Raw genomic sequence first — 72,089 nt, 5'->3', positions numbered from 1 at the left:
ATGGTTTGTTTCAGATACTTTTAGTGTTTGAGGATGCTCTGCTACCAGGAGAAACTACGCTTTATCATGCATATAGGCTTTGTGTATACAAAAGTAGAAACACCTCAGAATGCAACCCATAACAGCCAAGAATGGAAAATCAGAAGCTGCTATGTCCAAAAAACAAAAACCTGAGGAGCAAGGTCAGGCTGCAGTTATGTCTGTCTCCATATTTGCACCACATCTACCTCAATGGGCATTTAGCGCATTGTAATCGGGTTATCTAGATTTACCTGTGATAGAGGCTGCTGCCCCTGGAAGGAGGGAAATGAACAAAAACAGTGGCAGCAATCTAAGGAGAAAACTTATTTTACTAAATACGAATAATATTGGAATACAAGGTGACACAATATGATACAATATAACTACAACTACTAAATCAAACAAGACAGAGAGAGAGAGAGAGAAAAAAAAAGAGTCCCCGAGAACAGGGGGGGCTACTGTGATCTCTAGGCGACAGGCTGGAACGTTGCTGATAGAGGGAGACGGCAGTGATGGAGCGCTCCAAAGCGATAGACAGAGCGAAAAGAAGGACGTTCCAGCCTGGGAGCGAGATTATATATGTGTCCTCCTCCGGTGATTCGTCTCTGGCCGCATCGTCCCCTGGGATATGTAGTTTTCCTCCGAGAGCTGAGTACTCGGGATGCTGCCATTCCACAGATCTGGAGCATGAACCTTCCACACTTCCGCATACCCTCTGTTACACTTCCACATAGCCTCTATTACACTTCCACATACCCTCTGTTATACTTCTGTATGCCATTAACAACTACACTTTCTTATACCACCAAAACAGTTTGCCACTATTTGTACCCTCAGTTAATGATTCATACTGCACATGATGTCATGATGTAGAATATTGACAGCAACAGCACAAAACCATGACACGCATAAAGTCTTAAAGTCCCTTCTGAGGTCAAATGTTAAACCTGGCCTTTCCCTAAAAACTCATCTTGCAGCAACAGATAATTTTTTAAACCTGTACTTAGCAGATACTCATATACTGCTTCAGCTTTGCTATTTATATATAGGGAAGCTGGAATCCATAGCATCACCTCTGTTCTCCCTTCTCCTCCCCTAAGTATTCTTCAGCTGAATTTACACACACACAGGCTTAGTGCATTAAGGGGTAGGAAAACCATATTGGTAAGCCTAGAGTCAAGCCAAGATCCCATTTTGCCTGGGCCACTGAGTAAAATTAGGGAGAGGGAGGCCTGCTGACTCTCTATTTAGGTACTTTCTCAATAAAGAAAAAGATATCTGAGCCTCAGTGCCTGATACAACAAGGAGCTTAGCAATTTTGAGTGTGAAATGGGTAAAAAGACCAATGCCACTCTTGAGAATAAGGATAACTAAAATATTTCTAGATATCTTTTTCAGTACATTTTTCCATGCCCAGCTGAGCTGCTTGAACAAGTCAAATAAGAGAGGTAAGTCAGAACAGTGTGGAGGTACTGCACAATCACACCACAGCTCTTGTGATGCCTATCTGGGGCAACAGGTAAATTCAGTGTGTTCCATTTCTGAAAACCTGCTGACAAGTAGTGTTTTAAATCATTTCATCTGTATCTGCAACTGAGCCTACAATGTATTGCTCTCTCTAATGCTCACAAAGGCTGGAGCACTTCCCCTAAAAAGACAAGCTGAGGGAGCTGGGCTTGTGCAGCATGAAGAAGAGAAGCCTGGGGTAACCTCATTGCAGCCTTCCAGTAGCTAAAGGTAGCCTACAAGCAGGAGGGGACTCAACTCTTGACAAGGGTAGATAATGGCAGGACAAGAGCGAATTTTAAGCTGAGGGAGGGTAGAATTAGGTTGGATGTCAAGGAAGTTCTGTACTTTGGTGGTGAGGTGCTGGCACAGGCTGCCCAGAGAGATTGTGGATGCCCCACCCCTGAAGGTGTTCAAGGACAGGTTGCATGGGGCCCTGGGCAGCCTGGTCTAGTATTAAATGTGGAGGTTGGCAGCCCTGCCTGTGGCTGGGGGGTTGGAGATTTGTCATCCTTGAGGTCCCTTCCAACCCAAGCTATTCTATGTTTCAGTTACACAGAAAAAGGGAAGGTTTTAAACAAATTGCATTTGATTTGTCCAAAGGCATCTCCAAAATACTGCCTAAATCCCCTACTACTCCTTATTCATATATCACTAATGAGAAATGTTCATTTCTAGCCCAAATTTAAAGAAACTAAACAAACAAAAGAATGATGTTCACCTTAAAGGAAAATATTTTTGTCCAATCATAAGTATAAAAGAATAAAATAAATACTTTTTTTAAAAAATATTATTAATTTTTAAAAAAATTTTATATGTGGCATAATTATGGTAGGTAAAAGTAGCTGGCAGAGAAAATGATTATAATATTCTTAAATATTATCTCCTTTCCTCCCCTCTCCCCTCTTCTTCTTCTTTTTTAGGCCTTAGGAGAGATACTATGCTATATTGAGTATACTTGGAGGTTGGAAAGCACCAGGACTTACTCTGATAATATTTTGTCCCCAGCATTACCGAGGCTCTGATGTTTTGATTTATCCAAGGAATTTGTCCAACAGAACCAATTTGCATTCCTGGTATGCTTGACCAAAGGTTCAGGAACACTGGTCTAATTGTCCACATTGCTGGAGGGAATATACATGGTTAGTGGCTTCAGTACCAACAATACAAAAAAGTCCAGAGGTGCTTGCCAGCATCATTCCTATTAATATTAGTTGTAAAGCAGATAAGAAAATACAACATAGCTGAACTGCTACAATTCATGGGTGCTTCAGTATCACAGGGAATAGATCCTATGTTTGGTTTGTGCCCCAGTAGATATCATTTCAGCACTCTTTTTGGTCACATATATTAAAAAAAATAATAATAATTCAAAAAGCTTCCCCACCTCTTATCTGTGAATTCTGCTTAAAATTCATTAGCTTTTGAAGTTGTTTAGACTTTCACCTTAATTAGTTTTCAGACTGTACATTCTTTATAATTGCTCCAAGCAAGATAAAAAGAGAAAGTCTAATATACTCCATTTGTGCAATGAACTGAATCATTTGTAAAAGGTTCTTTATGATTAAGGCAGGTTGGTTACCGACATGCCCCTTTCTGTTTGATTACTGTTTACTGAGTGCTATGTATGATTTAAAGCCCTACTGTATTCTGTGGATGAATTGTTGAGATGTGCTAGAAGTGCCCTCAAACACTGAAAACAACAGGTGCACTTTTTAAAAAATGTTTTTCTTTCAATGAAAAAAGCCAATCATTTTCTGTGTTCCTGTTTTGCTTTTGTTTTGTCTTTGGGTGGTGGGTCTTCATACCAATATATCTTTTCTAATAATAATGACACCTCGAGTACTGCAGTTTTTAATGCCACACTGTAAGGAAAAAGTGTAATTACTGGAGATTTACAGAGCATCCAAAGAAGGGCTACAAAGATGGTGAAGAGTCTAGAGGCAAAAATATATGAGGAGTAGCTGAAGTGCCTGGGTTCTTTCCGTGCAGAGCAGAGGAGTTAAGAGCTCCAGCTCCTCATAGTGAGCAGAGGGCAGCGCTGAGCTCTGCTCTGTGTGACAGCGACAGGACCCGAGGGAGCGGCATGGAGCTGTGCCAGGGGAGGGGCAGCTGGGGTCGGGAAAAAGGTCTGCACCAGAGAGACACCAAGCATGCTGACATCAGACAAGATGCAACTGTCTGGATGGAGAAAGGATATTCTGGGCAGCAAGCTGTCTGAACTTATTAGCAGAGCTTTAATCTAGGTTGGATGGGGGAAAGGAGTGTACTTTCAAGTGACAGAGAAAAGTGAGGAAACAACAATTTAGGAAGCAGCAGGGGAAAACCTCAGAAAGAATACAGTGATGCTGTCCAGATGTGCAGAGATGAGATCAGGAAAGGCAGGTCACAGAACTAGCTGGTCCCCTCCAACCCAAGCCATCCTATGATTCTGTGATTCTATGATTCCCGTGTGTCCCTCCCAGCTCAGGATGTTACGTGCTTCTTGTGCTTCTACTGGACAGCAACATGAACTTGATCCTAGCTTGCTTTAAACCACTGTTCATGATCTGAGGAGTATAAAGGCTACAGAAATAATTTATATATTTATAAAGACTATCATCACAAATAGAATTGTTTTAATATCCTCTCTCCTAATATTTCCTTTAGAAGATTCACAAAAGGATACAAATAAAAGACTGTTAATTATTTAAATGTTCATTTTAAGAAAAAAAAATACACTTTTTACTTAATGAAGTAGTTTATTTTTTGTTTTACTTATCGTATAGGAAAAAAGGAAAAACTCCTCAGATGTAAAATTGTTTTAAGTTGTTTTTACTGTTTTGTCTTGAACACCAGAAATGAAGTTAAAATATATCTAACAAATAGAAAATAAATAAAATAAAATAAAATAAAATAAAAATACAAATTTTAGCAAGTGCAGTGCATATGAAGGATAATTTACTTATTTTTATCAAATTATTTTTCACACTTAACACAAATTAATCACCTATTCTTAAGTATTCTGATACAGTAAGTACGGACACTGGTGCCCAAGCGTGCAATCTAGAGTGATGCGTTAGTTTAGTTATCTTTAAAAGTTTAGCCCATGGTTAGAAACAGATACCTTTTCTATTCCCTGTAAAATTCCCCAGAGCCACATCCAGCCTGGATCTTCTTCTGTATCCACACTGGATTCTTCTACTGAATATTCCCTTCCTCCCTTTTCTGTACATTTCAATAACTATCTCATTTACATTTATTATTTGAAAGCAAAGAAATATATACAGATCATAACCAGGCCTCATGGATAATGATAATTGGAGTTCCTGGTTATGTCTGCTATCACCCTTCAACAAGACATTTAACAAGACATGTACATGCTTTAGACACAAGCTAACATAGGTCTGTAAAGCTCATTGGATTCTAAGATGTCTTCAGACTTTTACAGTTAAAAGTAAATGATCTTGGAACACAGTTTGAATTCCAAGTTTATTCATGTTTCCAGCAAGTATTCTCAATGCATTTCAATGCATTCACCTATATATCTATACATTCTGTGCTAGATCTCAGAAAAAAAAAAAAAAAAAAAAAAAAAAAAAAAAAAGATTAAAGCTGTTTCTGCTCAGACGTGCTGTCTCATACATTATCAGCCACAGAATAAGTAGAGAAAGAAGGCAAGTGCAGGAAATATTTTTCTTGCTTCCCAAGAGCATATTTCAGAATTCCTCCGTGAAAGTTCCATGCCTCTTCTATTCTCATGGATATCCTACATGGATGGATTTTTCTGAATTGAATTTTCTAAACCTGTATGTTTTTCAGGCAAAACACCCTGTGAAGGAAATCCAGAAATCCATTTTAATTTTAAGCTAGGCAAAAATCAGAGCTTCCTCTGAAGTCGAATGTTTAAATTTAATCGAGTTACACTAATTGGCCGCCAGTTGTTCTCTATACATTCCCATAAAATTTATGAGTTCTTGGGTATAAGTGAAGGATATCTTTTATGATTAAAAAACTCTCAAAAATGAGTACATTATTCTGACTATAGCAATAAATAATAAATAATAATTTTTTGTTTTGTTTTGTTTTGTTTTGGGGGGGAGAAAGGGACAAACTAGTTTTGTTTGGAAATAATCAAAGTAGGTCTGAGAACTTAAAGTTCTACTACTTCTGCCTCTCAGAACTACCAGTCTTCTGGCTGTATGGCAGAGAGTTAGGAAGTTCTGTGTTCCACTGCAGATAAAAGTGCATCTCACTATTTGCTACCCCATGCCATCTACCTGCAGATGCAGGCACAACTTGATCTCCTTCACAAAACCCAAGAAAACTGTGAAATTCTAAACTGAGTTAATCAGATTTTCCATAGCACCAGCTACAGAAATCTTGGTACTCAACATATGCTTAGATATCCTTTGTAAACTTTGAAGGACGGAGTGTTCAAAACCACTTTCTGTTGACAAGAAGTGAACTAGTGACATAGAAGGGAAGCAGATACACGAAGTATTGAACTGTACTGTGTGCTCTGACACTGTGCGAGTGAAATGTCATCTGATCTTGTAAAGCTGTCCGTATCAAAGACAGTGAACAAAACTGGGCTGAGACCATACAGCACGGAAAGCGCCAGGCAAAAGTCAAGCAAGTCAAACGGCTTTCAGAAATCTCATTTGTGATTCTTCTTTCTGCATGTTCTGCAAGAACTAGCTGGAACTCTTCCATAAAAAAAAACACACAATCTGAGAACACGGACTCATCAAGAGATGATACAGCTTTGATGAGCAGATTTTTAATGACCTCCTTACTTGAAAAGCTGGTGTGGTCCAGTTTATACCAGATTTTATATATATATATATATTTAATCAATAAGGAAAATGATAAACTAGAATACTTTGTTGTTGTTGTTGTTGTTCATGTATTATTTTTTATTTTCACAGTTCAATAACAAATCAGAGTTTCTGTTCAGTAATTTATTTTGTGGGATATCAACCCAGTGTAAGAAGTCAGCACTTCAAGTCAGCTTTAGACTGTAACGTGAATCCAAGCTAAGCCTGGTTTCATTTTCATAGAAGTAATGCTGGGTACTTCATAATGTAACTCTTCAAGGTAACGTTCAGGGACAGATGCCCAGAATAATCTTCTTGGTTAACTTGGCAGCTTCTTTCCTGTTGGCTTTAATATTTCTCTGTTAGTAGTTTTATTTCTCTGAATAACCATTCCTTTTACTAGCCCAGATACTTCGAAAAAGATGGCTTTGGAGCAGAATAAACATGCCTTCCTTCACAGAGCTCAAGGTTTCTGTTTTGCCTGCAGTCTCAGGATCAGCAGCAGAACCAGACAGACACACAAACATTTGTAAGCTTGTAAGAGTAATCTTAACGTCATTGCTATTTGTACATAGTGTTATTTAATGAATATACTGGAATCACTTCTGTGTGTATTATGACTATTTGTTTTACTGTTTATATCAAGCATTGGCAGGCCTGGAACATTAAGTTATTTTTACACCCTCATGATGGCTTAATACTGAAGACTCAGTTTACTCTGGCTTTTCTGGCAAATGGATCAAACAGTTCACTCAACCTTTAATATACAGATTTATATCTTTGTGCTAAATATTTTCATTGATCACTATTTCTAATTAAAATGAAAGAACATTACTCTAAAATTCTGGTTATGGTTTCCTCAAAGGAGAGCATGTTTCAATAACATGCCTCATTCTTGGGGTATGTTTATATCTCAAGATATTTTCCACATTTTTTTATTTTATTTTTTTTTTTCAGTATAGCTTTTCTTCTAAGGGATATCTGAAAGGACTTTTATATCCCTAGTATCCCAACAGTTTTCATGACATAACAAACTGAGAGTATTTATTCTATGTCAAAATACACTGCATATAGAGAAGAGCAAAAACAAATTACACTATCAGAAATGTAGAAAGTTGATTACCATGTTAGTTTCAACTTGAATTTATCTCTTGCAAAGTGTTAAAGCAACTGCAATCTCACAGTATTACTAAAATTCATATGCACTGTGAAATCTGTGTATGAGAATTTTATCACTGCAAGCCAATGCTGACATGGTGCTGTGTTTTCTTATTTTCAGTAAGTTTCTGTGAGGAGATGATGCTCACTCAAAACCTATAAAATGAACAGTAGTAATTGAACTAAAATAAAATGAACAGCTTAATATTGTGAACTCCTTGATATAGTATCATAAAAAGCTAAACAAAACACAGATCAATAAAGAGTGACTGTGAAGGCACTTGTGACGTTTCTTAGTCACATCTTGTAAATATGGAATAGTGAAGAGTCTAGGCAGGTTTTTGGAGCTGTCTTTGAGATAGTAAATGAGTAGGAAAGGATGACAACAGACTCTTATCGTTTACTTTAGATTTTCCCCTTTCTCTGTATAATCTAGATAGCAACAATGAAAAAACAAAATAAACAAACAAAAAAAGATTAATTCTAATTGTTCTCTAATTCTCTTTCAGAACAATGTATTTCTCTCGTCCAATGACTTAACTATATTGATTACATCAATAACAATTGATAGAGATTACATTCTGCCTGAGCAAACACCATACATCCCTTTGCTAATGAGTTACATGCATTTAAAATATACCTTTTCACTTTATCATTAAAAATCTGTAAATAGTAATTATTCCTAAACTATAATATCAATGTTATCTAAACAATTACACACTCAGTGCAGAAATAATTATAAAATTGATCTATTTATGCTACTCTTTATTTATTTATTTATTTTTAAAATTACCTCTGCTGGCTTTTTCTTGGCTTTCAATTCAAGTTCACATTCCTTGCTTTCATCTAGAAGTAGCCCATTAGCTTGGCTGGCAGCAAAAACAACCTGTATCATAATTTGCATTTACCAAGGCAGTATGTTTACCTTTTAGATTTACTAAAGAACTCATGTTTATCCAAAGAAGCTCTAAGCAATCCTGCCCACTCTGCTGCTGTGACTGCTGACTTTTGCACTTGCTGTCTTGGAACTCCAATAATTGACTCTAGTAGATAGATTTGTTCACAATTTTCTTATATTGTCTCCGGTGAAGACAAAACAAAACAACTTTTTGTCCCTCTAATTTCTAAAGAAAACATGTAGGATGCTCCAAAAATAGTGCCTCCTATTTATTTCCATGGAAACTGTAAAAGATACAAAGAGCATAGTAGCATTGTTTGATATAGCAAATTCTCAGCTACAAAACATTGTTCTGCAACATAGTCACCACCATCAGCTCTGCATTTTCACTAGTGATGAATAGGAGCCTGCCTGCAGCACTTATAACAATGTGTACCAGTGGAGGTGATCTGCTGCCCTGTCACCACAGCTGAAATGCACTACACACTGCCTCATGGTGCTCAAATCCACTGTTTGGTCTCCATATTTCCACATCTGCAGCTGCAGTGCCTTATGCTTATAAGACTTGGAAAAATAAGCTGTATTGAGTTTCAGGACCAAGGCACCATAAAATTATAGTCCAATCCTTGCTCACAGTTGGGTCAGCTCTGAGGGCTGTGTTGGACCTGACAAATACTCACTTGCATCAAGCAGGTCCAAGTGTTCTCAGATTGATACCCTTTAAGGCACAAAAAACCCAAGCCAGCATTCTTTTGATAACCAGTAATATGAGAAAATGCCTAAAGAATATCAGGTATTTGACGGTGTATGTCCTCATTACCTTACTGAGATGGTTCAAAGGTTTTCAGTGTCACTTAGTCTATGCTGTAAACCAAGCAGTGCCAGAAAACATTAAAGTACAGAAAACTCAAGCAGCTATTCTAGCACAGTGTTAACTGGTCACAGCCAATTTTAGAAGATGAAAAACTTTCCGGAAAAAAAAAAAAAAAAAAAAAAAAAAAAAAAAAAGTTTAAATGTAAACATTCAGACTGTGCAGAGTTTAGAAAGCAGTCCAGCATGTGCTTTGCAAGCCATGATTGCAAAGAGAAATTAGTCTTCTGAATCAGTACCCTGAATCTGAAAAATCCATCCATAATCAAAGTTCTGTCTTTATCAAGACTTTTTTTCTCATATTTTTCTCATGTTTTATTCTCTGACAATGTATATATTTTTTCCCTCCCCTCTTTTCTGCATTTTTATTTATTTATTTATTTACTGTACATAAGCTTATCTATATAGGGTGAAATAGGAGACAGCTGTAGCATTTTAACATAGCCATCACCAACTTCCATAGCAGTACTGCATCACTCCCATGAGTAATAATGTTACTAGAATGATCGGAATGGTGAGACCATCAGCCACTGGTTAAATGGTCCCAGACAGATTAAATGAACTTAATATAACTGAAGATAGTACAGAGAAAAGATGGTACAGGTAAGGACACTACTGAGTCAGGAAACTATTGACTCAGACTGTCAGAAGTAACGGACCCGACATGAAATCTCAGTGCAATAAGTAAAAGAAGCAAAAGCAAAGTGCTTTTGCCTTTGTGAGCAGACTCCTGCTGAGAAACTGTTTTCAATTCTGGCTTCTAGTTTTCCTTATGAAATTAAAAAAATAAAATAAAATAAAAAGTTAAAAATACTGCAAAAATAATAAAGAAATTGGGGGAAAAGGTAGGATGTAAAAGTTCAGTATATTCACCTTCTCTGGGGTTTAGAACTAACAATAAGTCTTGGAAGGGATTCTATGGAGCTTTTCAGTCTTTCAGAGGAAGTTGTATGGAGATGTAGTGAATGACATTAGGCAAAATAAATCTTAAAATCAGTTTCTGTTTCTCAATAGTCCCAGCTGCCATGGGAAAAGTGCCTCAGGAGGGTGACAGCCTCCATCACTTAGTGCTTCAGGAAAAGAATGAGATGTTTGTATTAAGAAAAAGTTCAAACCACAGGGAAACTAGGAAAACTAACCAGGAAAACTATCTGCTACCTGTATTTTTCTTGAATTGGTGTTTGTGAACAGAGTGTCACCCAACACCAATCAGACTGATAATTAACATTCCAACAATTAACAGGTACTGAAATTAGGATCTGAAGGTAGTAAAGCTTCAGTTACTCTGAGATTTGATTGCAACGATGGATTATTTCCACTTTCTACTCTACCATCCCAGCTGGACAATATCGAAGAGATCGTTCCTGCCCTGGACTCTGAATAAAGGGGAAAAAAATCATTCAGAGAAGAAGAAAACAATTTTTATTTTTAATGTAGTACTAAGGAATTTATACTGTGATCTATTTATATAATAAATTGAATTTAAGTATTAACTCACAGTAACATAATCTAGAATGTAACAGCAAATAATGCAGGAACATTGAAGTGTGGTTTGTAAATGTCAGCTACAAAAACCAAGTCCTTGATTTCTTTCTGAAGCTTACTGTAAAAGGGCTGGTCTGAAAGTAATATTTCAGTTTCATTATGTTGCCCCACGATGCCAGAAGTGGATGCTCATGGAATAGCAGTAGTGGTTGGACCTTGCTGCTGGCATTCCTTTACATGTTGTTTCTGTGTGACAGATGGCAGTGGGAGGGGCCATTTGATGAAACAGCATCTGTCATGCAAGTGTTGATGTAGCAAAGGTGTATAGTTAAATTTTTCAGTGAGGAAAAGAACTGCAGCCAGTGACATTCACTGATGCTGAGCATTTCTGGAGACCACATTTCAGCAGTGGCAACAGAGACATGAAATACAAGTCACGTTCCAGATGGCCATTCACAACTGCCACACCATGAGAAGAAGAACATCTTCATCTGCTCATCCACACAAATAAGAGGATTATGACTAGAGATTTGTATATGGAGCTGAATATCAACTTCAATGTGTTGGAATCAATGGTGGCAACATTGGGATAAGACAAAGCTTGCAGCAGTTCTATCCCTTGAATTATCACACAGGAGCTGAAGGAACATCATATGCCAGTTTGTCAGAACATATTGAAACAATATGAAGCTGAAGGTGACAGTTTCCTGGATCATGTATTAGTAGTGATGAGTTGTGGTGTCAGCACTATGGGCTGGAGTAAAAATGACAGTTCATGGAGTGCTGACATGAATTCCCCTTCAAAGAAAAACTTCAAGACGCTCTCCTCAGTGGGTAAAGTGATGTACACAGTTCGTTGGGATAGGAGAGAAGTGATCTTTCTGGACTTCCTGAAACCCAAACTATCAACTCTTACCATTATATCATGATGTTAAGCTGAAGGCTTGAACATCCAGAGTCGGGACGGAGAAGACAGCCTTTCTCTTCAAACACAGTATTGCAAGGTCCCATACCAGTTCAAAGACCATGAAGCACATCAGCAGACTTGACTGGACTGTCCTACCACAACCACTATATAGTCTGGATTTGGCACCACCTGACTTGCATCTGTTTGGGAGGATGAAAGACAGACTGTGTGGGCAACAATGTTCCTACTGAACAACTTTCATTGTTCCTAGCAATGATACCATCATAACAGCCATGAAACAGCAGGTCAGCTCCATTGGTGAAGATTTATATGAATGCAGACTGCAGGCTCTTGTTCAGCACTGGTGAAAAACTATATCTAATGGCAGTAACTATGCTCAGAAGTTGTGTTTTGTAGCTTAGAATTTTCTCTATCTAAATAGTGTCATTTTACTCTTTGTATCTGTTGTAGTTTCCATGGAAATAAATATCAGGCATTACTTTCAGAGTGACCTGTGTAGCTACTTATAAATCTATGCCTAAACATCTTGCACAATAGTAGAAAAGCTGCTCCATACTAAATTCATGCGAAGGGTCCTCTGTGCATCACTTGGTTCAGAAGTGTATTGTTTTCTTTGTTTCTCCATCTCCAACTGAGGCTACCCAATTTGTTCTGACTTGAGTTTTGAATCATGGCTCTATGTACTGCTAGTACAGAAAACAAGCAGCCTAAGGAAAGAAAATAACAGGCAAGTGCTATAGAATTCAGCATGTGTGTGTGTCCTAACGAGGTGCTATTGTCGATGTTGATGCACTGGGGATATTTCAGTTCTGCTGTGGTTCACTCAAACCTTTTAGTCTCATGCAGTGCCACTAATACTATTTACTGTATCTTTAATAGATACTATTTTCTTGGACAATTTTGCTTACTAACAGTTCAGAAATAAATGATCCTTCTGCCATATGTGACTGACTATTTAGAACAAACTCCTATGACATTTATAAATTTAAACAACAGTCTTTATCTTAGATAACTGGTCACTGAGTACATGCTACTCACTGGCCTTTCCAAAAGGCCAAATTTGGTTTTTAGAACAATGAATTACTAAAGTATCTAAAATTTGCTTCTGCTTCTTATGATAATTCACTATAGAATATTAATTATACTGGAAGATTAAATCTGATAAGAAAAAAATAAGAAAGCACATTTACGCAAATACATGATTTGATGGAGTTTTGAAACTGGAAGGATTTTTATCATGTACAAAACAAAATACAGGGACCAGCTAATCTAGCAGTTTCACAGGAATAAAGCATTCTTCAGATGTCTACACACCTACTGTACCCACAAAAGTCAACATGGATAAGTACAGTTTTTCCCAATTTCAGCATAAGAAGCTTCACACATAATGCCAGCTAGGGCAGTTTTATAGGAATATGTACTGCTATGCCTACTGCCAGAGGAAAAAAGTAATTCTGTATTCAGTGGAAATACACCAAGTGTAGTTTACAATGTGCCAGTTCTGCATGCATTCTTCTCAGTTTAATGGGGTGTTTGCAGTTTTTCGTCTTCTCTGTGGCCTCTTTCTCAACCTAACTACCTTTTTCTCTTTTCTTTTTCAATACATTGGAAGGAAATGTCTTTGAGAGCTATTTCTCTGTCATATCAAGCTGAAATGGGCCAGCATCTTTCATTATCAAGAGGGGGTGGCAGAAAGATTTGTGTGCTCATGCTGATAATGTGGTTGTGAAGCTTTCTTCCTTATGCCCAGGCAAAAAGTGGGAACTTACTTTCAATATATCCTTTGCAATACACCATAATCAAACTGAGAAGCAAAAACAAACAAACAACACCTCCTCCCCCCCCCCCCCAAAAAAAAAAAAAAAAAAAACAAAAAACAAAAAACAAAAAAAAAACCAACAAAACAAACAAACCCAAAGATGCTGGGTTTTGTATGGTTTATACTAGGAATGATCTTTCCATCAACAAACTGTACTACAGACATCATTCAACTTTCCAGTAATGGCTATTAAAATGAAAGGATGACTGAAAAAGCTGCAATTTATACACAGTTAAGATCACTTAAGAACAATCTGTAAAAACAATCTTTAAAGTCCATTAAGTGGTACTAAGTATTTGTAATGTCCATCTGGGACTGTGAAAAAAAAATATGAGTGAGGAAGGTACACATACTGTATTATTGACATCATATGTTGTCTTTTTGGATGTGCACTGCACATTCAAAGAGGTAATACACTCCGTCACAAACAGAACTTTGGATTTCTGTTGAATATGGTGTTTTGAGCACAACAGAAGCTCACAGTCAGAAATCAAAACCTAATTTCAACAGTTGGATGAAACACATAACAATTAAACAAAACAAACGTTCTGAAAAGGATGCCCATTATCTGCAAGGCTAAACTTTACTTTATAGGAGACCTTGCTTGCTTTTTTTTTTTTTTTTTTTTTTTTTCCTTGAATGTTTCTTATTCTGTCCAGATAATTCCCCATGTGGAAAATTCTGGCAGGAAAAGAAAGTAGGGTTTGGCAAATTATAGAAATTATTTGAATTTTTCCTTTCATTGGGTATGGAGTAGAGGAAACATAAACCTCATCAACAATACTAGAGAAACAGAGCCTGAGGTTCACTGGGCGGTATATTAGACAGCTGTTTGGGGCCTACTATATAAGAAATAAAGTGTCAGTTCATTTGCCTTAAGAGAAACAGAAAACATTACAAAAGTAATGGAAAGCACAGATCATTGAAATATGCACGTTACTCATGGAGGATTAACTACTGTTATATTTCTACATAGAAACACACTGAATTAACGCAATCGTGTGCATTGTGTGAGTGCGTGTATGCATGTAAGTATTGTAATTGTAAAGAAATATATGAGATAGTTGTGCTTGGATTAATTAATCATATGAAGGATTGCATTTCTACATTTACTTGCTTATGTGAGGTTAGTTTTCTCATTAAACTGCAGCTTTTGTGAATGTGGAATTTTGACAAACATTATAGATCTGCTTTTCTCATACTGTTCACAAAACTGCCCTTCTCCAAGCCACAAAGCCAAAGAAAGATCTTGTTCCATTGTTAAAAACAGCTGAAAAAAGGAAAAACAAACAAACAAACAAAAAAAAAACCAAAAAAAAAAAAACTGCAGAGGCACTTGGAATTTTTGCAATTCAGTAGTATTTATCATTCACACACAATTTGAACATGTTTGCATATAGTCAACCATCTTCATCCTCTCCAATTCAACCAACCACTGTGGTGAAGTGCAAAGGCTCTTGGTCCAATGTTAGTTCTCTAATATATAGCAGGTTATTAAACACACACAGTGAAGCAATGGCCACTGTAACCAAAGTATGACATGCAGCTCCATTAGATGTGTGTAATAAATAGGAGACATTAAAAAAGGAGATTTACAGCATCTATTACTGCTTCCTGCTAGAGAGAAGCACAAAATAAAGTCATAAGGGGGATATATGATAAGCCACGGAATACTGAAAAAGATTGCTTATGCAGCACTTAACTCCCTAGAGATCCAGTTTAAGGCAGACCAAGCAAGGGGCAAGGAGGAACAGCTATAAAAAGTGCTTAAATCCTGGCAAAGAAAGAAAGGCAATGGTATGTATGGATATGTTATAATCTCGGTGGCTGCTTTATAAAATCAACAATGAACAAGAATAACTGGAAATTAATAAAAAATTAAAGACGCGTGATTTCTCATCATTAAAAATTCAGTAAAAGAGATATTGTTTAGCAAAAAGTCTAGGCTCCAAAATTCATTGCTAAGCAAGGTACTGCAGGAAAATCTGTCTTTGCCAAACTGGTTGCAGCAACTGACAAATACCTGTCCACTTGTCTTGCACTGTGAGCTTTCTGTAGGCATTGCCAATGAGTCTTCATCACTGCTTTTGACATCACAGAAATCTACCTGTGAAAGAGAGACCTGATGACCAGAGTGCAAACGAAATGTACTGCTAGCAATCCGCAACTCACCCACACAGTCAGCAATGTTCATTTCAGAAAATAAAAAGGCTTTGGAAGGTGAAGTTTGTACAGGTGTTTGGGCAACGAATCAGAGAGAAAATAAAAGCTGAAGAAAAATATCTGATGGACAAATATTCTTATCACAACCTTTTGTTTCAATCGCATGTTTTGGATTTGAAATGAACACTGACAATAACTGAAACTCTTGTGAAGTAAAAATGAATAATACGAGCATTTGATCTTTGACCTCCAAGCACTTAATTGTATTTTACAGATTTTGGGTCTAAGACTACAAGCTGTGATGTAGATTCACATTCTATTTTACTGGTGTTCTACCCAAACAAAAAATCTGCTTGGAATATGATGGTTAAAAAAAAAAGAACTGGTGAGACTGGACTAACTCACATGTATTTTATCACAAATCACACCTATTTTATCATGCAAAACAATATGAAATTCTTGCCTGACATCCTCTTTTGGATGCACCTCTGTTGGTTTGAGGCCCCACTTAGTTATTATGGTACCTCACCTCTTCCTGGAGAGAGGTCAACTTAAACTTCCAAAGTCTGCATTCAGTTGTCCTGCATGGGGTAGCTCACACTTAAATGCAAAATTTATACTGCTAATTTAAATGAAAGGACACCTAATCTGTGTGAGAAAACTTGGGTCAGTACCACTTGCAAATGGAAATAAGAAACAGGTGAGCAGAGGCACTGTCACATCTCTTTGCAAGCTGAGGATCTGTCCACTCTTTTCATAAACACAATCTGCTAAAGGTTTGAACAGATCTTCAGGCATTTGGCCTGTTCCAAAGCGATTTTACAGTGCAGCATAGTTCCTCTCACTTCAGAAGCAGGACTCCAAAACAGGCAGTTAGCAAAAGGTTCCACTCAAGCTACTGAAGGCTGGAGGTAAGACTATACTTAAAGTTCAAATAATCAGTCACCCTTTCAGATTTCTGAATAGTTTACTCCTTTCAGTAAAACTCTAATGATTTTTAAATTATGAAATTTTAAGTATTTCTTAGCTTAGAAATATGCTGGGATGAACCTGAGGAAACAAGCTATTAGGAGACTACCACCCAGAATATTCCACAGGTCAGTCCTTATGTCTGCAGTCTCTACTGATGCCTGACACTTATTCTGCTCTATTTACGAACAGTTTGTCTCCTGGCACCTTCATTTCTGCTGTCTGATTAACAATTGAAAGAAAGTAAAAAGACTCATTGTCACTCTTCATCAGCTACTATGTAACTATTCCTCTCTTGACATGATGGGAGAAAGAAACTGATAAATTTATTAGAATGCTGCCAGTCTAAAGAACTAGTGTAATGAACTAGTAAACCTAATCTGCTACTTCTAATGTATAATCTGTGTCTTGTAGACCTGATATCATCTCAATCTCTCCCTCAAATTGAATTTTCAAATACTAAAGAACCCATGGTAGCGACAGCCAATTTCTAATGACATCCAAAGAGCAAGAAAAGTACTGGCAGGTCTCCAGAGGAAAATATTGGGGTGAACAGGAGGGAACTGGAAGATGGAAAGCCTTTTGGAATGCTGGAACTTATTAATATGGATGGCTTCTCTGGGGGTAGAAAAGCATAAATTCCTGTGGCTTTTTTTTTTTTTTTTTTTTTTTTTTTTTTTTTTTTTTTTTTTTTTCCTATCCTCCTGGAAAATGAATTCTATTTTGCCTGTTGCCTTGAGCCAGCCTTAGTACAGCTTTTCTCAGCATTTCCTTGAGAAGTTTTCCACCCAATTGCTGAAAAGGTTTATTGTTTTTGAGACAGACATAATGCGGTAGCAGAGCCCCTGGGCATGTTCTTCGGTAAGCAATACACAGGCACAGCCACAGAACCTAATGTTTTCAATAATGCAGTTGGCTCTATCCAAGAAAGGTTTCTAACACAGAAAAAAAACTATACCCTAACAAGAGGAAAATCTACAAAAAGTGCTAGTAAACGACAGTAGATGTGAATTATGCAGCCCACAAAATAAATTATAGGCTAAAAAAGGGAACAGAAAGATCACTGCAATAAACAGCACTAACAGGACTAGAAAAAATCTACCCAAAAACCCCATCAAAGATGGGATCTTGGACATTGTCTCACAATGGAATATACAGGAATTCTTACCCGCTTTGTTTTTTCTCTTCACATAACAAAAATTGATTAGCGATGTCGATCCTTCCTTTAGTCTTCTCTTTGACATTTCATTTTATTTTCAATTTCCAATACTTATCTGCCTCTTTTGTTAGATCTTCCATCTTTCTTGAACTTCTCTCATCTTCTTCCTCTCCGAATTCAACTTCTAGAGGCACTGCAGTCTGAAAAGTCACTTTTTTCTACCCATGCTCATACTTCCTGCCTCTTGCTCTTATTATTTTATCCTGCTTTTACGCTTTAGCCAAAGAAGAAGAAATTACAGCACCAGTTCCATTCACACTGTATGTGTGAGACCAAGAAAAAAAAAAAGAAAAAAAAAAAAAAAAAAAAAGACCTGTGCCTTCTGTTTACTAAAGAAAGAGTCCTGCAAATTGAGATGTTGCTATGCCATGCTCATCTTATTTTTGCTGTCTTGTTGCTTCAACAATATCAGTTCTCCTTCCTTCCTTCCTTCCTTCCTTCCTTCCTTCCTTCCTTCCTTCCTTCCTTCCTTCCTTCCTTCCTTCCTTCCTTCCTTCCTTCCTTCCTTCCTTCCTTCCTTCCTTCCTTCCTTCCTTCCTTCCTTCCTTCCTTCCTTCCTTCCTTCCTTCCTTCCTTCCTTCCTTCCTTCCTTCCTTCCTTCCTTCCTTCCTTCCTTCCTTCCTTCCTTCCTTCCTTCCTTCCGTTTTTTTTTTTTTCCTCCCAACTTTGTTTTTTCCTCCCAACTCTTTCCAGCTTTTAAAGATGCAAACAAACCAAAATTTTGCCATTTTAAGCTTACAGAATACACACAGGTAGTTATCACCTGCATATCATAACAATGCATTTAGAAGATACTCCGTACTCTGACCTGAAATATAACCAAGCACATAAAAATAACTGTTGACTGGTGAAATTACATCATTAGTGTATATTTACTATAACGCACTCTTCTCGTATGTTAGTACAGTGTTGTTGCCTGTGCCTACTACTGTATTCAAGTTATGATGTCACTCATGAACTCTTACCATGCTTAGTGAATTCCTACCATCATCTTGAATTTAGCTACAAGTACATCCCCACTCACTATGCTTTTATAAAAGTATTGCTGCTGCCTTTATGAAAGGAGCTCACACAAGAAGAGGAATAAGAAGAAATGAAGGCCACAGAGAAACTGTCAGCAATTGCAGAAGAAATAAAATGAATTAATCTTGACAAAAGAAAGAAAGTGGTTACTTGGGATCTGCAAGTTATAAAGAAAGATTTCAGTGAAGAAATGGGCAGTTCTCGAACATTAACATTATCCCACTAAACACAATATAAAGAAAGTTATCTAATACAACAATGCTCTTAGATCAGAAAGAAAGAGGAAACTAAACACAATAGTCTATCTTCTAAAAGATAAGGGTATATCCTTAATTTTTATGTAGGAATGAACTTTTATTATCTAATTTGGACACTGTTGAAAAGGACTGTGAAAATATGTTTTCCAGTCTTATGACTAAAGCTGTACATATATATATATATACTTAAGATAAGCAGGACATGAAAAAATACCATATGTATAATATGGTGTATAATAATAGGGCTATAGCAGACCTAAACTCATCATGATCTCAGTGTATAGCTGGATGTTTACCTTCCCCTCGTTTGATCTTCTAAGATAATGGAATGATTCATTTCACTTTCGCTCTTTGCATCCATTTTGAGTATAAACACATTTTCACATGAACTGACACAGCTCCTGCGACCTTATTTCCAGTAACTCAGTTTGCTGTAACAAAGGAAATCAAAACAAATTAGTGTTTAAAATATCAGCCTTTAAAAATATTGATGATATTTAAAATGAGAAGCTTCATCACACAAGGAAGAATTGCAACACTTGAGAGTAAAGGATTTTATAAAGCAGCTGCCAGTGAGAAGACCATGAAAAGTATTTAAAAGCTGTGTTTCTGACTTCAGCGTTGCTGAATTTAAATTGGTTCTGCTTAGTTGTTTCAAAAGCACAGTAAACACCCTGGTGGATGTACAATCTTGCAGATGCAGTCCATATTAACACATAGAGAACCCAGAGCCCTGCAGTAATTACAGTCACATGCGACTCTTGCTATAAGAAGATTCAGTCACATCTACTCATCAGTCAACGAAAGGATGTTGCAAAACATCAGATTTCAGTTCAAACAAACAAAAGCCTTGCAATTGAGCCCATTACTGAGAATTTTCTGCCTCTTTCTAACTATATGCATTTCCCATAGTCTGCTTAACTATTTCTTCCTGGTGCAACAATTACAGTGGAATTGGTTGCTTGCTTTAAAGAAACAGTGCTAACTCAGATACGCAATTGGTGTCAAATTAAAAACTGACTTATTCATACATCAATGAAGAATAAAATTGCTTCTTCTGTGTTCTGGAGAGCATGAGTTCAGAAGAACAAGAATGCCAACACAGTTTATTTTGCTATAAAAGTGAGGATGATAGTTTACATGAAAGCATGCTTGTTATGTAAGTTGTAAAACAGTCACTGACAATCTTAATGAAGAAAAGGCATTGATATTCTGCAGGAACAGCTTTATTTCCCAGGGTTATTACATCTTTTATAATTTATAGCTGGGGAGATTTGACTGAGCCTCCTTAAGTGAAGGTATCTGAGATACAGTAATACATATAATATGGTTGTGTGCATTCTGCACATCATATTAGAGTTGTGGCTTTTTGCACTTCTATTTGGATGTGTTAGCCTTTTCTTTACAGGTCACATATAAATCATGCTGCCAGCCGGCAAACTACGTGAAATTGGATTCAAGCGAATATTTACAGGGTATTAGGGGGATCTTCAAATTACAAATGAGAAGTAGAACTTGTTACTGGTTTTCATCAGGATTTCTCACAGTCATGCATAAAAAAAAAAATCTAAGGGCACAATGATTATTAGGATTTTAATAGAACAGAACAAGTGCAAGCAAAACATATTGTGTTTCATTGGATTTTAGTGAGTGGGGCTTGTCATCCTTTAGTTGTCCAAACACAAGCCTAAATGAAATTAAAACTTAGATCATTTCAAGAAAGAGCAAACAACACATTAAATATTTTCCACTAACTGATGGCACATTAGTCATTTCCTAAAACACTGCTGACCATATTTTAGAAGAAATACTTTCCTTACGTTATGAAAGTATTGTTTTTTTCAGGGGTAAAAAATGTCCAGACATACTTTATTGGTCTAGGGAACAACTTATGAATGCCAAAATTCTCCAAAGTTGATATATCATACATTTGACAGTACCGGAGTGATGCTCTGCTTAAGGACTGAAACTCCAAACAAAAAGGAAACAGAGCATCAAAGGGTTCTGATCTCCTTATTTCTGTTTCCCAGACCTTGTAAGCCCTCTTGATCTATGCAGGATTTGGGTTTTAGTTCTACCAATTGATGGCCAAGAAACTGACTAAGGACAATCCCCCAAACCTCTAAGCTATTACACAATATAATGACAGAAAATCAAGCACTTTTAATTTTCCTTTGGGGAGAGGTGGGAAGAGGAAGAAAGGGAGGGGGACCAGAAGTGTTTATTCCTGCAGATAATTGCACAGTGTTTAATTAAACAAAAGGAAGAAAGGGACTCAGGCAAGGAAACTTTGGATACTGAACAACAAAACTTAAATCAAGGAACATTAAAGGGACTCCAAATAAGTAAGAAAAGTCCTAACAGCAAATCTACATTTTAATGTTCCTGTGATATTCAGTTGATCTGCAAAGTGGAGCTCAGCATGCACAACCTTGGGCTTCCTTTTGACAGGGCTGGGTCACCAGTGACAGTGGTTATTTGCTATTTCCAAGTGCAGTTGTGGCCTACAAGAGAACAAGCAGCACTGGAATTCATGGAGCATGTTTATCCCTTGTGAAGGATCCAAACACCTTCTGGGACCTTTGGCAGAGGGAAATAAAATGCTGCTGGGATGTGTCCTTCTTAGTAAGGCATCTCTAGAAACAATGCTTTGCTTAAAAGCAATCCTTCAAGATCTTAAAAATATTTATTATTACATATTACTTAGAGGAATGTTTCTGCTCTCTCCACTTTATTTTTATTCTATTTCTTCTTTTATACTCTACCCTCAAAGAAATCATCCCGCCTTAAGATTCATCCATAAATGTCTTAATTAGATATTCCCTTCCAAAACAATCACAAATTTAACCTGACACCTCTCAAGTTCATCACTACTTCTGATTACTAACCCTGTTCTCCAAAGATGAACAACTTTCCTTTAATCGTAGCAGAAGAGAGTTGCCCCCTTGTGCATATGTGCTGCAATACAGTCCTTATTAACATAATCAGAAACTATTTTTCCCAAAGGACCATGCTTCATTCAGCATGCCAGATGGAGTACACTTGAGGAATGAACTGCGGCTGCATGGTAATTGAGGAAACATGATCTTTATAACAAGGTTAAAAGGAAAAAGAAAGGGAAAGTAAATTGAACAACACAGACCCAGATTCCATACCAGCCCACATGCTGAATTTTCAGGTGGGTGCTAAACACATCCTTTAACATGAAATTTGTCCAGTTTGTCATTTTTTATGTACTTCTAATTTTCCAACTGATTAGGTTGGGATTCTAGTTCTGACCTATAAAACCTCTTACAATACAACAAGAAACAAAACAACAAAGAACATGGAATGCTTCAACACCTCATCAAGTCAGTTTGTAGATGTTTGATCTGAAGCCAGCTTACTAAAGGTAACAAATGTTCTCTATCTGCAAAATGGGAGTAAGAATTTGATGTTTCTATGAAACTCGATTTATTGTTATTCATTTGAAGCCCTAGGCCATTATTGTAAGAGATGTCTTGGAAAACAGATAAAGGCAAAGCAGTCATTTTTTATAGAGAAAAGCATCTGAATTTAGGTATAAGGCCTAAATCATGCAAATGCATAAGGCAAAACCAGTACATTTTAAGTGTATTTATTAATTCAGTAAGCAAAGTTCTGTGGGAAAACCCTTATATATTCAGTGATAATGATAATGTATATACAAAGAAATTAAGATTGCAGAAAACCTTATGATATGATCCAAGATTTAAGTAGTTGATTCTTAACTATAATTTCAACTGATTTTAACTTTGCATACAACATGAATATATGCATACAAAAGCACTGAAAGAAACAAATAAGTGTCAAAGAACTTGCCTTTGAAATACTGCCCACAAAAGCATCGACAATCAGCTGTTAACTAAGAGCAACTGTGTTACTGGAAAGGTTAAAAAAAAAAAAAAAAAAAAAAAAAAAAAAAAAAAGTGTGACAAAACAGCACTATTACTGTAAGCAAATGGAAAAAGGTAAAAAAAATAAAAATAAAAATAAAAATAAATAAAAATAAAAATATCTGATCACAAAGGCAAAAAACTTCATAATCAGCAGCATTTAAGTCTACTACTAAACAGATGTTAGTCAGCGCATGCAAGGATGTATATGTATGTTAAGCATATTCACATCAGAAAAGAATCTGCAAGAAAACTGATTTACTTTTGAATATATTAAGTAATTGGATTGACTACTGAAACATGATTATTTTTTTAAAATACTGTGTGTAGCTTAATTTTCAATATTGCATATCAACATTATATAAGCCATCAATATTTTTAAGCCTAGTGAATGATCCTGGTTTTGGTACACTGAAACACCCAACCTGCTGAACATACATTATTGAAAGGATAAAATGAAAATGAGTTGCAAGTTTTGTATGTCACCAGCAGTCTTTTAAACATGTCTACTTCAGAGCAAGCCTGAAAGGACTTTCTTTTTTTTTTTGCCAAATTCTGTTGGAACACAAATTATTGAAATGAATTTGGTAATGTGTTCTCCTGAATATTTCCACAGGGAATGGCTTCCTAGTAGCGTGCTGCTGTTACCATAGCCTATCAGTAAAAAACAAAGGAATCCAGCCACTACAGTAATACAGCTTCAAGATCAGAGCTGGGCAGAGGCATTAGACACATGCTGACCTCAAGTTCGTATCTTGTTGACATCTATGGGAATTAAGCATATGACTAAGAGCTTTGAAAAAATATTGAATAAGCTTCACTATTAACATGACAGCATTTACCTAATATTACAAGACTGTGATTGGCACAGTGATTCAGGAGTTAAAAGGTATAAATTATCTGCACGCAAACATTCTACTCCTAGAAGGCTGTGTTGAATGCAGAAGGATTCAACATTCAACTGCTAGAGGGAATTAAATACATTGCAAAGAGATGCAAACCATCAAGTCTGGACTGGTCCTTCATACCAAATCTAGTCTTCAAACTGTTATGTTCAGCCTGTTTCAGCTTACATCTACAAAAAAATGAGCTTGGCTCCCCTGATGCTTCCACCCCAGCAAATTATCTATTACAAACTAGAGTAAATGACAGCTTACACAAGTATCTCTCATGTGTGTCTGAGTGATCAGACTCTTATGCTGCATTAGGCCACTTCTCACCACCAGCTCCTTTCTCATCCAACCACACTATCTTTTTAAAACTCTACCTGCCACTTCCCTTAATGTGGCGCACCTGTATGATCTATGAGGCGGAGGTAGAGGAGACAGAGCTTGTAGAACTCACTGACACAGTCAAACATATCACAGTAAACTACCGAAATTGCAACCTGGTAAGAAGAACATAGTAGTAGCTGTCTGAGTAGTTTGAGTGTGTAGATCCACTGTTTTTCACTAATTAGAGGTATACAGGCTGATCCACTCTACCCCACTTTTCATACTGGCAGGATTATGACATGCTGCACAATTCAGAACTTACATGAAAAATGGCAAACCACTTCAACCTGACAGCTTACAGCAAGATTGCAAACACTAAAATGGTTGAATTCCATTCAACCAACAACTTATAATCCTGCTCCCTTGATGAACATGCCTCTGGTGCATAGGTGTAGGCTTCTTTGTGCAAGGTGTGCTTATTCCAGAAAACTCATGACTTTGTTCTTCCTTCCTTTTCCATTAACACAATTTTGCACCTGTGGTTTTTTTTGTTGTTTGTTGTTTGTTTGTTTTTGTTTTGTTTTTTGTGTTTTTTGTTTGTTTTTTGTTTGTTTGTTTGTTTGTTTGTTTGTTTTTGCCACTTGATCCAGTCCAAACTGAGCCTACATTCCTTTAGTTTCTCCAGTTCTCATCTTTAGACATGAATTATGTTTCCTCCTTCTTTTATCACTGATATCTGATTTCTCTCTTTTGGTTCAAAGTCACTGTACTGTATCTGATGGCACCACTTAGCATAACCTATCTGTAATAAAGGATACAAGTCAAAAAATAAACTCCCAAGAACATACATTGCTTCTGGTCTGTGATGTTCTTCAGAAGGGTATCACCTAGGATGGATATGTCTCTTTGCAAGCATGCAGTACAAAATGGACATAGATGCAATGTGCAAGTACTTGTTATTTTGCCTGCTGCCAAAAGAATATATAAATTTGCAATAAAAGTGGTAACCTCGGCTTCCTTTTGCTCAAAAGAGGGTGGAACGCATGCTACCCAAACTGAACCTACGTTTGCTGTGAGAAAAGCAAAAGCACTGAACGTTTGAGGCAGGTCTCATGCATTGTCATAAAGAGTGCTGAGCAGAGTTACTTTACTACAGATCCCCGCACTTGCACTCTGGTGTGGATTTTGAGTATATTCCAACTACAGCTACAAGACTGACCAAGTAGATAGCCTGAACCTAGTCAGGAAAGCCTCAACGCTCCTTTTTCTGGAGGATATGTGTGGTTAAAGTCCTGGACTATCAATCACGGAAAAAAAGAAACCTTCACAGCGGCGTTCTGACGCCCCAGGGACAGGAACGGCGGCGTTGCCACCCTGCGTGTATAAAACCTGCCGCTAGGGGGCGAAGCGACCCGGGATCGGCGCCGACTGGACCAGCAAGTTCCCCAGGTGACCTTGCATGGTCGGCTTCAGGTTCTGGAAGTTGAGGGAGTGGTGGCTGAAGATGCGGTGGGAGGTCTGCCGTTGAGGTTGTATAGTGTGAATCGGTTGGCTCCACAACCTCAAGACTGCCTCTGCCTAGGACAGAAGGCTCCTGCTGAGAGGAGTGGAGGGCCCTGACAACCCAGCCTACTGCAGGGAAGTGTGCTGCCTCCCCAGGGCCTGGGTCAGGGATATTTTTAAGAAACTTTTTGGTCTGAATTGCCCTCTTGGTTATTATCCTTTATTGATAGTTTGGGCCAGCAGCAGTAAAGCCGCTGAGAGAAGTAAGGATTATCAAAAAGGATTTTGGGGGACTGGGACAATTAGTGGATGGAGGCTCTATTTTCCTCTGTCTCTTCATTGGCAGGAGAAGATGCTGAGAGGAGCAGGATAAAACCCATCTCCTAAATACGTGGCTGAGAGGCTGGTGCAATCACAAGAATTTTGGTTTTTCTGACCGTGGGACAGTTTGCTTTGCACCTGGCCTGTTGGCTGCACGTGGGTCTCGATGGTCTCAGAGGGGATAATAGACCCTCACCCAGGAACTGTCAGGGCCCGTTGGGAGGGCCTTAACGTATATATATGAAGGGGGAAGGGGACAGAAATCAGACTTGCTAGATATGAGTCCAGGGGAACAATGGCAGAATTGGGGGTGAAGCAAGTATGCGTCTACAGCGAAATTCATCTACACCCATGACTGCAGCATGGGCAACAAACAGGAGGAGCTGGAAGCCACTGTGCAGCAGGCAAACTTGCGGAGTGCCGCAATGGAAGGCTATAAGCTCTTCCAAAGGAACAGGAGAAAAAGGAGAGGTGCTGGTGTGGCTCTCTCCATTAGAGAGCATTTTGATGTTGTTGAGCTTGTGTCTGGGAGTGATAGGGTTGAGTCTCTATGGGTAAGGATTAGTGGGAGGGCCAACAAGGCTGGCCTCCTGTTATAGATGGACTAATCAGGATGAAGAAACAGATGAGATGTGCAGAAGTTGTTCAGTTGCCACCCCGTTCCCACAGGGGACTTGAACTTCCATGAAATATACCGGAAATACAATACAGAGAAGAAGCAGCAGTCTGGGAGGTTTCTAGAGTATAAGGAAGATAATTTCCTGACACAGCTGGTAAGAGATCCTACCAGGGGAGGTACCATGTGAGACTTGCTGTTCACAAATAGAGAAAGACTGGTGTGAGATGTGGAGCTCAGGAGCTGGCTTGGGCAGAATGACTACAAAATGGCATAGTTCTCAGTTCTTGGTGAAGTCAGGAGGAGGCCAGCAAAACTGCTACCTTGGACTTCCAGAACATGGACTTTCAACTAGTCAGAACACTGAGAGTGTCATTTGGAATTCGGTCCTGAATGGTAAAAGGTTGCAGGAAGGCTGGTTGCTCCTCTAGAAGGAAGTCTTAAAGGTACAGGAGCAGGCTGTCCCCCTGTGCCTCAAGATGAGCTGGCAGGGATTAAGACTGCAGTGGATGAACAGGGAGATTTTCCTGAGGCTCCGGTAGAAAAACAGAATCTTCCTCCAATGAAAGAAGGGATGGGTCACTTGGGAAGAGTACAAAGTAGTTGTTAGGAGGTGCAGGGAGAAAATTAGAAAGGGAAAAGCCCAGCTTGAACTAAACTTGGCTACTGGGGTAAAAAAGAATAACACCAAGCTGGACACCAAGTTGGGAGGCAGTCTCAGTCTGCCTTAGGGTAGGGAGGACCTTCAGAGGAATCTAGATAAGCTGGATCACTGGGCTGAGGTGAACAGTATGAGGTTCAGCAAGGCCAAGTGCCATGTCCTGCACTTTGGCCACAATAACCCCATGCAGCGCTATAGGCTTGGGGCTGAGTGGTTGGATGACTGTGAAGAGGAAAGGCACCTGGGGGTTTTTGTTGATGCTCAGATGAACGTGAGTCAACAGTGTGTCCAGGTGGCCAAGAGGGCCAATGGCATCTTGGTCTGCATTAGAAATTGTGTGGCCAACAGGAGCAGGGTTGTAATCATCCCCCTGTACTCAGCACTGGTGAGGCCGCACCTCGAGTATTGTGTTCAGTTTTGGGCTCTGCACTACAAGAAAGATGTTGAGGTCATTGAACGTGTCCAGAGAAGGGCAATGAAACTGGGAGGGGTCTGGAGCACAAGTCGTATCAGGAGAGGCTGAGAGCTGGAATCGTTGAGGCTGGACAAGAGGAGGCTCAGAGGAGACCTTTGCGTTGCACAAAGTAATGAAGGGAGGCTGTGATGAGGAAGGGTTTGGCCTTTTCTACCAGGCAACAAACAGGGCCCAAGGAAATGGCCACAAGTTGTGCCATGGGAGATTTAGATTAGACACAGGGAAAAACTTTTTCCCTCAGAGAGTGGCCAGGCACTGGAATGGCTGCCCAGGGATGTGGTGGAGTCAAGAGGTGTCTGGATGAGGAGCTATGAGATATGGTTTAGTGGCTTGTGGTAGCAGTGGTAATGGGAGGACAGTTGGACTAGATGATCTTGGAGGTCCTTTCCGATCTTGTGACTCAATTATTCTATGATAACAGACTTTTTTTACAAATATATTAACCCTAAAAGGAGAGCTAAGGAGAGTCTCTGTGTTTACTGGATTTTGGGGGGAATGTGACAACTGTGGATAAGTAAAAGGCTGAGGTTTTAAGTGCCTTCTTTATGCCTGTCTTTGAAAGTCAGAACAATTATCCTTAGGGTTCTCTATGCCCTAACCTGGAAGTGTGAGACAGGAAACATGATAAACCCCCCACAATTCAGGTGAAAACAGAGACCTGCTACTCCATGTGGACTGTCAGAAGTCCATGGGACCAGATAGGATCCACCTGAGGGTGCTGAGGTAGCTGGTGGAGATGATAGCCAAGCCATTTACTGTCATGTCAATGTTTCTGGTCAAAGAGAGAGGTCCCAGGGGATTGGAGGCTTGCCAGTGTGACTTCCATCAACAAGAATGGTCATACAGAAAATCTGGGGAAGTATGGTTCTGTCAGCATAACCTCAGTGACAGAAAGGTTATGAAACAGATCATCTTGAGGGAGATCACCTGGCATGTGCTAGACAACTGGGGGATCAGGTCTAGACAAAATAGGTTTATCATTGTATGATTGTAACATCTCTCTATTGCTGAGTGATGCCAGGTGGATAAGGGAAAGAATGTTGACATAGTCTACACAGACTTAAACAAAGCCTTCAACACTGTCTTGCACAGTATTCTGTGGAGAAGCTGACAGCCTATCGCTTGGACAGGTGCACTCTTTGCTGGGTAAAGTACTGGTTGGATGACGTCCCAGAGAGTGGTGAGGAATCAAGTCACATTCAGCTGGTGACTGGTCATGAGTGGTGTTCTGCAAGGGTTGGTACTGGGTTCTGTCCTGTTCAGTATCTTTGTTGATGACATGGATGAGGACTTAGAGTACACCTTCAGTAAGTTTGCAGATGACACCATGTTGGGAGGAAGTATTGTTTGGCCTGGAGATAGGAAGGCCCTTTAAAAGGATCTGGACAGGCTAAAAAACTGGGCTGAGGTCAGTGGGGTGAAGCTTAACAAGACAAGTGCCAGGTCCTGCACTTTAGCAACAGTAACACCAGGTAATGCTACAGGCTTTGAGCAGAGTGGTCAGAGGACTGTATAGAGGAATTGAGCCTGGAGGTATTACTCAATGCCCTGCTAAACAGGAGCAAGCAGTGTGCCCAGGTGGGCAAGAAGGCCGATGGCATCCTGGCTTCTGTCAGAAATAGCGCTGCCAGCAGGAGCGGGGATCATCTCTCTGTAGTTAGCCTGGTGAGGCTGCATTTCAAGTACTGTGTTCAGTTTTGGGTCCCCCACTACAGGAATGACACTAATGCCCTGGAGCCTGTCCATATCGAAGCTGTTGAAGGGTCTGGAGCACAGGGCTTGCAAGTTGTAGCTGAGGGAGCTGGGATTGGTCAGTCTGGAGAAGAGGAAGCTCAGGGGAGACCTTATAGTTCTCTACAACTTCCTGAAGGGAGGCTGTGGTGAGCTGGGTGTCAGTCTCTTCTCCCATGTTACTAGTGACAGGATGACAGGGAATGGTCTCAAGGTGAGCCTTGGGAGGTTCAGGATGGATGTTAGGAATTACTTTTCAGAAAGAGTGTTCAGGCACTGGAACAGTGAAATGTTTAGATGTACTGAGGGACATGGTCTAATGTGAAATAATGATGATGGGTGGGCAGTTCTTGTTTCCCAACCATGGTGATTTTATGATTGTATAATACCTACGCTGTTACAAATTAAGAGAAACATTTCAGTTTTCAGATAGCAAGAAAAGATATATCTCTATTAAGGACAACATGATTTTCACATTAAAATTCAAAATAAAGAGTAATACATTTTATAATGAACTTTGCCATGTATATTACCATACCATTCCTTTTCTTGAAACTTGCAGCAAACCAGATGAATTTGAGAGGTTTCCTGAAGGACAGTCAGAGTAGGCAAGGTCATCAAGTAAAACATTACTCTTTCTCTGCTGTTAATATCCAGAGGCCTATAAACGCTTTAGTTATGTCAGTATTGCACACAGTAGTTCTGATATTTCTGTACTATGTCAGTAGACAGTGTGTAACATTGGAACCAGAAGAACCACAGCTGCTCAGGAAAATAAGTCTTACTATCTCTGTGAAAATGAGCTAAAAACTAATGCTGTCATGTTTCAGTGTACTACATGTGGTTATTCATATTTATTTAGAATGCTGTTTTCTACATATTTAGTTTCTAATATTGAGTGATTCTAAATTTGCTACAAAATCCTAAGGCTTCAATTTCACAAAAGTTATTTAGAGAGTGCACTAAAGCTGAAAACATGGTAAATAACATTCCTTATTTGGAGGAAGGGGTGATGAAGAATTTTTTTTTATTTTAAGATTGTAAAATTCGTGAAAATAATTTAATGCAAAGTTATGCATAAGCCCTCATTCACTGAGCAAACAAGATTTTTTGACAACCCCCTTTAGAAGAGGAGCCATCTCTGAATACTGATTTCTGAGTACTGGATCTGTGTGACATCAAACTGCTTCACAAACATCTTATTCAAAAAGGATGTTAAATAGGCTGGATCAAGTAGAGCTGAAGCAGATAAGCTCCTTTCACTCTTTAAATTCCAGCACTGCCATATGCTCAGTATATACCACGCATGGAAAAGTTCTGACATTATGTATCACTCAGCATGTGTTATCACTTCAATAAAAGACTTTCACTGCAATACCATTGGGGTAGATTGAAAGCCTTTTATACTGCATTACCAACCACCAGGCAGACATAGTATTATGTAGACATTCAATTTCCCTTCAATCTCTCTCTCTCAAAAAATGGAAGGAAAAAAAAAAAAAAAAAAAAAAAAAAAAAAAAAAAAGCAACAAAATAAAATAAAATGGAGAGCAGATTTCCAGCTGCTTGGTTAAGTCAAAGTGCAAGGTTTTCAATACCTGAAGGGAACCTACACCCAGGAGGGGAGTAAACTCTTTGAAAGAGCAGACAATAGCAGGACTAGGGGAAATGGATCCAAGCTGAAGGAGGGAAGATTTGGGTTGGATGTTAGGGGGAAGTTCTTTACTAGTAGAGTGGTTAGGCTCTGGAACAGGCTGCCCAGGGAGGTTGTGGATGCCCCGTCCTTGGAGGTGTTCAAGGCCAGGTTGGATGGGGCCCTGGGCAACCTGATCCAGTAAAGGTGTATGTTTGGTGGCCCTGCTAGGCAGGGGGGTTGGAACTACATGATCCTTGAGGTCCCTTCCAACCCAGGTCATTCTATGATTCTATGATTCTATAAGTCCAAGATAGTTGCAACACAGGCCTTTTAGAATAAATTCATGTCAGTGCCAGCCAAATCCAACTCCTGAAGTTAGATATGGTCAGGACAGCATTAAGGAATTACGCACCACAAAACAAAAAGCATCTGGAATACAACTGTCTCAATTTACTACCAGCTTTATGACTTTTCTATAACCACTCATGCTAGTAAATAGAACCTCATAATTTTGATGGCATGAATCCTAGAAGTTCACATACCTTTTATTTTTATTTTTTTTTAAACCTAGGAAATTTGCTCAGAAATGTAACTAACCTGTTTTGCGGGGTGTTTGTGTGCTTTCCTGCAGGAAAATGTCCAGATTTACTTGGAGCAGACAAGAGTTTACAAAGTAAGTACTCACTTCCAGTGTCCCTGCCGTACATAAACAATTTAAGTATGTATGCTTAGCAAACATAACAGCTCTTTAGGATACATTCAGCTCAAAGCTTAAAAAGATTGTGCAGAATTAAAACAAGCCTATGAGGTCAGGAAGATGGTCTCTACTGCTAAGGTTAATGTGCAACACTGCTTGAAAATAAGCATTTACACTGACTTCAACGATGATGGTCTGCTTCTCATATGGGAACAACATGCTTTACCCTCTGCCATGGAACTTGTTGCTCTCTCACCTGCAGCTGATGACACAGCTATTATTTGCCGTATTTCTTTCTAGATTCTCCAGCTAAGTCTCTTCAAAAAACCAGTCCTGTGTTCTCATTTCAGTTTTATCTTTAACTATGGATGGAAAAAAAATGTGTACAAGAGGGGAAGAAATAAAATCACTTCTATTTATTGTAAATACAATATATTTCCCAGTAGAGTGTGGCACATGAGCAAACTGTAGATTTGCTTGGAAGACTGATTACATCAAACCCAATCTATGACAAAATAAATAGGGTTCAAAACAAATCAGCTAGAAGAGAATTTTAAAGATTTATATAGATCTACAGCAGGCAACTCCCCATCATTATGAAAGTATTCTTGAAGGCATTCCTGCTCTTCTCAAAGAAGGGATGGAATAATCAAGAAAAACGGTGTTTGCAGGTTTACACCTTAAGATAAGATATATACAAAATTAGTAGTACAGTCACACAGATCTAATTTTAACATCCTGGAATTTCTACATTTCACCCATAATACTTAAGAGAACTGTAGGATGTGATACTTTTTTTTTTTTTTTTTTTTTTTTTTTTTTTTTTTTTTTTTAAATCAGGTCTTCTGTATCTTAAAACTTATTCCATTACATTTTAGGACACTAGCTAAGGAAAACAAATAAACTGCATTCATGTGAATGTTACTGCATAGTTCACAGGAACTGCTGCTTCTGATGTCACCTTTTCACTTTAGAGTTATGGCTCAAGTTTAGTATTTTCCCCAGATTTAAACAGAGTACAGAAGTAAAGAGCTTTACCTAAAGTCTCCATCTCTGCTTCTTCACAGCTCTGAATGCTGACACCACTAAGTCAGTGGAGCAAGAGTTGTTTCACACCAGTTAAAGATGGCCCTCACCAAGAAACTGACCTAACAGGCAAAGGTGGGGCATTACTGTGTTTAGTAAGACCATATTAGTAATATCCTTAACAACTACATAATGTTGAAATAACACACTAACTGCTAGAAACATTGTGAACAGATTTATTTTTTTCATTTAAACTTACACACGTTTATTAATTAAAAAAAAAAAAAAATCTCAACATGAAAGGCAGTAGTTTGGCTTTTTGTCTGCAAAGGGTAAAGCACCTCCTCACTTAAAACTGAGTTGTAACAATTCTGAGTAATCCACAGCGGTTAAGTTTACTTATAATTTAATATCAGCCAAAAACCTGTTAACATTCTGGATTGTTGTAGAAAAACTGTATACCACGCTTAGGCATTAGAACAAACAAAAAATACCCTGTTTTAAAAGTCATCTCCCTTCCAAACAGGTTTTTATTTTAGTACACCCTCTCTCTTTAGGCCGTACATTTACAATTCTCTATATACAAAAAGGTACAACAAATTGATACAGTATTTATTGCAACAAACTAAGGATGCCACAGTATGCTAGTTTCAATTAGCCTCTCCCCAGCTTGCAAACCCTCTTGCTTCTTATTTCCCCCGTGAAGCAGCCTTCTCTGGTTCAAGAATTAAGTTCTTTCATTGCAAGGCACGTACTTATCTACAACAGAAGAAACAGATGCATTAATGTGAAATGCTGTTTCAAGGGTAACATTAGTCTACATTTTTAAAGACCACACATCAAAACAAAAAAGGTGCAACTCTTTATTACTAAATTTGTCCATAAAAACAGGTAGTTACCACGTTACCTTAAAGTAAAATGCCATGAAACACCGTTCATTTAAACCTCCAAAATACAAAGGTAGAGCATTTAGACATGTGTTCTTTCCATGTTAGAGGTATTAGACCTCCATGGTTTTTAGTTTCATTTTATTTATTATATACATATATATAAAATATATAAAAATAATATATATAACAAAACTAAAAAATGTATTCAGTAAGTTACTGAACAAAAAGGTTAAAACTTCACATTCAGGTAAGGTGCCCTGAACAGAACAGGCACAGAGAAAACATGGTATACGGAGCACAAAACCAGTGACAAGAGGAAGACTTCTTTCATCTAGCTGTGAAAGGAAACAGCAACAACACAAAGTAGTAACCATATCAGTACAACAATATACTAACACAGCCATACCCATTTTAGAAGAGATGCCAGTTTCTCTGCTCTGCCTTACAAAGAGTCGTAAAGCAGCATACACAACACAGGCCTACAACTTTCTAACAAAATGTACAGAACTGACACCTTAAAGAAAAGATCTTGGTAGATTCAATTAGAAAAGAAATCAAGGCAGAATGAATGCTATTGCAGTCTACAACAAGTCATAGAGAAACATACAACTCTTTTGTATACGTAACTGCTTCCAGTTTGTTGTCTACTAGGAAAGTATATGAACTCACCAGAATGTTAACTACACAGCTATTTTCCTGAGACCGTGTTTAGTTTTTGAGTACATTCCATTCCGATCTATGAGAGTAAGAAAATTATGAACTGAATAAGCTGACTGACTGTAGTTAAGCACAACTGCAACACTGAATCGCCCATGACAAACAGGGATTAAAATCAAAACCCATCTCTTGCTAGTTTCATAGTTGCTCCATGCCTGATTGCATATTTGCATTACTCTAAAATAAAAAATAAGTTCCACATTACTGCAGAGTATAAAGTGAAAATATCATTTGAAAGTATCTGAGGTATTGCTATCATCAAATTATTTCAGTTTTATCATCACGTTGTTTCAGTTGTTTTGATTCCTAACTTATTTTGTACTCCTTAATTAGGGAACAATGATTATTAAGGCATGTACTGAGCCTATGTGGCCAGGTTCTGATAAAAGGGGAAGCCACAGGGTTGGCCTCTGCTCAGCCAGCCCAGAAGAACCTTGTGTCAGAGCAGTGCCACTCCAGCTAGTCCAACAGGGACCTGCTGCTGCCAGAGCTGAGCCATGGGTTATGCTGGGTGTGCTCTAGAAGAGAGGATTTAAGAGAGGGAAAAGTACTGCACAACAGCAGCTAGGAGAGAGGGGTGCAAAATGGGAGAGAAGTGGCCCTGAGGATCCCCAGGTTAATGCAGGAGGACAGGAGGCGCTATAAGTACAGAACAGAATTCTCTGCAGCCCAGGAGAGGCTGATAGTGGAACAGGCTGTCCCCCTTCAGCTAATAGGCACCAAGCAGAGCAGATTTCCATTCGCTGCCATGGTGGAGCAGAGGAGATGAAACATTGTGGACTGACCACACTTCCCATCTCCCATTCCCCTGTGCTGCTTGGGCAGAAGAATTAGAAGAGGGTGCAACTGCAGGAAGATGGCTTTAGCTCGCTTTTTGCTCTTGTGTTTTATTAATAGGGAATAAATTACATACATCTCCCTTAAGATAAGTATGTCTGGCATGTGCTTGTAATTGGCAAGTAATCTCCCTGTCCATATCTTTACCCGTGGACATCTTTTCATCATACTTTTTCCTTGTTCTCTAAGGGATAGGGAGCATAAACAGTTGTGGTGGAGCTTAGCTGCCCACTGTGAAAGTTCACAGGTTGTCATGCAGATAAAACAGGACGAGCGAAACTGACAAAAAGTACATTTCCAATTACTGATACACACACACACACATATATATATATATATAATTTTAAAAGTACTCTGCATTATTTTTTAAGCTTCCTTCCTGGAAATGCTGTCCTTTTGCAAAGTATCAGCAGCTTTTTATCAAGCTGAACTTCTGAAAGTTTTGCTGAACAAATTCAGATTGTCCAGCACAATTCTTCACATTCTCCTATGTACAAACTCCAAGATAAACATAACTAATGAAAGTTTGACAGCTTCTCTCTATATGAGGGAACACAGAGCAAGCTTTCAATATATATGTGTGATGTATATTCACTTTATTGACTACATATAACTTAAAATCGTTGTTTTCTCAAAATCTCATTGCAGAAATGATGTTTTTCATCACTTAAGCACTTACTTTCTGAGCAATCCTGAAAAAACAGTAATGTTTTTGTGGGCTTGATCAATGGGCTGATGCCAGTTGTTCAATGACCAAGAGCTGGGTGCTGCACTTCAGTCACAACTCCATACAATACTACAAACGTAGGGTGGTGTGTCTGGAAAGCTGCATAGCTGAAAATGATGTGGGGGTGCCAGCTGAACATAAGCCAGCAATGTGCCCAGGTGGCCAAGAGGGCCAGAAGCATCCTAACTTGTATTATGAATGATGTAGCCAGAAGGAGCAGGGAGGTGACCTGACGCAGCTTTGGCAATGCCACACTTTCAGCGCTGTGTTCAGTTTTGGGTCCCTCACTACAAGAGAGACATTGAAGTGCTGGAGTATGTAAAAAGGTCAACAAAGTTGGTGCAGGGTCTGGACCACAAATCTTATGAGGAGTAGCTGGGGGAATTGGGATTGTTCAGTCTGTTGAGGAGGAGATTCAAGGGAGACCACATTACTCTCTGGAACTACCTTAAAGGAGGTTTTGGCAAGGTGAGATCAGTCTTTTCTCCCAGGTAACAACAACAGGATGAGACATAATGACTCAGGCTGCACCGGGGGAAGTTCAGGTTGGATATAAGGAAAAATTTTTCCTCTGAGTGGTCTGACATTGGAACAGGTTGCCCAGGCAAGTGGTGGAGTCACCATCCCTGGAAATACTGAAGAAATGTGTAGATGTGGCACTTAGGGGCATACTTTGTGGGTATAGTGGTGTTGGGTTGACAGCTGAACTTGATGACCTTGAAGTTTTTTTTTCGAACTTTAATTATTCTATGATTTTCTATTAATTCACTAGTGAGGTTAGTACTTCTATTCAGTAAATTTCCTTAGCACATAAACAGAAACATTTGCAGAACTTCAGTTAGGTCACTCGCTTGCTTGAATACAATTTTAGTTCTTGCAATGTGGCTCAATCTTGACATCACCTCTTCTGTAAGCCAACACTATCAAATTTTAGGCCATTTTGCAGGCCAATAGAGAAGAAACATACGTTTATGCTACAAGTTACATCACTACATATCTACACAGGGCTATGGTATGTTCTAACAATATTAAACATCCTACTTTTCCCACTTCTTCTGAGCATTTGGTCTTGGATGAAAACACTGGGTATTTTTAGTTTTCATCTGAAGCTGACACTATTAAAATAAACAATATTTTAACTTCAGAAGTTCTCTCATCAAGACGGTACCATAGTATGTGAGGAATTATATATGTTAATACTGATAAATACTTCTGACAAAAGCTATGTCATCAGATGAATAATGATATTACTAATGTATTCAAATTGTTTAGATCATATGTCATCCTAACAGCTATATTAAAAACTATCTGGATCAGGAAGCTACATTAAAATAATTACAAATTGCTCGGTTTAGCCAAAGTAAATGATAATCTGCTGCAGTACTTCAGTTTTAAAAGAAGCTGAGTATTGGAAATTAGGACAGATTTTTTTTTTATTTTTTTTTTATTTTTTTTTATTTTTTTTTTTTTTTTCCTTCCAAATCTACAACTCTACATCATAATATATTTTTTGTTTTTGTTAGGTAATACTTAAAGCAACTAACAATAGAGGTATGCTGTTTTTACCTTAATCTAAACCTTACTTCTGTTCTTACTATTTTTGTTTCTATCTCCTTATACATTCAATAAGAGACGAGTGAATTATCCAAGAATGGAATAAGTGAAGTTATTAATTAATTACTGACTTTCTCTGGAACTCATATGCCAAAGACAAAGTCAAAGACAAAGGTGTTCTGGAGTAGATCAAGACTTAAAAGTACTAATCTTATCTTCTTGCCTACTAAATTCTTGCCCATTTAAAATTCAACTTATTTTGACATCACTTCTCTAACTACACATATATTTATTAAATAAAATATTGAGCATCTTAATCAAGCTTCTTATCTGTACTCCTTCATTCCCATTTGTAGACATACATTCAACTTCTACATACAAACCTTCGAGGATGATTGGCATCGAATAGTGTTGTATCATCATCATCATCCTGCTCTAGTGGTGTCAGCTCCATGTTTTCTAAGTTTGTATCCAAAACTCCATATCTTCTTGTTTTTCTGTTATGTCTTCTGAGCCTGAAATGTATTTTAAGATATATAAGTTCTGTAAGTTTCAGCCTACATTCAGTTTCGACAGTGTAAGAAAACTATCCCTTAAAACACTGCTACAGAGACTGATCATGAATTTTAAAAAGTTACTGTAATTATAGTTTACACCCTCAGCTCAGTGAAGTTCAGTTGTCAGACAGTTCCAAGCATGAAGAATTTACAAGAAATGACTGAGGCCAGTAAGAGTTTGTCACCTTTAGTTCTGTATAGAATTACTTTAGAGAATACAAAAAGGCACTTAATAGCTAACCAGAAAGTGAGTGCAGAATGCTATTCAGTGGCGAAATAGAAAAACAGATAAAAATACACATCAATGTACAAAATACACTGTGAGCAAACCCTACAGTGAGATAAAAAATAAAAAAATAAAAAATCTCTTGCCGTGTATTTGCTGCACACTTCATAGAACGAGAGGCCAAGTTGGAGAAAAACTCATGAAATCTGTAACAGATATACAGCACAATCCACAATCCCAGTACCAATCAGTTAACAAACTAAAGCTAAAAGGATACTGGAGATGCTTGTAGGATGTACATGTACAGAAATAACCAGAATGCTAGAGCTCTGTCATGAGTGTTTATAAAAAACTTAGTTGTTATAACCAGCGATCAAAACAAAATCTACCACAAAATTCTAATTGCACAAAGTCAGTAGCATTCTCAATAACTTATAAGGGATTACTTTTATCACTCTAGTTACTACTGACTCTTTGTGGTCTAATAAGATGAAGCTGTGAAAAATGGGATTAAAGTCACACAAAGATTCATGTTATATTTCTCTATGTTCAGTCTCAACAATTTCACAAAAAACAGCTGACAACAATGGATCTGCAATAACATACAAACAAATATTAAAGCCAGAAGAGGTACAGATGATAGACTGTAAGAGCAGAGCTAAATAAGAACTAAAAAATATTGGTATTTAAAAATCAATAAATAAATTGATAAAAATAAACAGAAAATACGTTAATAAAATGAGAGTTGAAGCAAAACAGGCCTGGTCCAAAGCACGTCTAAAGAAACGAGGTCAAAGAAACACAGAACTGCAAACAGCTGGGAGGGTGAGGACTAAGAATTTTTTTTTTTCCAAGTTATCCTAATTAGAACAGGTGCTAACACAGAGGTGTTAGCCACAAACACTTGAATCAAGATCAGTTCAATAGAGTAGCAATTGCTAATCGATCGCTTTTTTGTATGCATAGTGTCATCCTACTAGAAGCTTTTTCCTGTTATTAAGCTCTACAAACCTCCTGGTTCTCTGCTCTTTCCACAGAACTTCAGAAGATTCTTTGAAGTACAGGACAAGGGAACTGTAGCTTTTCAACCATCTCAAGCCTACAGACAACTTTTACTCATATGTAATGCCAGCATACACCTTCTTAAAAGTGGAAATATCTTCTCATACCATGTACTACGCAATATGGGGCAATCTATTCACTTTCTCCATTAATGAATATTTCTAATTAAATGGTTTCTTCCTGAACCATGAACTATGACACTTACAAAAAGTATTCTCATAAAAATAAAGTCATTAGTTGGATCTAATAACTTCTGTGAAGGGCACACATGAGCTACACATCTTATATCCATAAAAGAAATTAAATAATCCTAATCCAAAAGGCTTAAAAATAAATTCCTAGAAACTTATTTAAAATTAATATCTGATACATAACTTACACTGAACTGAGTTTAGGATGTCTAATGTGGTATGATAAATTGTGTGACAAATTGTAACAGTTGTCTAAACGAAAAAAGCCATTTCATCTCATCTGTTACATCTGTTTTCTCACCAACTCATGAAGACTGAAGAACTAAGAGCCTGCTCTTAGAAAGAAAAAGGATGTATGAGCTGCAATATTAGTGTTTTTGTCATTGTAAGGCATTTTGTGTCAAGTATCAAATCCACGCCTGGAAAGCAAAAATAAAACTGTTAAAATGAATAAGGCATCACAATGTCTGAACATCCTTATTTCTAGTTCTGATGGGTACGTTGTATGGTCCTTGTTACTACATACATTGTTCTTTGAAAAAACTTCTGTTATGAAAAGAGTTTGATATCTATGTGTATGAAAATGCACAAGAGATGTGAAGTTTTATTGTAAAGGACACAACTAGCCATCACAGCAAACGAAGCCTGGGAAGATGTCCAGAAAAGACTTGTGCTGCACTGTAACAAAAGTTTTCCTCAACAACACAATTGGAGGAAAACAACAACAACAGAAACAATAACAAAACCAGAAAACAAAATAAAACAAACCCACAGACTTTCTTCCTGTGAGGGCTAAACAGGGACATGCTGATCACAAACCTTCATGGCACATACTCAAAACAACGCATAAAGAGCAGCCTGCTGGAGGTTGCAGGTGCCAGAACACACAATCTCCAGAGGTGTTTAAGACAGCCTGCTTCTGCACGCTCAGTTGTCACAATTGCTGAAAATACCTCCCAAACTCATCTTCTCAGCACACCATGAGAAGGAAAGGCAAAAAGAGCCCAACTTTTATAAAAGTGCAGTTGAAAGAATAAGTCCCATACACAAAACTGGATATAAAATCAAGATGTAGATTTTCCAGGTAGTCTTCATCAGAGCTAGAAAAATCTTATTTCTGATTTTTAAGTTATAACAATCTATAGATTGTTTCTGTGAATAAATGAAGCTAAAGGGTGTGAATATGTTGAAGTTTTGTAAAAGCTTCTGAAACCTTTATGTTTATTAGTAACACCTGTGGTACTGGAACATTTGTATCTAGACCTTGAATTTCAAACGAGTACTATCACAGATTTCAGCCACAAATGCAATCTATAAAACATGTGCTTTGTCTATGCTGATGAAGATGAGCAGGAACATAGCAGGACAAATACCAGGCAGCCTGCTCAGAGCCCATTTGCTGAGACAACATCCATTCAGAAAGGCTGCAAGTTTCTGGTACAGTAACAAAGCATAATAGTTTTGTTTGAAGATGGAATTATTTCGGAAAGAACTTTCATTGTTATTCAGAATCTATATGTAAGTTTTCTTAATATCTAAATTTCTGGCAATTAATGGTTTATGAGTGTGACAAAACTATTCCAACAGCAGAAAGATAAAAATGGCAATATAAAAAGAAAAAAAAAAATTGTTGAGAGTACAAAATAACCTTTATGTATTTTCTCTCAGACTATCATTAGCAAACAAGCATTCTTCTCATGTGGATTTAAGGCTGCAGCTGCAAGTCATGGTGTCCAAGTTAAGTTGAACTGTCTTGCTACAGGTATACAATGAATTCTTCAGGCAAGTGGTAGTGCCTGGTGCATAAGGTACTGATCTCTTCCCTCTGGAAGTAGTAACAGGTAAGGGTTTGGCTGAGGATCAGGAAAAGGCTCTTCACCAAAGGGCAGTCAAGCTCTGGGTGCCAGGCTGACCTCAGCTTGCCTCTGGGTTTCTACTGACATACCCCTGTTCCTCAGCAGTACAGGAGGGAGGAATTAAATGGAATAGTTCAAATGTTCAATTAAGAACAAAGGAACTCACCTACTACCATCAGTAGACTAAACTCAGGGAAGACTACTTTATCACCAATCTGTAACAGTGCAGAGCAGTAAGAACAGCAAGTAGGAACATCTTCCTGAGCCTTCCCCTTCAATTCCATGCTCAGTGTCACACCCATCTTCTCCCTGATCTGGAGCATCACAACAGGATGGGGGACAGGTGCTGTGATCAGTCAGTTCATACTGCTTTATCTGCACTGTTCCTTGCTAGAAAACCATGGTGTAGTAGCAGTCACTGAAACCTGGTGGGATTATTCCCATGACTGGAGCTTGACTATCAACAGCTACAAGCTGCTCAAAAGGGACAGGTGAAGAAGGCAAGGAGGTATTGCCTCCTACATCAATGAAGGAACTAAGAGCTGTCCCTGAAGAATGGCCACGGGCAAGTTGAAAGTTGACAGGTAACAGTCAGAGACCAAAGCAAAAAAGAGAGCCTTGTGAATGGTGCTTATTAAAGGCCACTTGAACAAGTGGAGCCTGCTGATGAAGCCTCCTTCCTCCAGCTACAGGATCTGCAGGCTCTCAGTCTGCTGGGGTTCTTCAACCATGCTGACATCTCCTGGACAAGCAGCAGAGTGAGCTACAAGTAACCCAGGAGGCTCCTGGAATGAATAGAATCAGCATTTCCCTTTCTTAGATCTCTTCTTCCAGAGCACAGCCAGCATCACTCATGGCTCAGCTCTGGCCACAAGTGGGACTCTCTTGAAGCAGTTGGAGCTGCTCTGCTCTGCCATGGGGCAGTGCTGGGCTCTGCTCACAAAGGCCACCTCTGTGCTCTCCCCAGATACAAAAACCTGGACACTTACAGACGGACATGACATGTCTCCACTTTCACTTCTACTTTTTCCATGGAAGGATATCAGAAACAGGAAAGAAAAAAAAAAAAAAAAAGAAAAAAACAAACAAACAAACAAAAAAAAAACATAAGATTTTTTCTGGCTGACTCAAAGCACAACTGACCTCAGGTGACTGTGTCACCAATATAATCAAATCTGAAGTAAAAGCTGTAAATCTGTAGTACTTTCAGAGCCATACCACTCTAGATTTCAACAGAGCTGAGTACTTATACTGGACAAGGTTTGAATTTAAACCTGCTTACTTCTGTCATAAAAATGACATTCCTTTCATGTAGGGTATGTTTTAGCATGACATATTTTACTTACTAAAAATATGAGTCTGAAATAATATTTCCTTTGCTCTCAAAAAGGAAACCTTTACTCAGTACTTCACACATCAAGACACTACTCTTGGTTAGGTATCAGCTGTTTGGTCCTTTCTTAAAATTATTTATTATACATATACATAACAACACATAACCTTAGATTTACATATATTTTCCCTCCAAAGAGGAAATATTCACAAATATCCATCTGCCTTGCAGAATCAGTGAAATAACTAAGTTCACTGCCTTCTCTTCCAATTTGTAAACATTTATATAACCAAGATGAAGCTTATTTTCCTCTATGGAATCCCAGAGGGAATGAAAGGCTCTGCATTAATAGTTGAGGATCTTACAAATATTGCTGCAGAGTTCCAGAACAACAACACCTGGCTATATTCTCCCGTCTACATTAACACATAGACGACAACACTTCAGTTTCAAATGCAGAACAGTAACATTCCTAACTGTCCTGGTTGCAGCTGGAACAGAGTTGACTTTCTTCATAGTGTTTAGTGTGATGCTTTGTTTTGGCTTCAGGAGAAAGATGTTCTCTCGGCAGCTTCTGTAATGGCAGACTTTTATCTATGTTACTTGTTCTTTTCACAGTACTTCTAAGAAATCCAACACCAGTCCGTTTTCACTTAGTTACGACACTACAGAGTTTCCTTTAGGATTTGCAGCTACCAAGACATGCATGATGAAGACAGCAAGTCTGATGGCTGCTGGAACAAATCCTACAGAAGCTAAGTAAAAGGAGGCTGTCCTGCTCTGCTTACATGGCGTGTTTTTATAAGTGTCCAGCACAGAGCAATGCTTTTATACTTTTCTGGAATTAATCATATAGGCACTGGACACGTAAGCTGTGGTACCTATTCGGAGAAAAACAAAAACACAGAAACATAATGAAGAAACATAGTTACAATGCACATACTTTCCATCAAATCACACATTCGAGGCTTGACCATGAGTTTAAGCACGTTGTTTGGAGTTTAAATACACAAGGACAAAACCCAGCAACAAAGACTTCTTGTTATGATGTTAGTCATGGAAGAATATAAAGTTATGCAAGCAGTTTCAATGAGAAACAGAGGCAGTTCGGTAGCAGTTCAAGATTTTAAAGACCTTTCTCTTAGGAACGCACGAGAAGTGTTTACTGAAAATGAGAAGCGCAAAACTCGGTAGCTGAACGGGGCCCGTTTGCACGCGGAATGAAGACTCCCCGGGAGAACCCCAGAGGGACAATCAGGTGTCAGCGGTGCTACTCCCGCCGAGACAGCACCACGAGGACCAGGCAACGGCCGTTTAGCAGCACACAGCCGTCGCGGTGCCGAACCTAAAAGAGTTCTGCCTGCTCCTCCCGCCAACCGCCTCCCAGCTGCCGCCACTCTCACCGCACAGTCCGGATCACGAAGTAGACGATGAGCGCGGTGCTGGCCAGCACCAGTACGGACAGGGCGCGCTGGGTCATGGCCTGGCCCTGCTCAGGCGGCATCGACATCTCCGCCAGCCGCCCGCCGCTGCTCCGCGTCGCGTCGCCCGCCGTCTCCGTGGGCTGCGGGGAGACGAAGGGGCCGCCGAGAAGGGCCACGGCGGCCTCCCCACAGCGCGCCGCCAGCACCAGCCCCGCCATCAGCCAAGGAGGCGGCGGCCACATACTGCCCGCTCGTCCAGCCCGCGCACACCACTTCCCCCGCCGCCGGCCGCGGCCTGAAGCGCGGCCGGGCCCTGCCGCGCAGCCCCGGAACCGGAAGTGCCCGTTGCCAAGAGGCCGCCGCCGCCGCCATAAGACTGCCGGCGGGGCGAGCGCCGCTCCCGGCGCGGTCACGTGACGCAGGGAGATTCGGGGCTGCGTGCACGGACCGTAATGGGTGGATGTTGAGCTCATTGCGTATGGGGAGAGGAGACTCCATAACTGTGTTGCAGCTTTGCACTGAGTGAATCTACCGTGTTGCTTACGATGCTCGTGTCGATTGCATCTCGTAGGCTCAATTGCTTCAGTCAGTCCTATTTGCTAACGTTAATTCTTCAGTCACTGCCTCTTACTTTGGCATAGTGGAGAAGGAGATAAATAAAATACGGGGGTGCAAAAACTGCCTTATCTCGGTTGTGTTTCTACTGTTGAAATATTGTTAACAAGAGGAGGTAAACAGAAGTTTAAACTTCTGTGATAACTTTTCCTATGGTTTATTATTTGAATAGAACTTTCCTGACTGAAGCCTTTAGGGGGTCAACTCCAAACCCAATATCTGTCATGATTCCTCATCCATGTGAGTCCCCTTGGTCTGTGTTTCTTCCTAGTAAGGCTGCGCAAGTGCATTCCAGCCCATTGGGAACATTAGTCATTGATTCAGTCAACAGTTTTAAGGCCACATTGATGATGTGTGGGTGCTGTATGCTGTGCAGAGCTGGGATATGGTGGTATATTTCATGGCAAACTGCATACCACACTCAATGTTTGAGAAGACATGGGGGATTATCTTGTTCAATGTCTCTTTAGTAATCAGTATTTTTTTTCAAAGCTATTCTCTGAAAGTAGGGAAGCCCAGTGTTGTATGGCCAGGGAATTTTTTTGTCATTGTTAAATTAGAAGATAATTAGAAGGTGAAATATTTGCACATTTATTTTCTTGTATTTTAAATCATGGAAATATCTAGGTTTGTTCAGGATTCATTTGTGGTATAAAGAATCCAAGTTTATAAGTCATTTGCTTTCAGAAGAATGTAAGATCATTCTTCGTTGAAGTATATCATGGGTTAGAAGTGTCACAACTTTGAACCTGCATATGGAAATTGATTTGACGGCCATTTTAAAGTTTGCTAAGTGTACCTGCTTTTAGTAAGTATTGCTTAATTTATTTTTGCAACCAAAGAAAGAAAAAAATACTTACAAATGGTGACATCCTTACAAATGTGATCATCCTTATGACAGCTTTTGAAATAAATGTCATTCTATGTGTAAGTTATAGAGCTTTTCTCACCTACAAGAGAAAGGAAAAACTTTCATATCTTATATCCAAAAGAACTTGAGTACCACTGAAAGACTCTGAGACTGCTAAATCGTCCATTAAAATTAATGGAGCTTACTTGACTTGCACCTCTGAGTAAAGCAAAATTGGGCAATTTTTTGAATTCTTTGAAATAGGCCTTGCAGATGAATTGAAAGAGCAGAGAAATTACTTTGCAAGAGTATGTGAGTGTCATGCATGCCTGGGAACAAGCCTTTTCATCACAGAATGAAATGATAACTCAGAGAAAGGCATTTAGGAGTTCCTTTCTTTCTTTCTTTCTTTCTTTCTTTCTTTCTTTCTTTCTTTCTTTCTTTCTTTCTTTCTTTCTTTCTGTCTGTCTGTCTGTCTGTCTGTCTGTCTGTCTGTCTGTCTTTCTGTCTTTTTTCAGTTCTACTGAAACTGCACTGCGTGTGTCCTGATACTTGTGAAGACAAAGGGCAAAGTACAGGACACATTGATTTCCTTTTCCTTCTGCTTGTTCAGTTTGTAGATGTCATCCTTGATGAAGTCCTCGAGGAGCAACTTTCAGGTGACAATGAGAAATTACAAACATGAAAATGGCACTCTAGACTATGTGCTTCTCTGCTCTGATAGGATGCTACTCAGATGCAAACTGTCTTCTGTCCCCTGAAATGCCTGAATAACACCATAGTGTTCTGTAGGTCTCCAAATGCTGTTTACTCTACTGAAGGGTGTTGTTGCCTGAAAATATTTTTGCTTGCCCTTATGTAGCTCAGTAAACTTCTTGAACAAGCTACAATAACAGCAGAAGGAGAGTATGTCCCTTTTAAGGACTCCTCCTCCTGATAATATGGAAATAAACTAACTATGAAATATGAGGTGTTCTTGCTTGCTGTCTTTCCTCCTTTGCAGAAGTGTCAATAATTCCAGTATGTCGTTTCTGTGGAGAACTGTGCCAGTGCATTCCTGAAAGACGATTTTCATGATCTGTCCAAAAAACCCAAAACCAACTCAGAACAAAAACTCTGATAAAGTCTTGTTTTAGAAACAACTAAAGTAACAATAGTTAAACAGTTATAGGAATCCATGTTTTCCTCTGTAAAACTGTGGAATTATAGCACAGTTTGCTGCTTAGGACTGCCTGGGCCGTTCACAAAGTGTGAATTAAATCACAGAAGCCTGCATTCTCAGTGTTAGGCGCACATGTAATTTGCATTTAAACTCATAAGATTAGATGCAACTTTGAAGACGTACGAAGCAGAGTCCATTATCAGATTTTACTGTGATCCTGAAGCAGATGGTGAAATTAAAGGAATAGTCTGTTAAAAACCTAACTGGTTTTCAACATAAAAATGAGTTAGAAATGTTTTCAAATTCAGCCTACATCCATAAATCTGGGTGCCAAAAAGCATAGCTTCATATAGCTTCATAATTGTACTTTAAGAAATGTTTTTATCTTTCTTTTTGCTTTGTTTTCAAAGACGCACTGAATGGAAGAGATAAGTGAAGAGCCAGCCATATTGGGTTAGTAATAGAATGCTGTTTGAATAAAAGGAAAAACGGTTTTGTTATAACAGTTGTCATTTGTTATTGTTGTTAAATATTTGGAAGTGTTACTTGTAAAGATGAAATACATTAGTGGCATTAATTGATTTTTTTAACCAGTAATTTTCTTTTTTGTAATGCCAGTTTAGCGAAAGAAAGTTTGAAGTATGCCATGCACAAGCAAGATACAGAAAAAATTAAAGCCCTAAAGAGGGCAGACATTTTCATAATAGGGCCTGTCTAGACATTACACCAATATTCAGATGTACTTTGAAACAGGGTTCTTATGGAGATTAACCAGTGAGAATATCTCTCACATTTGCGTTGTATTCTTTCACTAGATGGTAATAGAACAGAAAAGAAGCTATAATTGCCATAACTAATACCTACATAAAATTCAGTCTTAAATTATGTGATTACGTACTGTAATACTATTCTAATTTGTTATAGGAAGTAATTTGTTATAATGAGCTTTCTTTTACATGTCAGTCCTTTTTAACATTAACAGCTTTTCCAATATGATAGATTCAAGAGTGGCTTTTGGGGATTTTTCTTACCCTCTTTTATGTATAGGTTCCTTGCAGACAAATTTAAAGTGAGTCTGATGACAGATGGCATTACAAAATTAGGTTTTTAGAGTCATAACACCCATCTTTTCCACCTAAGGTAGATTTGTAGAGTACTTGAAAAGAGGAGAAAAAAAAGAGAGAAAATTCAAAATGCAGTCTCTTATGTGCAATCTTACTGAAAAAAGTGCCTCAGAGAAAGGTGGAAAATACCTTTAAAATTATAATGTCTTTGCAATCTTTAATGTCGCTGGAAAATACTAGTTCATATGTTTTAATCCAATACCTTATTACAGAAAATGAAATTTGCAACTTTCTAACAATTATCTGCTAACATTTAGCTGAACACTGTAAAGTCTATTTATTTCTCTATATAGACATCATAGTATATATAGAAGGAGATTTAGGAGTAAACTGAGAGAGATGTGTTTTCTCCACAACTGGAAGTAATGCATATAAAATATTCACTGTAACTGATGGCCGTAGTAGAATTGTTTTTCCAAGTATACTTTACATTATTACATTTTACACCCCTATTTTTCAGATGAATGCCTGCCTCTGCGAGAAACTTTTGACTATATATATAATGTGTGTATCATTATTCACAGTAGACATTTCATAATATATCTAACGTAAAAATGTAATTAAAAGCTTGTCTTTCTCAATGAAAACTTTGATTAAGAAAACAGGGGGAAAATTGTATCCTAAAATGGGGAGGGGAGGGGAGGGGAGGGAAGAGAAGGGGAGAGGAGAGGAGAGGAGAGGAGAGGAGAGGAGAGGAGAGGAGAGGAGAGGAGAGGAGAGGAGAGGAGAGGAGAGGAGAGGAGAGGAGAGGAGAGGAGAGGAGAGGAGAGGAGAGGAGAGGAGAGGAGAGGAGAGGAGAGGAGAGGAGAGGAGAGGAGAGGAGAGGAGAGGAGAGGAGAGGAGCGTTATTATGTTTGACATTCTTTATAGTTAAAAATACATGTATATAAAGTGGAGCCTTTGTTAGGAGAATAGAGGCTGAGAAAGAACATGTTGCAGTCAGTTCATCTTTTTATCTCATTACTGCTTATCTTTTTGCTGTTATTTCTGTGGAACTGCTGTCTCCAATGCACAGGAAAGATGAAAGCTTCATAAAGTCCAAGTTTGGAAGATACTTCATAGACAAGAAAACATTATTTTCTGCATGTAATTATAACACCTCTGAAAATGAATCCAGCAATAAGTGTTAGTGTTATTATAGCTATGGAGGTTTCTTCCTTTTCTTTCAAAATCATAGCGTTCTTAAGGTTTTCTTTACAGCAGTGAGCTTCTCGCTATGTTTTCTTAAAGAAACATGGCACCAATTACGGGGAGCTCTTTAGATGTCTGTCAAATGTGTTACCATAAAGTATTTTTTTAAATAGCTACTTTCTGAAAAAATACTTTCAAATGAAAAAATGAAACAAAACAAAACCAGCCATAAAGCATATTAGAAAGCCACCAAAAAAGTATCACACTTTTAAGTTCATTAAACATGTAGAAGTTAATCAGACAACTACAGCAATAGCTCTGGCTGTAATTCTGCCAGCAGTTGTTTTAGTAGGAAATTTGTGCTGTATAGATAGCATAATATCAATTCCCTGTTACAGGAGATGAGCAGTTGCCAATGAACTGCTTGCCAGGATTGCACTGATCACATGATACCACTGTATTCAGACAAAGTTTAGAAAAAAAGATTTGACAGTATAGCAAGTTGTTCAGCCACATTGGTGCAGGTTTTAATACAAAAATATCTTTATATGATTCCCATATTAAAGAAAATATATATAAAGCCTGGATTATAAGGCACTTTTCTTTTGATTTTGTCCTCCAAAGCATCTTTATTTCCATGTAAAACCATTGTATTAAAATACACCGTTGAAAATATTCTGGCGTGCAATCTAACAAATTGGTAACAGTTCGTAATTGTCACATTCCATGTTTCTAAGTGTCATTAAAAAGTGCTGTCTCCTGCATACGTATGGATTTTCATGGTTATGCAGATCATAAAAAGATCATTAGCAGGGACTCTGAATAATGTAGTTTTGTCTAGTACATCAGTTTTATAGACATGATCCCTTTCTTTATAAGAGGAATTAAAATCACTCCTTAGAAAAAAAGAACTGAAGCTCAGTTCTATTGACAAGAGAGGATAGCTAATCATATCAAAAACTATACACAAGTACATAGTGCTGTACCTTTCAAAGCTAACTCTTGTCGTCCGTAAGTTTAAACAAAGCGATATTTGCTGACAGTCTGAATTATGGCGGTAATGTTTCTTTAACATTTATACCCAGAATTTTCATTACCCAAAGTCTGAAAACTGATGACTTGAAATAGTAATACTGGCTGCTCTCCAGTACTTTGATGGTCCTCCATGTTCTCTTACACTGGGTATGTATGTATATGACCAAATTTAAAGACTCCCTAATTACTTTAATCTCCTACTCTGTAGCTTATTAAAACAATTTACTCTTATGCATGGTCCTATGCAATTGGTGATGCTCAGAGGCTACTTGATCAAATCAGCCCATAGTCTATTTTAAAAAAAATTTATAAACAAAATATTGATACCCATTGAGAAGTAAGAAGACATGTATGGGAAAGGAATGCTTTGTACTTCCATCTTATACAGCTTTTCAAAAGAATTAGCATTTGGCTACTGTTAAGAGTCAGGGTTTGTTTCTGGGTAGAAATCTTTAATCTGATTGAAAGCTGGCAAGAAAATGCAAAAATACCAGAGGCTACATTAGAGAAGTTGGGTCAGTTACTAGAGAACCAGTGTCTTTCCTGCTGAGAACAGCTGTTTTGGATGCCATGCTATGCAATGGAGCTAAGCTGTACCATTCAGCTCTCTCTCTTCACTACCAGAAATACCTTATGAAGGCTCTTCTCTTTCTGCTATCTCAAAGATTCCAGGGATTCTTCTTTATATCATTTTAACACTCACTGTTCTTTTTCCATCTCTTCCATTTCTCAGTCACCTGTGCATTTGTGAATGAACAGACACAGTTAGGAAGCACATTAACCTCACTGGCAAGACATAGTTTAAATCTCATTCTGGTGTGGAGTGAAGATGCATCCAAGTCTACACCCTAACTGGGTAGTTCAGTGTAGCTGAGGCACAGCTGCTTTCAACTGGCCTTCCAATCAGCTCTGTTACATGTTCTTTGAACTCCTTGACCAGAGGCACTTTTATCCCTGCAACATGCAGGGACTGACTACCCTCGAAATTCTGGTTACCTCTGCCAACTCCATACTGTCTATTTATCTAATTGTTTAATTTTTACCTCTTACTGTACCAGTCCTTGCCTGCTGCAGTTTGCCATGTCTTCCTTTTATTGTTCATTTCTGATAAATTATTTTTTATCCATACAGAATTTAAGCATACTTTTTAATACACATCTACTGCTTTTTCTTCTCACAGTGGTTACTTTCACAGAGTTCATCTAAACCATATTACTGGGGAAAGAAAAAAAAAAAAAAAAAAAAAAAAAATAGGAAGGGGTTAAAAATTAAACTCAGATAGATTACAATCATTTGTAAAAGTTATGCCTGCACTAGGTATACTTAATTTTTTATATTAAGAAAGAGGAAAAGATAAAAATACTAATGAAAGTATAGTATAGTAGGATTAATTACAGCACACATTCCCAGCTCAGCATCAGTATCTGCTGGCAATGATCACTGGAGCCTTGCAGTCATTTAAAGATAAAATACGTTTATGTACATTCATCTCAGTGGAAGTTATAAACTTTAGGAGCTAAAGTCAGTAGCTTCTACAGATAGATATAGTAAGAAAAATAGAAAATCAGCACAAGAAAAAGGATAACAGAAAATAAAGTTATCTAAAAGAGAGAAGGATGTATTAAACGTTACCTGACTATTAACACTACAAATGTTTCCATTCTTTGATTTGAAAGGTCAGTCTCTGAAAAGAGATGATGAGTAAAAGGCTTCCATTAGAAGAAGAAGCTGACAACTGCTTCATTTCTAATGAAAGCCATCAAAGAGAGTACCTGATCTGGGGAAGGGGACCTGGGGGGGCACTGAAAGCACCACCAAAGAGTCACTGAAGTTGTGATCAACTGTAGTATTTTTTCCTATCAAATTAACAGAAGTAGGGATTTTAATGGATTAATTTTAATAATAAGGCTAATAAGTGGTTATGAGTGAGAATCTGTACTGGGACTGAGGCTTGATGTACCAACTAAACTTCATCTCTGTGAAATAAAGGTACAGGCTGATACCTAACTTCAGGAAGGAGCAATGAGCTGTCAGAATTAAAACTATAAAAGTATTTAATCTAGAAGACCTTAATTGGCTCGTTATATTTGCTGTGCCTGAAGTTTTCTTGCCATTTCTGGTGTTAGCATTTGATAATCATTCAGTATTTTCTTATACAAGTCATACTCAAGTCTGTTCTGTACAGCATTTGGCTTAAATTTTACAGCATGCTGTGATGGACTGGAGAAACTGGGACAATTTAATACACAGTAAAGGAGAAAATGATTGTGTTTTTCATTTTCCTATTTATTTAATCTGTTAGGCTCTCCTGTTTTATTTATTTGGAGATTAAACTCATTTTATCTTAAACCATTACCACACATCCAGGTTTTTTTTATATGCTGGAGGTTTTATTGGCAACACACAACTGCACATTTAAGGACCACAGATCTGCAGTCCTTAATGACTATATAAGTGAGAGCTGAGCCATAACAGAGAAGATGTTAGAGAGCTTTTGAGCTGTAATATAAATAACTTAGTTGGATCATTCCACTAGAATTCTCAGCAACTATATTGTTAATGTAGGTTTTGCATTGTGATTTTATTTTCCCCTTAACACTCCATTGAGAGGATAAGGTGCATAAATCCTCCTCAGACCTCTTGTTTCAGGCTGTCTGTAGATTTAGGAGGGAAATACTAGCTGATAATGATTTTTTTGTTCTGTGCTATACAATAGCATTTGTATGGAACCCACATGAAAGCTTTATTTGTTTATTTATTTTTTCTGTATATATTTTTCAGTCTCTCCATGTATTGCTTCCTTAAATACCTCAGATTTTGTGCAGAACTCTGTGTGATAGCTGCAAAAGATCCTAATGACTAAATATCATCCAACACAACTCAGTATTCAGAGGTGAACCACGCATTGCCATTGTTATCACTTTGTCATTCAGCAGAGTGCTGAAGACACCCAGGAACTGGCTTACACTTTACCAGTACTGCTAGTCTGCATGCTGGGGGCAAACAGAAGGCAGGAGGATACCATACATTGTACCATGAGTACAGACTGTAAACAAAGACCTCTGCCAGTGAGGTATGCCACTCTGAAATGTGGTGGAGTTGGATTTCTAAAGATAAGTGCTCATAGACCCAGCAGTTTGAGTCTTGGCAGAGTGTATCTTTGGTTGCCAAATGTAATATTTGAGTTTCCATACAAATATGGAATTTATTTCCATCATGAAAATCCATTCAGCTATATAAAAATAAAACAAACAAACAAACAAACAACAACAAACAACCTAAAAACACAGATTTGTTTATTTTAAGCATTATTCATGGATAAGTAAAACTAACTGTAATTCCAAGACAAATCACAAGCCTGAAGAAAGTTTTAAACATTCCATTAGACACTATGCTAACTTCATGACAATCTACTTTCTTGGTTTTAGGAATCTTTATCAGTCTTTGTTCTGTTAAGAGTGAACTGACACAAAATTGCTGTTACAGTTTTCCCTCTAGAAATCAACAAAGATGTGGCTAATTAATAGTCTAATATTTTGCATAGTCACTTACATGTACCTTGGAATTTTACCACCTATTAAAACTTAATAGAGAAAAAGTACAGGTTCCTGTCTGAGAAATGCTTAGAAACACATCAAAACACAGGACATCTGATGGAGCATAATTCAACCACTTTCTCCATCTACATCCCTTTACTCATTTTTCAAAATGAGAAGTAGTTTAATAAATAGCAGCTCTTGCCACTGTACAGATACACCGATATTGAAAAATCACTCTCATTGCAGTCAGCTAGATTTGCAGTTAAAAAAAGATAAATCAAACTGCAGTTAACTGTATCACTGCTGTCTGAAATGTTTTTCAAAGACATATTTTCAATAGGTCTATCAGTATTATCACTACTGCACTAATTTAATTTTTATTTTTCCTGCTACTAACAAACAGTTAATTGTTTCCTGAAGATTCCCAGTGCAAAGGGAGCATTAAAAGAAAGAGAAGGAAAAGATAAGCCTAAGTGTGCATAAGAGAGAGAGAAGAAAATTAAATATAAATCAAGAAAATAATATTCAGAAGGATGCAATTGTAGAGGAATAGCTAGCACCAGACTTGGAAGCCAGCTAACAAAAGAGTTTTTATTGTGGGATATGAAAATGAACAATGTACAAGACAGTAAGCCCTATCTAAAATGAAGACATCAGGATGAGGATGTTTCCTCATCTCTCATTCTGAGAAGAACAAGAAGTAGCAAAGAAAAGTAATAGGAAGAAGGCTAGGGCTAGAAATAGGTCAGTTTAAAGAGTGATTAGATGGCTTACTCTTAGAAGAGTGTGGTTTTGGCATATCCTTCAGTTTGTACAAGCTGGAGAATATTTAAACTATACTACACCACTGAAATACTTCGGTATCTTATATTTCTGTTTTTCTCTTCTGCAGAACTAACTATTTGAAAATGACTGTGTCACATCGACACCTCTGTCGTGGATGGGAGTTGGCAGGATTCCCCATCAAACCATTCACCTCAGGATAATTGAATGGATCTACTCATTCCAAACAAACAAACAAATTAATAAAAATAAAATAAAAGAGGAGTAGTATGCTGACAAAACTGCAGCTCAGGGTGTTTTTTTTGTTTTGTTTTGTTTTGTTTGTTTCTTTGTTTTTTCTTTTTTCTTTGTATAAATACTGTTCTAGAAATTGAGAGGTCTATATTGAAAAAAGTAAAAAATCAAAAACTAAATCAAAAAGCTTCTCTGCCAAGCCAGGTTGTTCTAATAGAAGTCAAGGTATGTAGAAAGTATTGATTGTTTACAATACAAGTGCAATTTGGAAAATATTAGACTTCAAGACTCTTCTTGAACTTTTTCCTCGCATAAGTAGCTTTATCAAATGTGATAGAATTGTAGCATAGAATAAACCAGGATGAATGACAAATGCATCGGATCTTACCCTAAAGGGTACTGAAAGTTGAATTTCCTACTGGGTCATACCACTTACTGGCAGTTCTTCTTTGAATTACCCTTGAAGAGGGGTACGTTGGTATAGACCTGCTTACGTGTGTGCACTTGTACAGTATTCATCAATGCTGCAAGCTATCTGTGTACTACTAACCAGTCCAGGTTAGTTACAGTAAGATACTGAATGCACATCAAGGTTTCTACCCTGTGGGTGGTTTGGATATAAATTCAAAACCTGGCAGAATCTTTGAAGAACTCAGTAGAAAGGTGACTAGATTAGCTCACAGACCTTCCTTTTTGTTGTTGTTGTTAATCGTTTGAAAAATATTGTTTTGAAGAGAGTATTCTGCTCAGAGACTACTGGCACTGTGATCACTCTTGGAGTTTATTTCAGTGTGGTTATTTAAACATAGTGGTTAAACAAACCTCTGCATTTGGTAGCAGGATGAGTTTCTCCTGATTAAATACAGGTATTGCTCTTGGTGTGAATCTGGACAAAGGTGGTTTGCTCTCTGTCACTAAAGGGGAGCCATCACACACACACACAAAATGTTTTGTCTCTTTCCTGCAGTTCTAACGAATTCTGCACTTTCTGACCTTGCACTTCTGCACTTCTGACCTCTACTCAGTCCCTGTGGGAAAAACATGGAAGGTAAAAGAAGCCAAGCATCCAGAAATATTTGGAATTATGCTTTAGAAATAAAAAATGTTACAGAAGGGAGACATATTCTGACTCTACAAAGTGCTGTGAATGTTGGCATAATGAAGCTCTTAATTGGAAGTATATTGCTTCTTGATCTCTGTTGCATTGAGTAAATGGTTTGCAGCTACGTAAAACTACAAGAAATTTTGACATGGATGCCTCTTGCATTTAAAGCATATTTATCTGGTGAGAATTTGCCTGTAGTTGTTATAAACCGTGATGTCCATTATTCTTTTTTATGCTATTAGTATTCTTTATGTTCAAAACTGACCTCAAGCTTTTCTCACAGGAGAGCACTCTCAGCCCTCATCCAGTAATTTGTAAAACTTTATTGTTCTAAATGTTTGTTAGATCATATGAAAAACATTCAAATGTACTTTTATTGAAAAGAAATATATAGTTATTCAGTGAAAAGCTTTGACCTTTAAGATCATTACAAACATTTGCCTTTTCTTTTTCTACACAGGTTACAAAAATCACCTGGAATTTTTTCTATTATCTGATTGGACAATTCATCTCATTATGCAACAGAAAACACTCTGGGAATTGCATTTTACAACAAAATCCATAGGTCACTCTGAAAGTAATGCCTCCTATTTATTTCTATGGAAACTACTTCAGTTGCAAAGACCAAATTGATGCTATTTGATAGAGCAAATTCTCAGCAACAGAACACAGTCGCCAATATTACATTTGTGTTTTTGTCAGCTGTGTACAAAAGCCTGCCCTCTACAGTTGATAACAAATCTGCAGCAGTGGAGGTGACCCATTGCCACTGTTCCCACTGCTGAAATGCACCACCCACCACCTCACTGTGCTCACATCCGCTGATTGGTCTCTATGTGTTCAGCAAGCATCACTTAATGCCAGTGAGTGCCACTTTTTCCACACGGAGGGATTCACTGGGACACCTTTGCTTCATCTACATTTCCATGTCAGATGTCATCCTGTCAAAATAACCTTCTGTTGCAATCTGTTGCACTGCAACAAAATATAATGGAATACTGGTGAGAAGGTTCAATTTCTACTGCTGTACCACCAACATCTGCCTCTCATATCATGAGCCAACATCATAAAATAGGAGATATTATGTTTGGGGCAGCCCTCATATTTGTGCTATATTTATTTTTTAGATATATGTTACCCTTTCTATCTAATGTCTGTACAGCTGAGAAACCTCTGTTTAAAAGGGGAACAGAAACTTTCAGTACTTTTGTCCAACATCTTGGTATCCACAAGTTGGTTCTTTACATCCCAAGTCTATTAAAAAGCAGCCTTTCTCTTAGCAGAAAGAACTGTGTGAACTTTGAAAATTTCAAATATTGCAATGACTACTTAATATCTTTGTCCCCCAACATTTTCTTTACTATGCATTTCTCCCGCCATCTTGCCTGAAAGATTTTATCTGGAATGATCTGTTACCTCTTGTTCTTCACAAAATGGAGGGCCCAAGGTTGTTGCCATTACAATGAAAGACTTACCTGAAATACTCAAAAGTTAAAACACATTCCCATGAACAAGCTTGTTTCAAACCAGAGAAATATGCCAACACAGATGTTTTAACTATTAGACATTTGGGTACCATTCCATATCTGCTTCACTACTTTGAAGGGCTAAGGAGAAAAGTTGATCTCATTTTTGCCTAGTTTCAGAAGGCAGTATGCAGGTGCAAATTCAGGTTGAGATACCTGCCACTGAAGCATTGGTGTTAAGCCTATGTTTATGCTTCATCTTTCCTACTAATTAGTATAACTTTTTTTTTTTTTTTTTTTTTTTTTTTTTTTTTTTTTTTTTGTGTGTGTGTGTGTGTGTGTGCTTAACATGGAAGCTTATGTGAATCAGATTTTGAGTGTTTATCTTGGTAATGAATTGTAAAAGGGAACATATCTGATCACCTGAAACGTGGATGTTATAATGCCTAAGTCACACTTGTGAGGAGAGATGTTTATCTGTGGAAGCTGGCAAAAATACTAACTGTGTGACTACAGTGAAAAGGGAGACTGTTTACTATCTTTTTTTGACAACTGGTATTTTATCATGTGTAGTTTAATTGTAAATTATGAATGTAAGTTGTTGTAATTATTGAGTCTCTGTAAGTTCAAACTGAAAGTCTTATGGAAGCAAAGGCTTTAGAAAGATACGAATCTTGTATTTTGTCTGTTAATGGCTTTGGAACAAATAGGTTTTCTTTTATCTTGTGAATCTAAAAAATGATCTGCTTCTCCAAAGTGAATTTGTTTAATTGCGAGAAAAATATTATCTCTTCTTGCAAATCACGTATTTTATCCTTCCTATCATAGCTCCTGGTTTCCATGTACTGGAAACTGCCAGGAAAGATTCATTAAAAACAGTTAAATTGACATTCATTTTAAAATTATTATTATTGTTGTTGTTGTTGTTATTTATTCAGTTGCATTTAAAACTTAATTTTGTAGTTAAGGCCTGAGTGAGCCCTTATCCACCATGTTCAGACAATAGATACATAGAAAAAGAGATGGCTTTACAGAAGCTAACAATATAAGGAGCTTAGTGTCATACTCTGGCTCATTTAGGTGTGGCCATTGTCTCCAAATATATCAGCTACCACTTACACAATGCAGTTTTATAACTGAAATCAATCAAGCTGTTTGGTGGATGTGTATATCCTGCAGAAAATAACCACACATACTCTTTCTCCAACTTCCAAAATGTTAATATTTACACTAAAAGACTTGCCAAAAAGATATGTCGTATATAAACATATATGCAGATATATTTATCAATTCAGTTTTTACTGACATTTCTTTTGCCAAATACACTTAGTCATACAAAGCCATATATCCTTACAGTCTTTTACATTAAAGTGTAAATATATCATCATTGGCCACAGTTATATATTTAATTTGTCTTTGGAAAATGCAATATAAATTTTAAAGATTAAGTATTCCATTTGATTTTGTGCCAAACAGTCTTTTCTTTCTGCCACTTCTTTCATTCCTGTTAAGTAAATTTACACTGAAGATTTTATACTTTATCTTGAATTCATTTACTTAAATGTTCTTTCTTGTAGCAGTCTTTTTTTTTTTTTTAATTGAGTCTAAAAGTTCATTGTTAATGACTCAATGAACAATATGAACATTTCCATGTATATGTTGCACATTTAGAATATTCTCCTTTTTTTTTTTTTTTTTTTTTTTTTTTTAATTGAACGAGCCTGAAAAATGAGTTTCTATGTGGAAATTCAAAGAATAGATGTTTTTAAATCTGCTTCTGTATTTGTGATTTCAATTGCATGCAGAGCTATTCCTGTTCCTGAAGTCTGCCTGCTGCCTTACTATTTCCACAAGCTGAAAAATGGACACTCAATAAGAACTTTTAGTTGCAGATTGCACAACAAGCCTTCCTTCATTCCTTACTACTACATACCGTCCCTGCTAACTTTGGGATTTATTCACTACATCCTGTTCTTCCAGACACCATGTGAGAGTGCCTCATCAGTTACAACCTTTGCATTGTAAGTAGGAAAGTCATCACAAAAAATTACCTGGACCTACATATTTTACTTCCCAGGGGGTTAGAGCTGCTTTTATAATGCTGTTCATGAAGTCTCAAAGAACTGCAGGAACCTCTCAAATTTAGCACTGTCCCACACCGTGCCAAGCACAGGTTATTTCATAAACCCCATCACATCACTATGTTTCCCCTTGCATTAGAAACTATGTCTAAAAAGCCTTTATTATTAAAATGTTTGCATTTCCTTTGATAAAAATGTGACTATTTTTCTTTTGTCTGAATAGCATAAGATCCTTTTTATTTATTTATTTCCCAGTGGTAGAGGAGAAAGGACTTATATTATTGCACAGATAAGAAATCACAGCAGGAAGGACTAGTTTCACAAAGGAGATTTGCTACTATTGCACAGCCTTGAATCCTTGAATTTCCTTGTAGCAGAAATCATGTCAGCCATTTCCTACCTACAACCTATTCAGTATAGGAAGGAGGAGCACTTATTACAAATCGTTCATATGATATCTGAGACAGACACCAACAGGAGAATAAGAAATAAAATGAAAATAAATTAGAGCTAGAAAAACTAAACTCCCTAAGGATGTCCAGCTACCTCTGAATTTAGTTAGCAACTGCTTCTATAATTGATTTGGGATTTGCCAAAAGTTGACCAATTCAATTACTGTGAAGCTCAGTGAGAATGTCTCAGTTAATGCCACCTACTGCCTGAAAACTTGACCCAGGACACACAGTCTAGCAGTCCTTCCTCTCAAGAATCAAAGAAAATCCTCTTCAATATCTTTATTGTCCCCATCAATATCTTTATGTCCTCTTAAATATCTTTATGTCCTCTTCAATATCTTTATTGATGACCTCGATGAGGGCATTGAGTGCACCCTCAGTAAGTTCGCAGATGACACTAAATTGGCTGGGAGTGTGGATCTGCCTGGGGGTAGCGAGGCCCTACAGAGGGATCTGGACAGGCTGGAGAGCTGGGCTGAAGCCAATGGGATGAGGTTCAACAAGACCAAATGCCGAGTCCTGCACTTCGGCCACAACAACCCCAGGCAGCGCTATAGGCTTGGGGCGGAGTGGCTGGAGGACTGTGTGGAGGAAATGGACCTGGGGGTACTGATTGATGCACGGCTGAACATGAGCTGACAGTGTGCCCGGGTGGCCAAGAAGGCCAACGGCATCCTGGCTTGTATCAAGAATGGTGTGGTGAGCAGGACTAAGGAAGTCATCCTGCCCCTGCACTCGGCATTGGTGAGGCCTCACCTCGAGTACTGCGTCCAGTTTTGGGCACCTCAGCACAAGAATGATATGGAAGTACTGGAGCAGGTCCAGAGAAGGGCAACGAGGCTCGTGAAGAGCTTGGAGAATCAGCCCTATGAGGAGAGGCTAAGGAAGCTGGGGCTGTTTAGTCTGAGGAAGAGGAGGCTGAGGGGAGACCTTATTGTCATCTTCCAGTACCTGAAAGGTTCTTACAGTGAGAGTGGGGCAGGTCTCTTCTCACTAGTGACAAGTGACAGGACGAGGGGAAATGGCCTCAAGTTGCGCCAGGGCAAGTTCAGGTTGGATATTAGGAAGAACTTCTTTACAGAAAGGGTGGTTAGGTACTGGAATAGGCTCCCCAGGGAGGTGGTTGAATCGCCTTCCCTGGATGTGTTTAAGAGCCGTTTGGATGTGGTACTCAGGGATATGATTTAGCAGAGGTTTTTTTAGAGATGGGGTACTGGTTAGGCTGCGGTTGGACTTGATGATCTTCAAGGTCTTTTCCAACCTGGGTAATTCTATGATTCTATGAAAATATTTTAATCTGTGTATTTCAACTAAGCACAGTAATCTAGTCTATCTTTATTCAACATCCTAACATACCTGTTTGTAAAGTGGTTTAACTTATATTCATATAAATCTGTATTAAGAAAAGTCTTCTAGAACCTGTTCATAGCTAGGGAGATACTATGATCTGGTATTAAATGCCAGTGTATGTCATGTATTCAGTATTTACAAGAAACATTTCTGCAGACCAGGGCCCGTACATTTTAGATGTTTTTGCACTTCTGTAATTTGAAAGATTTCCTGATGGAATTAGTGTTACTATTTCAGTGTGTCACAATTTTTCCAAGTCATAGACATTACACAGCCTTCTACTGTACATGTACTATATTAAGAACAGAAAACTGAATACCTATAATGACCTGCACAAATCTTACAGAGAGGATACAGCATGTCTCTTTGCATCTGTCTGGCCTTTAAAACCACGAAAAACTTGCATGAACAATACAAGTGAGTAGGAAAAGGGAATGCAAAAGATGATCACAGTACTTGCACAAGTTTAGCTGTATCTGAAGCTGAAGAATAAATTTAGCACTGCTGTGTTGTTAACTGTTAAGAAAATACTTTGTTATGAATATTAAATATGCCTTTACAATCTTTTAAACGCTGGTCTAGACAAAATAAATTCTATCCAACTTCTCATTTATTTTAAGATAACAGATACTAAAAGATATTCAGACATACTTTTAAAATGCTTCTTAATGATCTATAATTACTGTAGGAACTGCTCCTTTCTCAGTCATTTAATGGCATCTTATTGTAGAGTTTGAACAAATATGCCATAGAATAACTAAACAACAAGGAAAATAAGAATATTGTCATTGGGATTAATTTTGGCATAGTAAGTAATAGTTGTTGTGAATTACTTTTAAAAATACTCATGTTTATTTAAGAACAAAAACATGGCACACTAAAGAACTAGCGAAGCCAAACTGTGTCTGACTTGGAAAATGCTTTCAAGATAATGCTGAGAAGATTCTTTGGGTTTTATATACACAACTTATTTCTGAGAAGTACAAATTAATTTTAAATGTATTTTAAAAGACAGGGTACACACATAGATAAAGTTATGCTCTAAAGTGCAGTTGACACACCTGCTTGCATGTAAACTCACGGACCTTCCAAAGTACTGAGTCACCCAGATTGATACTCCAGTACATGAAGTGGAATGAACTGGTGTGACTCTTCCTAAGTTTGAAAAATTAGCAAACTGTTGAGAACATTCACTGTAGAAAATAGATTCTCTGCAATTACTCTAAAATTACTCTAAAAAACTCTTTGTGCTGAGTATGGTATCTCTTCCTATGAGAAATGTTGCAACAGAAACACTCAAATCTTTTCCAGGCATTTCTTTGGAGAATCAGCAGGTGTCTATTTCTATCATCATCCCACATGCTTCGTCTTTTCATAAGTTTTCATTATCTTCAGATGAATGCAGTGGTTGACATTAGATAATCAATATTTTGACTTTTTCTTGATAAACCAGGCTATTCCTTTCACTAGCAACATGGTGTGGTGTACTATTCGTACAATTTCTGTTAACATTCCTCCAGTTAAGCTCACTATGACTATATTTGCAGTCTGCTCACCAGCTATGAAATGCTGAATTGGTTGAGATCTAACTGTATAGATAACCATAAAAAGAGGTTATTTAGCTTTGGTACCCTTATAATGGATGTTATGTTGTAAATCTGATTGTAAAATTTGCAGGTTTGCTGTTCATAGAGTTGATGCATTATGTTCATGCATGCAGTCAGTCCAAGAACAGAGAAAGTACCATGACATGTTGAGCTCACCCATTTCTTATGAATTATTAATTGCAGTTAATGATCTGTACCATTCTCTAAAGTTATGTATGCAAAAATTACTGGACATGAATGCTTTTGAGCCTATTTGTAAACAACCAGCAAACCAGTAAAGAAAACAGTTTGTTGTTCTTCTACTACCAAATGGGCAATTGCCCTTTCATCTCCTGACTTAGGTAGTGCTCTGTAGGCTCTGTGGCTGATGTAAAGTGGAGAGAGATTTCAATGAGAAGCAGGTAGAGTGTATTGGCCCTTCATAACCTAAGCCAACATAGTCTCCTGCCCAGAGTAATCCTTTCTTTCTCCTTGGTTCCAGTTCCTACCATCTTCTTTGTGCTGTCCCTAGCATGCACTTATTCAGCAGTGATCTGTCAGAAAGCCAACTTGCCAGAAAAAGCAAATCATTTTCTGTTGAATGTGTGATAAAATGACTCAGTGGAGTGCCATTCAAACACAGAAATTTTCAGGAGCAAGGAACTAAAAAGGCTGTACTGTAGGAAGCCATGTGTGACAGGAAGAAAGAGATTAGAAGAGTAAGGTGAAACCTCTGACTGCTTATTGGTGTTGGACTTTTTGACTCAGTAAAATTTGAGTTAGAACTCATAGCCAGGGTAGAGATGACAAGTCTGTAAAGAGAAAGAGTAACACGCTTTTCAGTAACCTTCAGTAACAGGTAGAAAACTGGTCCAACCGTTGTGCTCAAAGCTGAAAGAATGAACGTCCTTACATAGTGTGTCAGATGTCAATGCATTTTCCTCTCACAGTTTGGCAATGGAACAGCACCTCAAAATAAAGTAAAAAACTGCGTAATCCACGTGATTTTTTTTTTTTTTTAATATTTATTTTAGATCTGTTTGTTAAAATGAATAAAAATTGGCTTTCTCCTTAAAAAAAAAAAAAATCTTTTAAACTAGATATATAAAGGAGTAATTTCTTTTCTTTACTTAACGTTCTTACTCTTGGGGACCACCGTTCACTGTAAAACATGAGATCTGAGTTCATGGTTTCTGGCATGTGGCATTTCCTCTGACTGTAGTGTAATGTCTCATCCTCCATCCTGTCACCCAACACAGTGAATCATTGGTTCAGTCATCAGCTGCCTACTTGTTGTGTTCAAGTGGCATACACACACAAAAAAAATAAAAAAATTAAAAAAAAATGGAGTGCTTCATCATGACTTATTATGATTGATGACCAGGTATAAGATACCTGCCTGTCTGTGGGGGAATCTGGTGAATTCAACTGCCAGCAGTAAAACTGGAGAAATTTGAAAAATATACCCTGAACATTTATTTGCAGAAAACTGTCATGGGCAAATGCTTGTTTTTAAAGATACATTCTATCAAAACATGCAAACAAACAAAAACCAATGTACCAAGAAATTTCTCTTCTTAATTATTACTTACATTCTAGTTATATTTTTTTTTGCATGCTTCAGTATTCCCCCTACCCCCTTCTTCTTTTATTTTTCCCATTGAAAAGCCTGTAGCAAGTATTTATTTCACATACAAGAAATATAGTCAAAAAAGATATTGATTACTGCAAATTAATAAGGGGGCTGGCTGGACAACTTCCAACATTAAGGCTGAGAAAATGCACTCTGATATTTCACAGCTCTAAGGGGAGAACTGACTCCAGTGTTGTGGAAGATAGGCAGAAGCAGGCGATTTTAAAATGGCAACAAAGCTATCTAAAAAGCATAGACAAAACTGAGATAACAGGAGGAAAGAATATAGGTATGAAAATTGCTCTCAAGACTACAGAAATGTGGAGAAAGAGAACTCCTGTATTTCTAGACAGAAATACGTGCACATTTGCTCTGCAGATAATGGCAGGTAGACTCAATGATTCTCAAAGTCTTAAACTGACTTCTGCCAGCTACAGTGTACGTAAGTGTCCGAGAGTTCTGTCAGGACATGGCAGTTTGCTGCCTTTATCTGATTGTGAAGTGGTTTACATTAGCCATGGTATTTATACCACATAAACTACAATTATAATTGTAATTGTGTAAAGGTAACTTTTGTCACTCAATGTGATTTTTAGCTCCAGAGAGATACGAGACAGTCCGACTGCAGAATATCAACAACAAATAGCTAATTAAATAAAATACCATTCATTACAAGTTAATTAAAACTACCAGTCTGTCTCTGTTAGGTAATTGTAGTGCACTTGATAGCATGCCAAGTTTTAAATGTACAGAGAAAATAAGACAAAATAGTTTTGAAAGATAAAAATCATAATCTTTTTTGAATGTGGTGAGGTGCATACTGGGAACACTGATTTTCATGTTAATGACAACCAGTAAGGGAAAAAATCTTAGATATTTAAGGGGAAACTTTAAAGTGTTTGGTCACTAACAATCATAAAACTTTACTACTCACAATAGAAATTTTCATTTCTTTAATTATACCAATACATACTTCTCAGTACTGATGTCACAATGGTAGTAAACTGCCACACTCCCAATACTCTCCAGTAACCATCAAATGTTTGGATTATTCTAAGAGAAGTCACAGTTTATCTGCAGTTCAAAGAGTCATACATCTTCCTAAAATTCAGATTTAATGCTTGTAACACTGGGGATTAGCAATTACTAATTACGCTCCAAATATAGAAAGTGTAGCAAGCTGAGCCCTTGTTGGATCAGAGAGTAATACTTTCTCTTTCACGATTGCAGCTAAATTTAAGTTTGAGGCCGATGAACAGAAACAAAAAACCATGTAGAGAAACAAGACTTCCCCCCCCCCCCCCCAATTCAGTGAAGTCTAATGAAATGGTCCCTCAATTCCTGGATATATAATGTTATTTCCTTCAAAAGGAATTATTATCCACCGAAGGATTCTGAAGATACTGATGGAGGTGATAGCCAATTTGCTTTCCATCATCTATCAGTGTTCCTGGTCAACCGGAGAGGTGCCAGAGGATTGGAGGCTTACCAGTGTTACCCCCCAATACAGGAAGGATCATAAAGAAAATCCGGGGAAGTACAGACCTGTCAGCCTAACTTCAGTGCCAGGAAAGGTTATGGAGTAGATCATCTTGAAGGAGATCACACAGCATGTGCGGGACAGTCAGAGGGTCAGGCCCAGCCAGCATGGATTCATGAAAGGCAGGTCCTGCTTGACCAACCTGCTGTCCTTCTGTGATCAACCACCTGGTGATTGAGGGAAATGCTGTTGATGTAATCTACATGTTGATGTAATCTAGACTTCAGCAAAGTATTTCATGTTGTCTCCCACAGTATTCAGGAGAAAATGGCAACCTTTGTGTTGGACAGATGCAGTCTTTTCTGGGCAAAGAACTGTCTGGATCACAGAATCACAGAATCACAGAATTATAGGGGTTGGAAGGGACCTCTAGAGATCATCGAGTCCAACCCCCCTGCCAAAGCAGGCTCCCTACACCACGTCGCAAAGGTAGGCGTCCAGGCGGGTCTTGAATATCTCCAGAGAAGGAGACTCCACCACCCCCCTGGGCAGCCTGTTCCAGTGCTCCGTCACCCTCACCGTAAAGAAGTTCTTGCGCACATTCGTGCAGAACTTCCTATGCTGAAGTTTCAGCCCATTGCCGCTAGTCCTGTCCCCACGCACTACTGAAAAGAGACCAGCCTCGCCACTTTAGCTCCCACACCTCAGGTATTTATAAACCTGGATCAAGTCCCCTCTCAGCCTTCTTTTCTCAAGGCTAAACAGACACAGTTCCCTAAGTCTCTCCTCATAGGGGAGATGCTCCAGGCCCTTCACCATCTTTGTGGCCCTCCGCTGGACTCTTTCCAAGAGATCCCTGTCTTTTTTGTACTGGGGAGCCCAGAACTGGACACAGTATTCCAGATGAGGCCTCACCAGGGCAGAGTAGAGGGGGAGGATCACCTCCCTCGACCTGCTGGCTACGCTCTTTTTAATGCACCCCAGTATGCCATTGGCCTTTTTGGCTACAAGGGCACACTGCTGGCTCATGGCCAACCTGCCATCCACCAGGACGCCCAGGTCCCTCTCAGCAGAGCTCCTCTCCAGCAAGTCTTCCCCCAACCTGTACTGGTGTATGCAATTATTTCTACCTAGATGCAAGACTCTGCACTTGCTTTTGTTAAACCTCATCCGGTTTCTTACTTCCCAGCTCTCCAGCCTGTCCAGGTCTCTCTGAATGGCAGCACAGCCTTCAGGCGTGTCAGCCAATCCTCCCAGCTTCGTGTCATCAGCAAACTTGCTGAGGGTGGTCACTATCCCCTCATCAAGGTCGTTGATGAAGATGTTGAACAAGACTGGACCCAGCACAGACCCCTGGGGGACACCGCTAGTCACAGTCTGGATGGCCAGGGCCAAAGAGTGGTGGTGAAATCCATAAGTATTGTTACCCACGTGTCAGTATTCAGACCTGTCCTGTTCAATATCTTTATCGATGACCTGGATGAAGACTTTGAGGGCACCTTCAGTAAGTCTGCAGATGACACCATGTTGGGAAGAAGTGTTGGTCTGCCTGGATATAGGAAGGACCTTCAGAAGAATATGGACAGGCTAAAAACCTGGGCTGAGGCCGGTGGGATGAAGCTTAACTCTGTACTCAGCCCAGGGAAGGCTGCATTTTGAGTACTGTGTTCAGTTTTGGGTCCCTCACTACAGGATAGATGCTGAGGCCCTGGAGCATGTATAGACAAGGGCAACAAAGCTGTTGAAGGGTCTGGAGCACGGTTCTTGCAAGTTGTAGCTGAGGGAGCTGGGATTGTTCAGTCTGGAGAAGAGGAAGCTCAGGGAAGGCCTTATCGTTCTCTACAACTTCATGAAGGGAGGCTGTGGTGAGCTGGGTGTCAGCCTCTTCTCCCATGTTACTAGTGACAGGATGACAGGGAATGGTCTCAAGGTGAGCCTTGGGAGGTTCAGGATGGATGTTAGGGATTACTTTTCAGAAGGAGCGTTCAGGCAATGGAACAGGCTGAGCAGGGTGGAGTCACCGACCCTGGCTGTGTTCAAGAAACGTTTAAATGTTGTACTAAGGAACATGGCTTAGTCTGAAATAATGATGATGGGTGGATGATTGGACTCAATGATCTTAGAGGTCTTTTCCAACCTTGGTGATTCCATGATTGTACTATTCAGTGATCTAATTTGGAGAATTTACTAGCCACAGATCTGTATCATTAACCAGTGTGAGAAACAGAAAGTCTATAATTTGCAGTAGTTCAATTTTCCTGAATTGAAATTTCTTTCTATTATTGAGGATCCTTCAATGTTTAAGCCAATCTAGCATCTTTTTATTTACATTTTGAAGAGTTTCAGATCTCCAAGTAAGGACTATGTGGGTATCTTATGGAATTTATCAAAAGGCTTAAGGCATTAAAATCCAATGGAAGCACTGGAAAATTACGATCTTAATTGGTGCAAGGGCCTTCAAAGTCTCACAGGTCAACTGTGAAACTACAACCTTTTCATTTTATTAGAACAACGATGCAGGGTTTGATTCAGTTGCCCATTCTTGATCTGAGAAATATAATGCTGGGAGACAGGCAGTCCCACTGAGATAAGACATTACTATTATAGATCATAAATCTCTCCTTACGCTTTCAGATACCCCTGTGAAATACTCGTTTGCATATTTTGTGCTACACCTTCTATACCAAGGCAACAGAGAGAGAAAAGTAATTTTTGAAAAATCTCTTCCTAAACTACTTTTACTACATTCTGAAGATTAATTTTAACAACACAAAGTAACAGTGAAAATGTGCTGGAACAGAGTTTAGTGCACCCAAGGTAGATATTTCTCTTCTCATTCACAGAACTGCACATGAAAGAAGGCTGTGGTCCTGTCTGAAAATAAGTTGTATGTAATGTTTTCTTTCCCTATGAAACTGATCTGCCTTCCTCAGGCATACCAAGAGTAGTAGTTTTATAATCCCTTATTTAGCCATCACTGCCTGGAAAATTTTTTGCTGAGAAGTGGTGGAAACAAGTTGTTTCATAGTTAGAGGCTGTAAAGAGCTCCAAAGCTTTATTTCTGTCAAAAGCCAGAATTAAAACAGTCACCAGCATTGGTGGTACAAATTTGGACTTTATATGAGTTCTCATTTAGTCCTATTTTAGGCTTAGATTGATTTAGATTAGAAAAGTAGTGTGAGGGTCACCAAGGAAACAGAAATTAATTTTAGTGTGGTTATTGCTACTACTTGCTACTCTGCTGCACTAAAGTAGTATTATTCAATGAAGTGCCATCTGATCTTAAAAAATAAACAGACCAGAAAGAAATTCTTAAAGAAGTTCTTTCTTTGTGAACTTCTGTTTATCAAATAAAAGAAGTGATCTTACCTAATGAAAGTTGATTCTCACTAACATAAGCAATGGAGGAATAACTGTAAAACACACAAGCACACTGTTGCCGTGACTCGGAAACCCCCAATTTCCCAGCTTCTTGCGAAACCTCTGCCAGAGCCAAAAGACCACCGTGACTCATCAAGAAACGTGGCAAAATGGCGTTTATTAGGAGTAATCAACACCTTACATACCATACTACTTCGTCTACGCCCCCCAAGGGCACACGTTTGAAATGCGCGCGCCCAAAGTACATCACTAGATAGAGGACGGAAGAGGCTGGTTTACTATCACCATCACATACCGAAAAGCCCCGCTACCGCCTATATGCTTGTACTACAAGGTTCAGCCTCGTTAGCATCTACAACATCTCCCCGCCCCCCAAGACAACAATTTATCCCTTTTCAATGTGAACACTAAAATCCCAAGTATAATCTACTATAAATTTGATATTATTCTATATGTTCTATGCAATATACTTATACTATTGTACTCAGCTTAACTGAATTACTCATCTACTTAGTCAAATCTAACCTTAATAAGACTAATACTAATATTAATGCAACTCTAATGATATTAATATATTACTCTTAATATGACTTACTCTATAAATTTATATAAACCTTAATATCTATTAATATATTACTCTTAATTATAACTTATTCTCTATAAACTTTATATAAACCTTAAAAGCTCTATCCGATATAATGAGTAGTGCAAGTTACATTTGTGCAAAAGAAAGCAATACCACAACTAAATGAACTGTATATTAAGATAGTCCCTTTGATGTCTGGAACCATTCGAGAAACAGTTCTCATCCGTGATGTTTTCTATTCCTCTTCATTCTTCGTCATTCTTCTTTCTATTCTTCATCATTCTTGCATGATGCATCTTCTCTGTACGGTGAACAGTAGTCAAAGTCTTCTGTCCGTAGCCTCGATAGCGTCCATCAGCTCATCAGCACACGGCAACATGCACCATCATTACATTAACGTGTAATCGATATGTAGTGACTAGGTAACTAGAATCACACTCTATAGGATAAGAAGAACACATCCTAAAAGATAAGTGAAGTTGCAAATACAGATAAGTGTGAATCTACTGTTGGCTGAGACCCGACAATTCTAGACTGAATCCAAAAGGTCCCCGCGCTTGTTGTTCGAGCGGTACTAATCACCGAGACCAACAGCAGCAGAACAGTCTCAGGTACCAGATTCGGACTCCCCACCAACTGCTCCTGTAAGAAAAGAACTCTTATCCCACTTCCCATAGTCAGTCTTCACCAACCATTCTTGAGTAAAACGAGAAGTGAAGCAGGACCCATTGTCAGTCTTAACGTGACTGGGCAGACCGACCATAGCAACAGCGGTTGCCAAATGGTATCGGACTGCAGTCAAGCCAGACCTGACATGCTGAGTGGCCGTGATGACAGTACTCACAGCAATAGTGAGTGAGACAGGTACTCACAGCAATAGCCAGCCATTGACAGAGAGACAAGCAAGGCTCCCAGATGATACCAGTTTGCCAGATCTGCAGTGACCCTAGGCCAAAGACAGGAGTGCTGGCAACTGTATCTGCTATTGCATTACCTCTGGTAAAAAGGCTTGGCACCTCAGAGTGACCACGCACATGTAAGGATGCAACAGGAGCTGCGTGAGAGGCCAAGGTCTCTTCCAAAATTCCAGCAGCCTCTGAACTTGGGAAGTCCTCCCGGTCCATCCGAGCCATCTGCTTGGCTGCAAAGATGGAGTCAGCAACAATGTTAGAAGGTATCATTCGCCAGAGGTGCACTGCGGCTGTTATAGCCATCACCTCAAGCATCCGCACGCTGACCATTCGGTTTGTGAAGACAGCAGCCTGTGAACTATGTTTGGAATCCTGCCAAACCACCATCCTGAGATCAAGAGTCTCATGCTCTACCAACTGAGCTAGCTGGGCCATTTCAAGGCCTTGAGCAGTGTCCATGCAGCTCTGTAAAATCTTTTGCCAAGCTGCAGCCATTTTGCTAGACGGATTTTGGGGTTCTTTTGGGTCGGATCCCTTTAGCTGACTATACAAGGGCTTCATCAATCGAGAAGGTATCCCCAAAGCACCCCGAACCCACTGGAAGGATCCTACCAGTTTCTGCATATTCCATAGTTTCTTAACACATGGTTGAATATCAAGACCCACCAGCTGCAAGCACTCTGCTTTAATTCCCTTTTGCATGTCTATACCATGCACAGGGTGAACACATCTTGTTCAGCTGCCACAACCCACCCAAGCTCAGTCATCCACCCCTCTTTCCAGAGTGTATATTGCACCAGCTTGAGAATCACGCACGTGTTTAAAGCCAGGGGCAAACGGAACTCGCGGCAGCAGCTGGCAGCCCGGTGCCGGAAGGTGGAGCGGCTCCGCGCCGGGGAATCGAGCCCCGGCCCCCCGCGCGCCAGGCAGGCTGCCCCCTGGGACGGAGGGAATGCGGAAGCGCCGGCGGAGGGCGGGCGCGGGCAACGGGGCACCGCACCGCGCGCCCGCCGCCCCCCCAGCTCTGTGCAGGTGGTGCCACGATTGCACTCCACGCCTCCCAAGGCGGTATCACGCCGGTTCCCTCCATCCCACTGGGCGGTGCCATGGTTCCACTCCACGCCCTCCAGTGATCTCGATGGCGGCGGGCTATCCCGTCGCTGCCCACAGCCGCGCCACCGCCCCCCCCGACCCGAAGCCGGCCCACCGGCCGAAACTTGCTGGACCGGGCTACTCTGCGGGCGGCACACTGAAAACGGCACCATACTTCCATCTACTTCCATTCCCCCCCCCGGACG

The 72,089-nt window shown here is 38.6% G+C and overlaps 1 protein-coding gene across 1 annotated transcript; it reads right to left on the bottom strand.

Annotated features, from left to right (window-relative positions):
- Nucleotides 1-32,722: 32,722 nt before the first annotated feature.
- On the bottom strand, nt 32,723-44,638 carry FAM174A (family with sequence similarity 174 member A). The gene is made up of 3 exons (XM_072359488.1): nt 44,264-44,638; nt 38,019-38,150; nt 32,723-33,669 (listed from the first exon to the last, which is right to left on the bottom strand). Exons 1-3 carry the CDS (start codon nt 44,524-44,526, stop codon nt 33,666-33,668), a joined length of 399 nt encoding a protein of 132 aa, XP_072215589.1. The 5' UTR covers nt 44,527-44,638; the 3' UTR covers nt 32,723-33,665.
- Nucleotides 44,639-72,089: the final 27,451 nt, after the last annotated feature.

The sequence above is a fragment of the Excalfactoria chinensis genome, chromosome Z (genome assembly GCF_039878825.1).
Source record: "Excalfactoria chinensis isolate bCotChi1 chromosome Z, bCotChi1.hap2, whole genome shotgun sequence".
NCBI lineage: Eukaryota > Metazoa > Chordata > Aves > Galliformes > Phasianidae > Excalfactoria > Excalfactoria chinensis.
The sequence above is the reverse complement of the archived record's forward strand: the minus strand, read 5'-3'. Positions and strand labels throughout refer to the sequence as shown.

Bases quoted from the DNA above. Each gene is read 5' to 3' on its own strand.
- FAM174A (XM_072359488.1), bottom strand. From the start codon at position 44,526: ATGTGGCCGCCGCCTCCTTGGCTGATGGCGGGGCTGGTGCTGGCGGCG. The intron at 38,151-44,263 runs GTGAGAGTGGCG...AATACATTTCAG, and splicing joins TTCGTGATCCGGACTGTGCG to GCTCAGAAGACATAACAGAA.